Source organism: Oryx dammah, unplaced genomic scaffold, assembly GCF_014754425.2.
Source record: "Oryx dammah isolate SB20612 unplaced genomic scaffold, SCBI_Odam_1.1 HiC_scaffold_5, whole genome shotgun sequence".
Classification (NCBI taxonomy): domain Eukaryota; kingdom Metazoa; phylum Chordata; class Mammalia; order Artiodactyla; family Bovidae; genus Oryx; species Oryx dammah.
Window position 1 is genome coordinate 80,364,041 of NW_024070189.1, and position 72,089 is coordinate 80,436,129.

A 72,089-nucleotide genomic window follows, 5' to 3' on the forward strand; every position below is an offset into this window, starting at 1 on the left:
TGTTGCTGGACTTTGGAGTCTGTGTCCCTAACCACAGCCATTTCTTCCAAGTCTCCAGTGAGCTCAGACCATTTCCTGGCCACCAAAGGCCCCCCAACTTGAGAACTGTACCCAAGTCTGTCTTCTGGGTGGCATCATGTGCTCTGAAACTGGTCTTTGATCCGTTCTCAGTCTCCTACCAGAACAAGTTGGTCCTACATCCTATTCTTGTAGGACCTACCTCTCTGTCTGTTGTTATTTAGTCACTAAGTTGGATCCGACTCTTTGTGACCCCATGGACTGCAGTCCAGCAGGCTCCTCTGTCCGTGGGATTTTTCAGGCAAGAATTTTGGAGTGGGTTGCCATTATCTTCTCCAGGGGATCTTCCCGACCCAGGGATCGAACCTGCATCTCCAGCGCTGACAGGTGGATTCTTTACTGCTGAGCCACCGGGGAAGCCCTCTCTGTCCATTAGGGGAAGGTTATCCAGGTTGAGAAATGAATCCGTGTGAAAGGGACACTTACAAATGATCGATATTTTCCCCCCTGCTTCCCCTCCCCTACAAAAATCCTCAGTTCTCTCCCCAGAATTTTATTTCTAAATCACTGATAACAATACCTCTGTGAAACAGCCTGTTGAACACTTGTGTAGGTATTTACATTGGCATATTTAATGTTTGTAACAAACCTATAAATGCTATTATAAGACCCATTTTACAGATGAAGAAACTGAGGCTCTAAGAGTTTTGAGAATTCATCCAAAGTCACAGAGAGAATAAGTGATGGAGCCAGGATTTTCTTCCAGACATTGTGGTCCCTGAGCCTTTGCTCTTCCTTGTACCCCAGCATCCCTGCTTCCCTCCTGTGGTGGGATCTCACAGCTCTGCTACTTAAATACCCTTAAAGATAATGTGAAGCTGGAACCACCTAGACAACAAAAAGACCCTTCATCATCCACCCCCACACTATCCTTGAAGAATTATCCTCCATCTCTCCACCCCACATGCCACGTTTGCAATGCCCATTCCCTTGATAAAGCACATCCTCCCGTAAATCTACATTTCCTCATGCTGTTACCTCTGCCCAAATGCCTTTTCATTCATGCTCTCTGATTGGAAAACCCTTGCTCATCCTTCAAAACCCATGCCTTGTCTTCTTTGCAGCTGTCCCTCAAGGAGATAACTACTGATACTTCTTTGCTCCCTAGTACTGTAATGTGTGTGACAGTATGTAAAGTAGCTTAGGAAAAGAAAGATGACTTTAGCCATTTCCAGGGCTCAAAATACAAAAGCAAGATTTCAGCTTACTCATTCACTCTCTCTCCAGTCCCCAAAATGGCTCTCTCCATGTGGCCAGCCTGTGCCTGTGGGCAGTTCAAGATTCATATCCTACTAATTTAGCTGTTCCAGTAAAAAGAAAGCATTTTCTTTCATAATGCTAACACAAACATCACACAGAGGGCTCTCACAATCCTGGCTTAGTTCACATATCCAACCCTAAATCAGTTACTGTGACCAGGGGAAAGGAGACGTTTAGAATTGAACAGCCTGTCTTACACATCCAGTCCATTCATGAGGAAGGTACTAGGAGAGGAGTTAATGGTCAGTCTGCACTCTCCACCAAAGAAATGGTTGCCCCACAGAAAACCAGGCTCTTTCTTTCAAGAGGGCATATGGGATGCTGGGAATAACATAGATCTCCATTGTATTCTACTGCTTGTCTGGTTAATATGTGTATCACACTATCATACATACCATGAGGAAAACACTTTCCAAAACAATTTCACCATGAACTCTTCTACTAACAACTAGAAGTACATTATGTTCAAAAGAGACAAACCAAAGGTCTGTCCAATTACCATGTCCAGCTCCATGTTCATTCAGCACCCCTGATTTCAGTCAAAGCAAGTCAGGTTTTAAAGGCTGTAACCACCAGTGAAATGAACCACCCAACATACTCCAGACATAAGGATGAAGGTAAAACAAGATAAATGTAGCTATTCCCTTCTCCAGGGGATCTTCCCTATCCAGGGGCTGAACCTGGGTCTCCTGCATTGCAGGTATATTCTTTACCATCTGAGCCAGCAGGGAAGCCCATACCAAGACCTACCACTTAGAAACCACCTACAATGGCTCAGCCCCAAATATATATCATCTCCTGCCAGACAAGGATTACAAAGATTCCCTGTCCAGGCAATAAGGTGGCTTCCTCGGTCATTTACTATAACTGCCCTGATTCTGTCCTCTGAGAAAATCATCCATGTCCATTGCTCCTTGTAATCATGAGAATATGAGAGAACTATATGAACTTCCTCGGTGGCTCAGATAGTAAACAATCTGCCCGCAACGCAGGAAAGTGAAGTCGCTCAGTCGTGTCCGACTCCTTGCGACCCCATGGACTGTAGCCTACCACGATCCTCCGTCCGTGGGATTTTCCAGGCAAGAGTACTGGAGTGGGTTGCCATTGCCTTCTCCAGAGAATCTTCCCAACCCAGAGATCGAACCTGAGTCTCCCGCACTGTAGGCAGATGCTTTACCATCTGAGCCACCAGGGAAGTGGCAATGCAAGAAACCCAGGTTCAATCCCTGGGTCAGGAACATCCCTGGAGAAGGGCATGACAACCCACTTCAATATTCTTGCCTGGAGAATTCCAAGGACAGAGGAGCCTGGTAGGCTACAGTCCATAGATTGCAAAGAGTCAGACATTACTGAGTGACTAACACTTTCACTTTTATCAAAGAATATTCCTTTCCTGAGGGCTTACTTGCCATAACAGCCCAATTCTTGTTTATTAAATTTGGAGGGATGGGAAATCGCAGACCTTGCAGAATAAGCACTTTAAAACTTCACTTGATCACTGAACAATAACCTTAAGGAAAACTCCACATACAAGCAATTGAAGTTAGAGAATCTGTCCAGGTGTGGTCTCTGAATCTAACTTAGGGTTCTCTTTCTACTTTTCTGTCTTACTGAGGTGCCCCCATGACAGTCCATCCTCACAGTCCTCAATTGAAACTGTCGTCCCAGCCGAGTTCTCCCCTCTCCTCTCTGATTTCAGATGGTCTAGCTTAGACTGTGGCTGGTAGGTACTTTTATTATAATACTTCATCAAAAATCTTAAAAAATAACCAACAAGAGGTGGTGGTATGTTTGAGGAGACAGGGGGAACTTTCTGTACTTTTCTGTTCAATGGTTCCCTGGATCTAAAACTGCTCTAAAAGGTAAATTAAGTTCATTAACTAAAAAAAGACAATGTGGTACATATATACAATGAAATATTATTCAGCCATAAAAAATGAAATAATGCCATTTGCAGCATGATGGGTGGACCTAAAGATTATCATACTAAATGAACGAGAAAGACAAATATCATATGATAGGGCTTATATACATGCATGCTAAGTCACGTCAGTCATGTCTGACTCTGTGTGACCCTATGGACAGCAGCCCACCAGGCTCCTCTGTCCACGGGATTCTCCAAGCAAGAATACTGGAGTGGGTTGCCATTTCCTTCTCCAGTGGCTTATATACAGAATCTAAAAAATGACACAAATTTATTGACAGAAAAGAATCACAGACTTAGAAAACTTACAGTTACCAAGGGGAAAACAGGGAGAGGGATAAACTGGGATTGATATATATACACTGAAAGTGAAAGAGACACGACTGAGCGACTTCAGACTCTTTGCAACCCCATGGACCATAACCTACCAGGCTCCTCTGTCCATGGGATTTTCCAGACAAGAATACTGGAGTACTTACTATATGTTAAATAGATAGTCAACAAGGACCTCCTACGTAGGACAGGGAACTCTACTTAATCCTTGAAAACTGAGTGATAAAGATCAATATATTTGCATTTACTTGATATGAAATAACGTTCATAAAAATAAACTGACTCATCTATTTTTTTAAGTAACCAACAAATTCCAAGTTTCCCACATTTTCCCATAAACCTCTTACTTTTAAGAGGTCTTTTATTATTCACTCGCTCAGTTGTGTCTGACTGTTTGCAACCCCATGGACTTACAGTTTAGCAGCTATATTTCTGTACAAAGAAACAAGCAATGACGTTGTAAGAAGCTGTTTTGGTGTCACTGAATGAGCGTTGCCACCTTCTCAGTCAGAACTGGGAGAATTCCCAGGGTCCTCACCCTGCCATGTTTCTGCCAATTTTATCCTCTGGCTTGTGTTATCTGTAATACCCCATTCCTAATACCAATTTCTCCATCAGTCAGAGTCTTCTTGTTATAAGCAAAAATGAAGCTCTAGTTAAACAAAAAAAAACAGGAAGTAACAACCAAAAAATATGGAAAAGAAAGATACAATCACATAAGAGAAATTAGGTGACAAACTCGAAGTCTCACAGTCTTGCAGGAGGAGTTGGACCATGAGGCCTCTGGGAGGACAGAAATAGGGTAGTTACATGACTCATGATGGTAGAGAGCAATGGGCCATCTCTGCAGTGCTGCCTTCACAAAGAAACAGCTAACGCCCCCACCTCGTGTCATTTACTTCAAGACTCAAATTCATGAGAAAGAGAATGGGATTGGTTGAGCTTGAGTCACGTGCCCATTCCTGAATGAATCCAGGATGAGACGAGAGGTATTTTCCCTCTGATTGGCTAAGTCTACATCTTGGACTCATACTTAAACTCAGGGTCATGGACAAAATGGATTTCCTACAAGAAAGATAAACTCTGTCACCAGATAAAGGAGAAGGGATGGTAGGAATGCCTGCTTAATCAACCCCTGCTACAATATCCAGCATGGTACTTATTTATATTTTATTTTGTTGTTTATATGTCCAGTATGTATGTTTATATGTCTTGCCGGAGTTGATGTTGCTTTAAACAAGGTTCCAATGTCTATTTGCAAATGAGTCACATACAGCTCTCTCAATAGGTGTTTTTTACAGTATTATTCATTCAAGATATACTAGCAGGAATCTTCTAGTAATATTTGCCCAAAATTTTAACATGATGATATAAATTGCAGATAACATGTTAGGATAAGTGGTTTATCAAAGCATATCAAATCACTCCCACGGAGGACTCATGAAATAAGGGTGGGAAGGGAGCAGTTCACTTTCAGTCTCTTCCCTCATCCTCACATTCACTCCATCCCTCCACCCTACATGTGTGACACTGAGAAAAGGACTTTTCCACAATCTGGATGGTTTTATTTCAGTGAGACCTGAATCCTGTAGTTTGAAACGTATATTAATACCCTTAGTATGAGAATTAAGTGTTTATCAATCAGGAGAATGGCTGGATGACACAGCCCTGCAGAAGACAGGCTGTGTGGAGTCATAATTCTCCAACACCCCCAACACACTAGTCAGTATGTGAAAAGGGAAAAATAATATCCACTTCAAGGTTGACATGAGGACTAAATCCAATAATGTTTATAAGGTCTTAGCACAGTTTACAATGTATGATAAAAGTCAATAAACAAGATAGCTTTTATTAAATCTGATCTGCCATTAGATTTGATATGTGAATATTTCCTGGGGATTTTTTTTTTTTTTTACAATAGCCACACATTATAAATAACCTAATAGAAGAATCATGTGCAAATCTTTGCTACTTTGCTAGCTCTGATCACCTTAACAGTGTACCGTTGGTCTTATTAATGATGACCATGCTACCCCTTACACAAATATTAAGTTTTGCCTTTTAGCCCTGGGCTCTTTATTGCTATGCACATTAACTTTGTACTGTTATAAAATTATTCTCTGTCATTCTTTATTTGTGCCCCTTTACGTGATTTTATACTAATAAGAACTCGTTGCATTTAGCAACCCTGCCGTGGCCCCTAGAGCATGCCTTGCTACTGACCCCTAGGCTCTGAAATTAAGCTGTAAAGTTGAAACATATAGTTTGCAAAACTTCTACAATCACTCCCTACCTGTGTTCCTTTTCTGTTTTCCTTTTTCCTTTTGCGTTCTTTCTGTTCCACATACCCCTGAGGGAGGCTGGACATTACCTGCCATGGCTCTCCTTGAACTGTGTCAACGTGGGATTAACTTGGGACCCACTGCAGACATTTATAAATGTGCCCAGTCAACAAATTATCTCATCTCACCTTTCCCTTATGCCAGGTCTTTCTGAGAAAGTTTTAAAGACCTCCAGAATGAAAAGATAAACTTTAAACAAAACTTTTCTTAACTCCTTGAGAAGCAAGTTATCTTATTATTATTACTTGAATGGTGATACTATTGGCAATATTATGCACATTCTCTTTCCAAATTTCGAAAATGTTCACCCACCTATTCATTCCATAAATATTTACTAAGTCTCTCCTTTACTCTAGACAAGAGAGACACAGTAATGAATAACGCAGAGACCAGTCTATGCACTTAACCCTGTATAAATGGTGGGGAAGACTGGTCAGTAATTAAACAAGCAATTATAAGGAAAGCAATAAGCCATAGAAGACACTGAAGCTGCCACGGAAGCATATAGTAGGAAACTTTAATATGAAGGGTATAAGGGAAGACTTCCCAGGTAAACTCCAGGATAAGTAGTGAGTCAGTTGCATTTAAAGTAGGGTGAAGGAGAGAAAGAGTGAAAGCAGGGGAAACAATGAAGGGGCTTAGTGCAGTAGATGCTCAGTAAATCACTGTTGACTAAAAGAGAGAAAAAATCAAGGCACATTGGAGGAAATAAAATAAGTTTACTAGTTTAAAGAGTATATGCAGGGAAATCAGGCAAGATGAAGTAGAATTGATAAATAGAGTCCAGATCACATAACTCACAGTAAAAGGAGTTAAAGTACTGCCTTTTAGGGCAATGGAGAGCTAGAAAAAAACTAGATGATGACTAGAATAGACTTTTGTTGTTGTAATACCACTTTCGCTGCAATACAGTGAATTGGAAACAATACAGAAGATAAAGAGAACAATTAAAAGTCCATGGAGTAATTCAAGCAAGAGAGACAGTAGCTGGGATTAAGGTATGTGGGAAATTGGATGGAACTGAGAAATATTTAGGGTTGTGCGAGAATGTCTTAGAGACACAGGATAATAAGAAGTACTAGGTAAAAGAGTCAAGGAGAAATCCCAAGTTACTGGCCTGAGCTACTGGGTGAACTCTTACTATTCACTGAGATAAGTAACATGGGAGAAAGAACAGATCTGGAACAAAGGGTGATTTGCTCTATACTGAGCTGGAGATGCCTGTAGAACATCCAAAGTGAGACATCTTATAGGCATTTGGATAACTGGGTCTGAAATTTAGAAAACATACAAATGTTGGAAATGAAGATCTGAAGTTTGCCAGAATATGTGTGAGGAGTTAAACATAATGAAATGGGTGGATCATACAATTTAGGAGAGACTCTAACCAATGCCAAGAGTAACAACTTGGGCAGAAGAAAATGAGCATGCAAAGAATTCTGAAATGAAATGGCCAGAGGGTTATGAGTATATAATGCCCTGTCGTCAATAAAGAGATTGTTTTTAAGATAAAGATATCATGGTTAACAAATGCTGGCCATGGGTTAAATATGATTATGCCTAGAAAGTATATATCCAGTGAATTTTGCAACAAGCTATCTCTTGGGACCTACAAGAGTAGATTCAGAAGTATAGCAGAAGTAAAACATAGATACTTTAGGTTGAAGAATGAGTGGGAGGTAAAAAAAAAATTTTTTTTTTTAAAGGAAGCAGTAACATAGACTTCTTATTTCAGGAAGATTTGCTGTGAAGGAAAAGAGAAGGATAGGAGGAGCCAAAGAAGATAGGGAGTCAGAGGAAGTGGCTTAAGCATAAATTGGAAAGAACCACAAAACAGAGTCATGCTAAACATACAGGGAAGAGCACAATGACTAGATTGAGCTCTCTGAAAAAAGCACAAGGAACAAGAACAAAGAACCAGTAAAGAGGGCAGATTTGGGAGAAGAGGCATGAATCATTTAGGAGTTACTTGGGAGAAGAGACGTGAATCACAGATAGATGAAGGAGAACAAGATAGGTAGAGATTAAGTGGTGGGGGTTTAGAGATAGGAGTTTGAAGGAGACCTTAACAGCTTACACTTTCACTGTAAAATTCAGAGTATGCTCAATGAATGAGAATAAGCAGAAAATTGGGGGGGATGGTCAGGAAGCTGAAGGAGAATGGAGGCTTGAAAAAAGTAGGCAAGCAGAGGATAATCAGGAAACACTGAGAGCCCGGGAGAAGTTGTAGATCTTAAAGTTGTACCAGTCTTTCTGGTTCTGTGATTTTAGTAGTTTTCACCACCCCAGAGAGAGGCAAAAAAGAAGCAGGTAATTGGACCAACTGACCTAATTTACTTGCTCAGCTTCAGATGACAAATAGCTATCCCTCTTCCGGGCTTAGAGGGAGGAGTCAAATCTATAGATTTAGAGAGATTCACTTAAACTTGACATATTTCCTAAAATTATTTCCATCACCAAAGCTGTGAGAATGGGAGAAATAGGGAAGCAGCTGTAGGTTAACAATTAGACCTGAGTTCTAACCATGGTTCTGTCCTAAACAGCTATGCCTCCTCCATCAAATCACTGGGTCTCGATATCCTAATCTATACAATGAAAGGATTGTTGGAGGCTTCCCAGCCAGTGATCTAAGTTTCTGTGGAAACACTGCTACTTCCTTCTACCAGGTGTGAGGGTATCTCCACAACATAAACACAAATGCAGGAAAGGTGATCCTAAGCCCCATAGCACAAACAACAGAATGGAGGAAACTTCTAGAAATCCTCTTATGTTGGAGAACAGAGATCCCTGTCTCCAAATCTATGTCTCGCCCACTTTCAGAAACACCCTCAGATTAGGTTTGCCTATGGGAGATAAACTCTGTGGTGTCATCTAGAAAAAGAGTTTGAGTTAGCATATCTCAAGGAAAAAACAGTCTGAGAGGAGAAGACATGTTAGCCAACAAGATTTCACAGACCTTGGTGTAACTCTACAATTAACTGACACACAGTGTAAAGCCAAATCAAAAAACTTAAAAAAAAAAAAAAAAGAAGAAGAAGAAGAAGAAGAAAGTAAGCTTCCTAGAAACTCAGGCCATAGAGTAGCAGAGGGATTTTTCTTTCATTCTCTTTCTCTGCCAGATGAGTTATTTCAGAACAACTGCTGAGTGCTGAACAGTAAGACATTCAAGGACCAAAACTCGAGGGTCCTTTTTTTCACCACAATACCCTCGGGTAGCTGTTCCCTGTCTCTGGCAGACAGTTATTTTCCAGCCGACTCCTGGAGGACCATCTATAAACAAATTAGAAATTTCAAAGGGTTTGTTTTCTGCCTTCTGGCTGCCAGTAGGGGCTACTCCCTTTGTGTCCTTCATATGAAAAAGTAATTTAACAAAGAAAAAAAGAGAGCATGCCTCAGTTCAAAACAGACAAGCGTGTCCCCTCTCCCTCCCTCCCTTTCCTCACCCTCCCTCCGCCCATTGTCGTGTTTGGTCAGCTCTGTCAAAACAACTTTTATTGTATGCGGCTTTCAGCTCGCAGGGCGCCCAGAGCTTGAGAGACAAGCTGTTTTCCTCCAGCAATTCCATCAAATAAGCAGAAAATGGAAATTGAGCACTGATATATGGCTACTTCTCCATAACAAACAGGGGCAGTAAACGCCCACCCGGCTCTACAGGGTGAAGTTAAAACTGGGCCCATTCCCCACCCAGCTCAGATTCAGACCAAAGGAAGAACAGCCTCAAAACAGAAGCGATCTCTTGAAACATTTTACAGCAGCTTGTCACAGGAAAGGCACAGGACATATTTTAATGGGAAAAACAACAACAACAACAATCAAGTCTGTCTTATACTAACTCAGAACAGGAATTCAGCTCAGTATCTGGCAAAAACCTTCCCCCTCAAAACATCCCAGCACCAAGTATTTAGATATAAGAATGCATTATATTCCAAAGAAGTCAGCAAAACTTGTCCCCAGTTTACTCAAAAAGAAACCAAGACCTAAAGAGAAGGAAGGGTCTATGTAGAGTCACACAGAAAACTGTCCTAAAGATAGGACAGAGTCACCGCTCCTTGCTTTATGTGGCCTGAAGTCAGCATACAAAAACTAAGGTCCTTTCCTGGGTTTTGGCTCGAAAAGTCCATTTTCTCATTATTATCTTATTTTTCATTCTTTGGGATTGATTTGGGGCTTGGCGGACAGTCAAGAGCTGGAGAACATGAGGTTCGCAAATGCAGCTATTTCTAGCCTGCTGATACACTCCACTAATCATGGTTTAAGTGGCATGCCAAATCGAGACTTTGCTTTCTAGGTTTGCACTCTAAGGTGAAGAGGCCTTAAAAGCCTTCTTAGCACAGAGCATGTCATTTATGGAAATTCCTGACTCAGGCAAAGCAATTTGGAACTATTGGGAGTATGCCAATAGAGACAACAATACTGTGTGGCTTAATTTGGTTTTGTGTACTTCCTTTAAACATATACTTTGCATACCTTTTACTTCTAATTCTTTGTCTGCAGAACATCTGGATTCTGCAGGTAGATTTCCAGCAGTGAATTTCGCCTTGGGGGTCAAGGAAAGAAGGAAAATGACTTGTAGGAGTAAAAAGCTTTGGAGCAGTCAGAACTCAAGCCTAGAATGCATGTGGGTGCATGCATGCGGGTGAGTGAGTGACAGTCGCTCAGTTGTGTCCGACTCTTTGTGATCCCATGGACTGTAGCCCACCAGGCTCCTCTGTCCAAGGGGATTCTCCAGGCAAGAATATTGGAGTGGGTTCCATGCCTTCCTCCAGAGGATCTTCTCAATCCAGGGACTGAACCCAGGTCTCCCACATTCCAGGCGGATTCTTGGCCATCTGAGCTACCTGAGAAGCCCATACTTGTGCGTATGTATGTGCTTTTTGCTGGAGGAGTACAGAGTACTAGTGAGTGAAGTAGAGATGCAGGACAGAGATGTGACACCTCAATTTGGGTAAGGCTCAAATAACACCTCGTAGCCCTGATTAAGCAAAATCCTCAGCACAATGTCCAGGCCATGGGAAATGATACTAGCTTGCTCACTGCCCAATCTCAGCACTCCATTCATTCACCCTCCATACGTAGGTACTTTCCATACATACCCCCAAAAGCTTGCTTGGGAGCCAGTTAAGAAACAAATGTTATTTTAAATTCATTTCCTTTTTTAAAATAACATTCACAAGAAACGTATTTCAAGTCTGTTTCTCATGAGCAATGTGAAGCTATCCCTTTCTGGCCATGTTAAAGAAAAGCCTAATCCGGGAAGTACAGAAAAGGAGTTAGATTTCAACGACAGTATTTACAGCACTTGGGCAAAGATGACTGACCTAAGTTCAAATGACTAATGGAGAACAGACAAATATTCCTTCCCTTCCCCCAATAGCATAAAAAGCATACAGGATTATGCCAAAGCCAAGATTTAATAAGCCTAAACATGTGTAATATAAGGAAGATGAAATGTAAACCACAGAGGGGGGTCTAGGTAGTGTATTCAATATCATACAGCAGTTTTACAAATTGTTTATTTCCTTTACCAGATGGGCCTTTTAAAATTTCCTCTCTGCGTACCTTAGGACCTAATGGCAAACCCACCTGAATCCCTTCCATCCTGCACAGTCCTTGCCGGGATCTTGGTTAGACGCAGTGCAGGCAGGGTTAATACAAGCCTTGAACAGCCCTCTGCCCTGAGTAGGGTTATTAAACAGGACCATTTGACTCATAATTTGTTCTCCTCATGTTAAGTAGATTGCAATAACTCAGCTGTCCAGGATCTGTTTATCAATGCTCTGTGGCTTTCAGCAGCAAATATTTTATAACCACTAAGTAGATGTTCAGACCACTCATCAAATTAAAATCTCCTGTACTCAGAGCTGGTTTTATCATCACAACCCACCAACTAGAGAGCCCTGGAGAGGTGGTAACCCTGCCCCAGAGCCTGTCAGGCTTAGCCAGATCCTCATTTGGGGAAATTCTCTTCCCTAAATGACTTTAAGAGAAACTAGCCCACTCTCAGAAAATAACATTGCAGAGTTTCTTCATCGGCCCAAACTGTTTTAGTAAATGGCCATTTTATTAAGTTTTATTGTCTCTCTTATATGCATTCTAACAAAAGTGAAATGGGGGTATATGTCATAAAGAGGAATGGAGATGAAGGAAGATGTGGATGAGAAGAAAGCAGAGAGATAGAGAAATAAAGGAGAGAAAACAGAGAAGTTTAAGAAGGGTGAAAGAAAGGCAGGTAGATGGATCCTACTACAGGTTGCATTATATTGATGTTGATGCTGAATCCCTAAAAGTAGACCATTTGAAATTAAAAAGGAAATTATTATTGCCATAGATGTGTTTTATCCATAATAATCTTTTTTTTTTTTTTAATGAGCAGCAGTGTTACTGGTATTTTCCATTTAGGATGTAAGGCAGTATCCCCCCAAGCAGGTATACAGTAGTTTATTGTAAAACTGCAGAATATTTGACCAGTTGTTAAAGAATTAGTAATGAAACCAAGTCCATTGACCTATCATGCTGATAAGAACCTATTAAATAATGTCATGTCTAAAATAATACAAAGTAGAACAGTAACATACATTATTTTCATTATTAAATGAAATCCACGTGTTGAAAAAACAATGCTTGTGATCCAACTTTGGAAACAAATTTCTTGTACTTTTCAGCGACATAAATACGTGAATTGCCTATATTGACTAAACTTAAGTTGGGAGACTGTGTCTTGCAACCTTGTGTGTGCAGTATTGTGTGCCTTGCAATATTGAATAATACTGATGTTGGTACCTAGTAGGGTTCTCTGGTTGGCTCAGCCTCCATCACTTATCTGCCTAGAACAGGAATGAGGTATAACTAGGAGGTGCTGTACAATAAGCGACCTTAAGTCTCTAGAGAACATGTGAGAAGCATTTGTCCAAAGGAATGGGGGCCACTGATAGTTAAAGACAACAATAGAATGCAAGACTGACAAAAACACAATGACTATCCAGAAAATCCTCTCTTCCCCCTATCTGTTCATATTTTCGGTTACAATAGCCACATTAATCACAGAGTATTAGTCCTATCACTATGACAACTACTGAGAATCTCACAATGATTTACAATTAGAAGAGAAATAAAAGGATTATTAGAGGAAATCTCTCCTAAAGAAATGATATTTAAGCTGAAACTGGAGTGGTAAACCTGAATTTGACAAATTCCTTTGAGGCTGAAGGGACCCTAAATGTGAATTCTCTTAATTCTAAGGAATTTGGAAAATTCTGCTCTAATTCATATGTAGAAAGGAACAAAAACTAAACAACAACAGAAGGCTGGAAAAGCTGCAGAATCATACTTTGAAACCCATCAGAAGAGGACACAAAGAAACTCAAATGAACTGCACCCCAGAGAGTGAGGAATGCTTTCCAGGAGAAAAAGGACTGAACACCAGTCTCATACCTGGCACAACTTCAGCAGGAGAAGAAATCCATTCATAGACTTAGCAGTCAAAATTCTAATGACCTTTTAATAGTCTCATGTGGGAAGCATGATTGATTACAATTCAAAGAAGCTTCAGCAAGCCACAAGGCAAGTCTCCGATCACTCACCAGGTCTCTTCCATGGGTCTTCTCTCAGTGCTTGGGAGCAGTGACCTAAACAGAAGGAGAGGACATTTGACAGAGATGCCCCTTGAGATGGAGTCTATTTCTATCCATCTATCTGTCATAGATTTGTATGTATACACACACATACATATTTGTTTTATATAACTTAATATGTATTATACGCACACATATGATTTCCTTATGGGATATTATAGATTCTATTTACACATAAACATGTTTTTCTTCAACAAACTTTTTATTAAAACCAAAACAGAAACATTAATTATGGTATTTATAATATATATAGTGGTAAAGTATAAAATGATAAGAATACAAGGTGTGGAAGGAAATAGAGGGAATTGTTCTATTCAAGGTACTTATGCTGTTCATTAAAGGAGATGATAATTAAATAATTCATATTGTATACTCCAAAGCAATTACTAAAAGCAAATTTAACACAAAGAATTATGAAGATAATACATAAACGGAAATGGGATACTAAAACAAGTGCAATTTGCTCCAGAGAGGAGGAAAAAGTAGAGGACCAAATGGGTTAAATATAAAACAATAACATGGGAGACTTCCATGCAGCTATACCAATAACGATATTATGTGTAAATGAACTAAACATGTATATTAAGTGGTAGAAATGATTAGTTTGGATTAAAATAAATCAAGAGCAACATCATGCTGCTTCTAAGAAACATATTTTAATTACGAGCATAAACAGATTGAAAGTGAAGGGAGGGGGAAAGATACAGTATTTATAGTAGATAATCGCTGGAGAAGGCTACCATCAATCCTACCTTGCAGATAAGCCTACTGTCTCTCACATCAAAAGGTACAGTCTAATACCCCTCCCCTGGAAACCAAACTGGCTTTATTGACGGAATTGAATACAACAGACATAAGATTCTGGGACCACTGAAGCTACTTTATCATAAGCGGACAGCTTCTGCCTGAGGTGCTTAGAATGCTTACTTTCTAGATATTGCTTTTGAAAAATCAAGCACCCTGCAGTGAGAAGCCTGGGTCCTCCCCTGTGGAATCAGGTAAAGGGGAGAAAAGGGACAAGAATTATACTACATGAGATCTCCCCACATGGAGAAAAACATCTAGAAGAGAAATATTGCTCCAAAAAATTCCCTTTGTTTCTCCCCCCCTTAACATATTGGGCTTAATCATGAAGTATGTAGTCAGTTGGGGATGGAGGCAGCTGGCTATTATTCTGGGGTGAAGATAGGTGTCTATCAGAAGAGTGGGCTTCCCAAGTGGGTCTGTGGTAAAGAATCCACCTGCCGGTGCAGAAGATGCAAGAGACATGGGTTCAATCGCTGGTTCGGGAAGGTCCCCTGAAGGAGGAAACAGCAACCCACTCCAGTATTCTTGCCTGGGAAATCCCGTAGACTTAGGGGCCTGGTAGGCTGCAGTCCACCGGGTCACAAAGAGTCAGCACGACTAAACCCGCACACGTGCATCAGAAGAGTGCTTCATGAAGTCATCCCCACAACATTCTCTTTTAGGCATCCTCCTGAGACCACTGGGAATCAATATTGATTTTCTACCTGGAAAGCTCTAAAAATGAGTTTGAAGGATGCAATAAGTAAATTAATTTCAAATTTCTACTGCAGCCAAAACTGAAAAACCATTCACTGTTTTATTTTTTGCCCTAAATAATGTCCAGGCACACTGTCTGACATAACATATGAGAGAGTCGGTAATGAGATTAAGTGACAACATGAAAATGTTCAATAAAAAACTGCAGAAAGATACTCTAATAATAAAATGTCAACAATGTAGAGATGGCTCAGATTTTAATATACACACTCTCCCATTATCATATTACAATTCGAAAGCATTGCATTTTAAAATCCAAATCAAATTATCTTGGCTTTGTGAGTAAAAGTTGTTGCAAGTTGAAGTCCAAGGCAATCAAGTTAAAAATCAGTTTTTCTTGATCAAGTGAGTTAATGATCCAGTCTGAAATTTTTAACAGTTCAAAATACACCTTCCCTAGCCACCAGGGAAGCCCAATTTAGTATCCTTTCATCTGTCAGGTAAAGGAGTTCTTAATGCCTCAGTAAAATCATTGTTCCTTCAGCAGACCTGTCCTGTGTTGTCTCTCCTTAGGATGGATGTAATTCCTTCTTGACATCAAAACGGCATTTAGTTCCATGCCAATCCTCTGTGTGCCCCTCCAGCTGCTGAGCCCAATTCTGATGTGTGTAGGTTTTCTATACCATCACATAATTCTCAGACACCAGCTGGGTGTCCTATAATTCAATTCAATTCTGACACTTACCAGGAGATAGTATTAGACTCCACGGGTAAAGGACAAAGTCTCACAAGACTGTCTTACACTTCAGATGCCAATTGGAAGTCCAGGTTGTTACCTGTGGCTTTGACAGGTTGGCTATGTATCAGAGGTTCCCATGACTCCCTTCTTGGATTTGATAAATTTGTTAGAGCAGCTTACAAAACTCAGGAAACCTGTTTACTCAGTAGTTTACTGGTTTATTACAAAGGATATTAAAGGATGTAACTCAGAAAGCCAGATGGGAGAGATGCATAGGACAAGCTAGAGAAAAGGATTAGGAGTTCCCATGCCTTTCTGGGGCACCACTCTCCTCAAATCTATTTGCTCACCAACCAGGAAACTCTCTGAACCCTATCCTCTTGGGTTTTTCTGGAGGCTTCATTACATAGGGATGATTGAGTAAGTCATCAACCATTGATAGCTGAACTCAAGCTCCAGATTTTGGGGAGTGAGGGAGTGGAATTGAAGGTCCCATTTCTCTAATCATGTGGTTAACTCGACTGGCAAGAAACGCCCATCCTTAGGTACTTTTCATCTCACTGACATAACAAAAGACAACTTTATCTTTCTCATCTCTTGGGAAAAATCCAAGAGTTTTAAGAGTTCTGTGCCAGAACAAAAACAAAATATGTATTTCTCATGGCTGATCACAATATCACAATCCCGTTTCTAAGATCCTGAAGACTTCATATGACACACAAGATTATTACAGCCCTGGCTCCAAAAACACCAAACTAAGGAAACCAGATGATCCCCAGCCTCTATCAACAATTCCTGCAGTCAGAAATATACTCTGAGAATCCATTCTAAGAGCTGCTAAAGGCCATATAACAAAAATTCAATGATGTCTGAGGGGAGTAAAGTAGATGAGGACAATATTGGTGTAGCATCTTCACATGCAATCGGTTGAGGTCTATTATCCAGAATCCATGAACTATGAATGAAAAATTGGTCAGGTGAAATCTCCCAGCAAATGTTACTATTGACACTATTCATTCACCATTTCTGTGGTGGTCTCTCTAAACTCACTATCTCATTTCTCGAAGTGCATGCCAGATATTGCTGCCTACTTACAAAGATTAGAAATGTGAAATATTGGGAACCCAATCATAAGGAATTATTTACGGTGCCTATTTTTTCCATCCAAGGTACTCAACTACGTCAGTTTCACTTGCCTTTTTGTCTTTTGCATTCCTGGAACTTGCGTGCTGCCCAAGGGGGAGGTCTGTCTAGTAACACAGACTTCACACAATTTCAGGAGAAAGTGTTTCTGAGCCTGTGCCGTTACCTTTGCCTCCTGTATTAGAATTGTTTAGGAAAGAATTTCGGCCCCACACTGAATACATTCGGCTAGAATTATACTCACAACTGGATATCCACTTGCAAAGAATAAAAGAGGACCCCCTACCACACACTATGTGCACAAGTTAACTCTAAATGGATCAAAGATCTAAACATAAGGGCAAAAATTATCCACTAATTGAGAGAACCCAAGCATAGAAGGCCACATGTTGTATGTTTCCATTTATATGAAATGTCCAGAATAGGCAAGTCCATAGAGCAGAAATAGATTAATGGGTGCTGCGGTAGAGGGAGAAAGGAATGAAGTGTGATTGCTACTGGTTGTGGGGCTTCTTTTAGGGGTGATGAAACTGCCTGGAATTAGAGAGTGGCGATAGTTGCATAAATTTGTGGATACACTAAAATCCACTAGATTGTATACTTTAAAAGTGTGAATTTTATACTATGTGAATTATCTTTACAATTTTTTAAAGTACATTCAACATATTCTGGAACCAAAGTTGCTGCTGATACATCAAATCCACATCAAATCCCCAGCTTTTAGTGCCTAGGGAGGACCAACACCATCACTACAACCTCAACATGCTGTCTTTACTCCTCCCACAAATTCATCTAGCACCTTCTCTTGGAAACCACTGTAACAGATTTTGCATAACTACTCTAAAACTTAGTGGCTTAAAATAGCAACTATTTATTTAGCTAGAGATTCTGTAGTTTGGCCAGTTGAACTAGGCTGAGATGCATAATTCTTCCAAGTGGCAATCTAATTCTGGATCAACTAGGGTTTACCTATCCTAGGACAGCCTCAGTGGAGTAGATCATCTTGGTTTCACATAAATGTTCATCCTCCAGCTAGACTGGGATTGTTCTCATAGGGTCAGCAGGGTTCCAAGAGCGAAAGAGGAAATGAACCTAGGAGGAAGAGGCACATCATCACTTCCAGTGCATTCTATTGGCTAAAGTCAGTCACAAAGCCAGTCAAGTCTCAAAGCAGGGAAATAAATTCCACTGAGGGAAGCTGCAAAGACACATTGTAAGGGGTGGGGGTTCAGATATGGGTAAAGGATATTGAGGGCTTTGGTAATCTACCATTTCCTAGAGCAGAAGTTCCAAGACAACAGTTGTACAGTGGACCTAAAAAACAACCAGTACACATCAGAAAAGGCTAGAGGATTGGAGGAGGGAATTTCTGCAAGGGGAAAAAAAAAAAAAAAAGGAACTTAATACATGACCTGAGTGTTAGAGTAAAAGGAGCCTTAGAATTCTTTCAGAAAGTGCTAGTTTGGATTATAGGATCACAGAAAACAATTCCTTCTGGGTCAGGTGGATAATATAATTGTGTAAAGTGGCCATACGGAAGTCAGCAAAGAATGAGGTGCAGAGTGCATACCAATCTTAAGACACTGGGATCATTAATTTCAGGGAAAATAAAAAGGATTTCATATATATTGAATATAGCATAATATGACCATATATGCAATGAACTCTATATTTACCTACTTACGTATGTATATGGTCATAATAATGAAACACTGAATATTAATTTATCAAGAAAATATATAATGCAAGTACAATGATAAAATTAAGTACAGAAAGATGCATGTTTTTGGATTAGGGAATAAGGTGAGATTTGGGGAATCAAAATCCCAGGATCAAGAGAAAACTTAAAACATCTCCAGTACTTCTGATAGGAACAGAGACAAGTCTTTGATTTCCTGAGAAATTTTCAAGATGCAACTAAATGCAAGGATGTAAAACTAAGCAGTTAAACTTACAGACTTAGATTGTCCTATATATTATATTAGCATACTGTACTTGTCTGTCCAAGGATAAGTTTATTTGAAGAAATCTGGGCAAAGTAGTACAAAGTTTAATTCAAAACATGTGGTAATTACACTTTAAATAAACTTAAGAGTTTTAAGATTTCCAGTTGCACATGGTCAATCTTTGTGGCTGCCCTTAAAATAGTAGTTAATGTAGCCACAGAATGATAATAAATGATGTCAAAACCTCAAAGCTTATTAGGAAGAGTTCCAAAATGTATCAGCATTTGCTTGAAATGACTCTACCCATGAGCATGGGTTTAAAATTATTACAGGACAATTATCCTTCTTCAAGATAAATTTGGAAATTGTGCCATAAGTAGGACCTTCTATGTTAAGGACAACCTTGACCTTCATACCAAGAAAATTAGTATGTGCAAATTTATACAAAGTCTACAGTAGTAGAACATGAAAGCAAATGCATTCTTGAATGACAAAATCACCTCTTCATCTTCTAGTTTGGGTCAGGTACCTATTTTTAGTTCAGATGCTTTATAATTTTTATAAAATAAGATTACTCGTAAATCTTCCTTGTCAGAAAACCAACAGTTAGTGACAGAGTTTTTTGGATTTCTGTTTCCTTGAAGCAGTCCTCTTTCATTTTCTGAAAACCACATACCAGATTTTCTCCTTGAGGCCAGTTAGATTGATGTACTGGCCAGTGGGGATGGGTATTTTATAGAATGAGGAACTGGCCGAAGCCATTGTTCCCATTGGCATTCTCATGAGACACACCTAAGCTTCATTCAAGGTTTCACTGTGTAATACCTTCATTTAAGCAAGCTTATGGATTAAAAAAAAAAAAAAAAATTCTCTTAGGAGTCAAACCATTCTGTCCTGTTCACCAGGTCACATTTTCAGGGCCTCTGGGAAACCAAACATCTGTTTTATGATTTTTGAAGCCAAAAAAAGGAATCAGACCAATATGCAAGTTTTGGTCTTGGTATCTCATCTTTCAGCTCAAAATTCTAGATGAGTGACTGAGAAGGGGCAGGTGTTAATCAAACTATTTTAATAGTTTCAAATTACCTTAGTATGGATAGAATCTATAGAAACAAAAATGACTATGAGTTGGAACACTAAAGGCAAGTTTTTCATTTTTTCATTTCATTGAATGGACATCTATTGGGTATCTACTTATTACTGGGAAAAGGCCTGGACAAGACACAGAGGGTTTGCTAAATGAGGAGTTTCCAGACCCTGAAGATCTTTAGTTACAGAATCGGGTGTTTAACCATGGTTTGCAAACCCACAGCCTGTAGGTAAATCTGGTCTACAGCCTTGTTTTTTTGGCTTGCTTTATTGACTGTCCAATTTGAATGTTTAAGCTAGGCATGCACTCTCCAGCTCATTCTCTGCTAATTTACTTTTGACCACACCTCACAATTACATTATCCACCTGACCTCCGAGGGAACTGACTTTGCAACTTTGAAGACTAAATACATTCCAGAAGAAATGAAATAAATTGGAAAACTGTGCTATAGAGAGAAGCACAGACTTTTAATGTGAAAGAAACATGAATTCTGGTTCTATTTAATATCCATGTGATCTTAAGCAAGTTGTAATAACTTTTTCAAGCCTTAGTTTTCTTATCTATAAATGGAGCTACAAATACTATCTCACAATGTGGTTGTAGGGATTAAACAATATAATATTTCTTATTTGTACACAACCATCACACTGTGGAGGCTCCAGAGTTTGCAGCTATTCTTTGCTTCCCCTACAGTAGATGCCTATGGAAGCTCAGAGGAAGAATCCATTAGTTCTGGCTGTGTAGGCAGGGAACATTTGACAAATTAAGTCATCATTTGAACTGGATGATGGATGAAAAGGATTACAATGGACAAATCAGGAATATAGGACTTTCTAAACTTTAGGATCTTCTGTTTTGAGAAAATGTGTTTTGAGTCAAGCCATTTGATGAGAGTTCTGTGGTGCCAGGGGCAGGGGTGGGGGGCATCTCCATAGGGTAGGCAGAGAGCCCATCCAGTCTAGATCAGGTACCACTGCACTGCTGTTTATCATTTGCTTTCACATGTTCCCGCTGTGGGGTATGATGCATTGCTGCTATATTTGTGGGTGCGTGCATAAGCGCTAAGTCGTTTCAGTCATGTCTGCCTCTTTGCAACCCTATGGACTGTAGCGCATCCATGGGATTATCCAGGCAAGACTACTACAGTGAGATGCCATGCCCTCCTCCAGGGGATCTTCCCAACTCAGGGATCAAGTCCACATCTTTAATGTCTCCTGCATTGGCAAGCAGGTTCTTTACCACTAGCACCACCTGGGAAGCCCTAGGTAATGGGGCAGAAAGTAATTCCCAGGTTCCTTTGGGAAGGGCTTCAGTTCAGTTCAGTTGCTCAGTCGTGGCCGACTCTTTGCAACCCCATGAATAGCAGCACGCCAGGCTTCCCTGTCCATCACCAACTCCCAGAATTCACTCAAACTCATGTCCATCGAGTTGGTGATGCCATCCAGCCATCTCATCCTCTGTTGTCCCCTTCTCCTCCTGCCCCCAATCCCTCCCAGCATCAGAGTATCTTCCAATGAGTCAACTCTTCACATGAGGTGGCCAAAGTACTAGAGTTTCAGCTTTAGCATGGAGGGCTTTGAAAAAGGGCCATTCATGGAAGATAGCCATGAAAGGGAATATTAGGCTCCCAAGACCAGTCCTATAGTTGTAATCATACACAGCTCTTTTCTTGATAACAAATCAGATGACTTATCTTAGTTAAATAATAACCTTTTCTTGGGTTTAGTGACAAGCAAATTATGTTTTACTTAGTTCTTAGGATTATCAGAATGTGCTGTAAGTCCTTCTGAATGGACTGTGACTTCTACAGGTGATAGTTAACTACCTGAGACTAAGGAAGTATTAGTTGCTGGAGTGGTTGTACTGTGGGTGGATTAATAAGCAGGTGAGTCTGTGCAGATTCTGCAGTATCTGAAGTTATAATCTGTGTAGGGTAAGTAGGAATAGGGCCTTCCTAAAGGAGCAATTGAATTGTTCCATCAGGCCATTAGGGATGATGAACATGTGGGTGGACATGAAGACATTTGAACAGTGCTTCCAAAATCTAATATATAAATTTGGACCAAGCATCTAAGAACTGGAAGAATGATACTTTAAGGAGATGAACATCTTCCTTCATGACAAGCGTTGCAGAAATTATCACGAACCTGAGAAGAACGGAGGAATGGTAACATTCAGAAGATATAGAGTGTGCCATCTAAGAAAGGGTCCATCTTTATGACTATAGGAGGATAGAAGGCACAAGATCTGAAATAAACTCCATCCTGAGACTGTCCAGAGGATACAGGGATTAGGAGGGTCCCCCGATCAGGTGTCTTTGTTACTTTTCTAGTGGTATGCTTGCCATCTCTCAGACTGGTGACATAAGCACTGGGTATCTGGCCTTACCACACCAATGGTCCTGCCGACCCTACCTAGTGATACATGCTGTTTCAAGTACCCAGGAGAGACCCAGAAAGGCACTATTTCTGTAAGTGCATCAGACATCCTCAGCCCAGTATGACGGTTAAGTGGTATGGCGGGAGTCTTGGCAAAACTCTTGTCTTTTAGAAATCTACATGTTCCAAGAAATCAGATGATTCTAATGCTCTGGACTGGGAGTGCACTTTTCTAAGTCGTCTGCTAACTCTCTAGTCAAGGGATTAACCATTCTACTCAGATGACCAGGTGAGAATGCAGAATTCAGTGTATGAAAGTCCATAAAACCTACCTTCTAAAGAGTTCATTCACAGCATGTTCCACATCCTAGCTGATAAAGTCATCACACGTGAGCATCCTGTGATCAGAAATCTAGGGTTAGCCCCATAGCCCGGGTCACCCTATTAGAAGATTCAAATTACCCATCGTCCCACCGCTGCAAAAAGCAGCGCCTTACTGCATTCTCCCTTGATCACGGATTCTGGGTCTCCACCACAAAGCTAACTGCTTTTGCCGTTGCATGTTGAGAAAATTGATGGATTTCCCCTCAAATCTCTCCAGATGCAGGAGTGTGAGCTGGTTTCAGCTTCCAACATTTGAGAATCATCAGATGGCTGCCTTGTTCCACACTTTTTTTTTTAACCACACGGTTATATTTCTTTCATGCAGTACACAGAATATGAACCCCCACTGAATAATGAGCAGGAGGATCCAGAACTTTGTGCAGTACCTGGACTATGCACATAGCTCTCTTCAGGGGATGTCTGATGTGCCTCTCTAGGGTTCTGTTGCACTGAAACTGTCGGAGATCCTCTTACACAAGTAGATCCTGGACAGATGATGAACTCACATGATTATTGGTTCTTGCACATCTGCCCAAGGGAGTCTCACATAAAAATTCAAATTTGCAAGTTCTCTTGAAAAAAATAAACATCCCCAAACAAAGAATCTACATCCCCGCACGGCAACAATCCATGGACAGGAATAAAACTATCTCTTTACACTGGCCCTGCTGTCCAATCGCCTTCACTCTTTGTCATGTATGGACAACCTCCCTCATTTACATGTGCAATTGCATGTCTTAATCTAAAGGAATAGGGAAGACAGAGGGAGGAGCATGATAAAGGGAAGGGAGGTATGAATTGTGAATTATTTAAAAGGATATATGCTTTTAAGAAATTCATACTAATAGTTCACATGCCACAACTAAAGATCGTGAAGCCACAAGGAAGATGGAAGATCCTGCATGCCACAACTGAAACTTAGTACAACCAGGTTAACTATTTAAAAAAGAAAGATAACCAATAATACATTTTTTTAAAGAAAAAGGACATATGCTAAGCTATGAGAAAAGAAAGATAGGTAGGGGTTACAGTGAAATGCTCTATGAAAACTCACCTAAGCTACTGAGCTTATTTTTTAGATAATGTTAAGACAATGTTAAAATAATGTTAGGGATGCTCTTGTCTACCAAAGGAGGGCACCTGTCACATGGTTGTTTTATGATCTCTCTCAGGAGAAGGCAATGGCACCCCACTCCACTACTCTCGCCTGGAAAATCCCATGGTCGGAGGAGCCTGGTGGGCTGCAGTCCATGTGGTCGCTAAGAGTCGGACACGACTGAGCGACTTCCCTTTCACTTTTCGCTTTCATGCATTGGAGAAGGAAATGGCAGCCCACTCCAGTGTTCTTGCCTGGAGAATCCCAGGGATGGGGGAGCCTGATGGGCTGCTCTCTATGGGGTCGCACAGAGTCGGACATGACTGAAGCGACTTAGCAGTAGCAGCAGCAAGACAATGAAGGTTTTCACTAGTGTTTAACAAAATGTGTACTGCTTTAGAAAGATAATTTCAGCAGTATGGGGGAAAGAATGAAAGAATTAAAGACTAGAAGTAAGGATGTTATTATTTTTAAAAAGAGCACAGAAGAAAAAAATGAGAGTATGACCTAGCCTTGCCCATTCCCTGGTGGCTCAGATGGTAAAGAATCTTCCTGCAAGGCAGGAGACAGGTTCAATTTCTAGGTCAGGAAAATCCCCTGGAGAAGAGAATGGCAACCCACTCCCAGTATTCTTGCCTGGAGAATTTCATGGACAGAGGAGCTTGGCGGGCTACAGTCCATGGGGTTGCAAAGAATCGGACATGGCTGAGTAGCTAACACTTTCACTTTTTTTTTTCATGGTAATAGAAAGAAGGGAAGGAATATTGTAGAATATTTGGAGAGGATTTCATAGAACTTAGCAGACAACTGGCTAGATAAGAGTGAGGAAAAGAGTGAGTGTGATGATGTTAGCCTAAGTCTCTGGGAGAAGAACATGAACTCTGAATAGAGTTCAGGGAGAATTCAGTGGAGAGACAGATGAGTTCCATCTGAATGTGTTAAAAATAGAGGGAGCGGCAAGTATTTTCCTATGAACACATGTTATGAATGGAGCTTGGGAGAGAAAAAAAAAAAAAAAAAACTATAGATAGGGACTTGGAAATCAACAACTAAGCAATGCTATTTGAAGCCAGAAACCAGGTGAAACTGTCTAGGGCAAGGAGAAGATGGGTGTACAGAGCCCTCAGGAGCATTATACTTACAGAAATGGTGATGAAAGAAGTACCAACAAGTGAGACTAAAAAGAAAATGTAGGAGATGTGGGGATGCAGTGGATATTTTCCACTGGTTCTTCCAAACCCACTTTCTGCCCAGCTCTGTGCCTGGGGAGGTGGACCTGTGTGGGCGGCTTCCTTTGGCTTGTCCTCTGGCAGTGGTCTGATTTGGCCAATAGGAAGCCCTGAGTTGGGCTTCCCAAGTGACTCAGTGGTAAAGTATCCCCCTGCCAGTGCAGGAGACGCAGGCTCAGTCCCTTCATCAGGAAGATCCCCTGAGGAGGAAACGGCAACCCACTCCGGTATTCTTGCCTGGAAAATCCCATGGACGGAGGAACCTGGCAGACTATAGTCCACGGCGTTGCAGAGAGTCAAACACGACCTAGTGGCTAAAGAACAACAAGCAGCACTGGTCAAGGTGAGCATGATGCTGGGGTATCCAGTCCCCTAGCTCACTCCCTACTGGGTGGTCCCAAGTTACCTACATTTCTCTCTGTAGCTACACTTTTCTCAGAGCTCACAGCGCTGTTGGGTGGGTCCTCTTCATGTAGCTGGTTGGCTAACTGGTCCCATCTCTCAGCCTTTGGGGCAGTCACGCTCCCCTTTGTCTTCCTAGCACACTGCTCCATCCTTTGTTGGCTACCTTGATCTTCATAAAGAGCCCCTTGGTTACACTCCTTTCAGTGTGAATGTGCCATCGGTTCTCTGCTGGGATGCTGACTGATTCAAAGGTAAATCCAGGAGGGTATAATATCCTGGAAGCCATGGGAGAAGGACTTGCATAAATGCTCCAAATCACATCATGGGATAAAGACTAAAAAGAAGCAAAGTCTGACAATTGTTTTCAGAAGACTGGTGTGGGAGGGAACCAGGATGCAAGGTTTGGTGGAGGAAATGAACAGTGAAAGAAAACAGAGGCGGTGAGTTAAAAATATTGCTTCAAAAAGGCTGGTGGTCTAAGGAGAAAAGAGGAAGGACATCAGTCTGAAGCAGAACTAATCCATTCCTTTAAAGTTAAAGAGAGATGGAAATAGCCCCATAAAACTGCTTTTTTGGTCAATTGCCTCATTGTCACACGATTCAAATGGCCTTCTTAAATTAGCAAATCACCTTCTCCCTGGGATTTTAATTTGACAGAAAGGTTTCAAATATAACCAAGAGACAGCTAAGGATGAAACATCTAGTTCAGGCTTACCTCTCTCAGCCATTCCAGCTATTAATCATTTATAGCACACCATAAGCCACCTCTAGGAAGATGATGATTCTTTATTGCTTGTTAAAAATATTTACATTTTCCTCTACCAGCTGTATACAAGGAATTGATATTTTCCGAATTGCTAAGTCAATAACATCTTCCCTGAACCATCAAAGGATTTGATAAACCAGCAAAACATGAGAGCCTCTGCTGCAAATAAGTGGGAGGCACGCAGGCTGTCAGGCAATTAAGTGGACCTGAATAAGCTGATGTAATTAAGCCTCTTACTGCATAATTATCTTTATTTTAAATGTGTCTTTTGATGAAACATCTGTTCCCTGCTCCAGATATGAAAAGAGGGACCCATGCTCGGGAAGCAAACAGGCTTGTGAGGCCCTCACACGTGCTGCCTGGGCTGCTCAGATCCAAGGCAACAAATGTTGTCATTTGTTCTATCTTTGCATGCAAGAGGCAGGTGTCCTCAGGTCCTGAGCCTGCATTCGACTGACCTCCAAGCTCACAGCAGCTGCCTGGAGCCCTGTCACACAAAGAGTCCCTGAGTGCCAAAGGGAACACTGAGCAGCAAAGGGGCACCGAGCTGTAAGGGCAAGTGCCCTGACCATCTGCACAGCAGGACAGAGGTGGTTAGCAAGGTGGGGAACTGCTCAGCAGAATCCCCTTGAGTCCCTGTCTTCAGGCAGCGGTGCCTGGCTGCTTCCCCTTCATCAAGGGTAGATATGATTAGTCAAACCTGACTGATGCTAGGCAGCATCACTTTGGTGAATTTTTGAATGGTGACTTTGTCCATCCTCAGTTCTGGAGACCCCAAACTCTAGTGTGTCAGTTTCCAATGATTTTTCAAATCAGGAATTTTGAATCATGCTAATGGATATTGAAGTGAGAAAGTCACAGATTTGCACAAAAAAGGGACTGGATTTTATCAGATTGGCCAAAAAGTTTGTTTGGGTTTGTCCATAAGATGCTATAACATACAGGCCCATATATACATATACATAACATAAACGCCTATATAGCATATAGGCATGCTTCATCGTATCGTGCTTTACTTCGTTGTGCTTTGCAAATGTTGCGGCTTTTGCCAATTGAAGGGTTTGTGGCAACTCTGCGTTGTCAGACGATGAATAGCATTTCTTAGCAACAAAGTGTTTTAAAATTAAGGGATATACATTTTTAGACATCATGCTATTGCATATTTAATGGATTATAGTGTAGTCTTTTATAGACACTGGGAAACCCCAAAATTTGGGGGCCTTGCTTATGGTGATATTCACTTGATTGCAGTGATCAGAAACTGAACCCACAGTGTCTCCCAGGTCTGCCTATATTTCTCATGCTGACATTTGTGACCTTGGTGGCCAACTACCTGTTGTTCCTTTTCAGCCTCAATTTACTCAACTCTAAATTGAAAATAATGATACCTGTCTTACAAAGTAATTGTGAGAATTCATAAGTAGGCAGAAAGCCTAATGGAAGACATTAAGTATGGTAGCTGATCTGAATAAACATTAGCTCCTTCTTGTTTCTCTGACCAACTCAATGGACATGAATTTGCGCAAACTCCGGGAGATAGTGAAGGACAGGAGAGCCTGGAGCACTGCAGTCCACGGGGTTGTCAAGAGTCAGACAAGTTTAGCAACTGAACAACAAAACACCTTTCTCTGATCCACCTCTTCCCACTGTCCATGAAGGAGCCTAATGCCCATTTCTTAACTAAGGGTTAGAAATCTGCTGTCAAGAACACCTTCTGGTTCAAGATGGAAGGAGATCCTGGACTCAAATTCTCCCCACAAACATGCTAAATCCACAGCTATACATGGAAAAGTGTCCTCTGCAAAAAAACTGGCCGAGCAGCTCCTACACATGGGGCAGACAGAGGAAGGTCCAACTCAAAGCGGGTAGAGGAGCCTGGGACAGAGTCTCACCATAAACCTCTCAACCCCAGCACAACAACCCACAGTCAGAACTCAAAATCTGGACCTTCTCCCTGAGGAGTGGAGGATTTGAACTCCATATTGGGCATCCCCAACTTCTGAAACCTCCACCTGAGAGTTTAGCATACATAATATCTAGGTCCGAAAACTCTCAAGGCTCATGTCCATGGAACCCATGAAGTCATAGCAATCTGAGGAACAGCTCTTAAATGGCTCAGGCGTGGACTCTCCCCACAGGGCTCACACCCAGCAGCTGATCAAGAGGGACTTGGATCTTGACTGGGAGAGGCTTACTTGCTTTCTTCGAGTGTTGGCTGATGGGCAGTCATCTGATTTGACACACATTTGGGGTTACTGGGTGCTTTCTGAGGATGGAGACTGGGGGCCCTATCTTTGCATTCTCCCTCTGCCTTACTCCAGCCAACAGGTGCCATCTTTTTATTTTCTTTTTTCTTCTTTTCATTCTCTCTTTTTTACATTTATTTTTTTGGCTTATAAAACTCTAGGTATTTTCCATATCTTTTTCTTCTTTCCTGGCAGGCACCATCTCTACACTCTCCCTCTGCTTCACTATCATCAGCGTGCGGGATTCACTTTCTCTGTGCCGGGCTCCAGAGCACCACGATCTCCCAGAGGGGAGTTTATACATGCTTCTAGAGCCCCAGGTTTTTTTAGTACATACATTTTATTGAAGTATAGTTGATTGACAATGTTTCAGGGGCACCTCACGGCGATTCAGTTACACAAATATATGTTATTTTTGAAATTATTTTCCATCAGAGGTTATTATAAGATATTGACTACAGTTCCCTATGCTATACAGTAAAACTTTGCTTCTTGTTGCATATCTATTTTTTAAGTAGAAATCGGGCATTCTACTCATAGTAAGTCAAATAAGTAGGATCAAAATGTCACCAGGGACCCTCTAGATCCCCTGGCGCTGGTAGTCTGTGGGGTTTATGCTTGCAGTCATTACAAAAAAGCTCTCTTTCCAGTAGTTTGTTGTTAGTGAATAGGAAGGTAACTGATTTTTGCCATTAGGTTATTGCAACACCATGAAGTCAATAATTGTTTCAGTTATTTGTCGGGTAAGGAAATTGAGACCCAAGCTTAAAAGCATAGCTTGTGTGACAATTCCAGGTGTAGATGCAGGTCAGTCTGACATCTACTTATGATGCTAAAGATTTGAGAAAAGTAATCTTGTTTGCCATGACCAAAGCTTACATGGAAGTTTCTCTCTTCTCCACTTCTCAGTATATCAGGACTCAAACAAATGGTTCCCTTTTAGAATTTTTACCCAAGAGATTCAGCTTCCCCTCTGGAAAGTTTTTAATGCCCTTTTCCTGATCTACAATGTTGCTCTTCCCTTAAAGTCTATTTCCCTGTTAAAGAAATGTGTTCTAAGTCGGGCCAAATGCAGTCAAAAAACGTGAAGTAAACTTCAGAGGAAACATAAATAAGTTTTTCCTACTTAAAAAGTCGTTTTAATTTTTTAGGCTAATGGAAGAGACGCAGAGGTTCTATTGACTGGGTAATAATTTAATCTTGGCTTTAGTTTTCAGTCTTACATTGGATATTCTTATACACTTTGATCAACACAATTGAAGAATTATCCAAAGAGGTTGGTTTTTCAAATATGAGAAGAATGGAAAGACAGAAAGAATAGTAGACAGATTATTCGATCGGATTACTTGAGCTCTACAAATTACTAGCTATTTGGTCTTGGGCAAGTCATTTCACACATTGGGGCCCCAGTTTTCTCATCATTTAAATGGGCATTAAGCCGGATACCCTCTCAGCTCTTTCAGCTCTCACATTATTTGATTCTAGTGCCAAAGCATAATTTCATGATATACTCTACATATTTTTTTCCCTGTAAAACACACTGACATCATGCTAAATTAGATGGACTCATGTTCCCTCCTGTAAACAAATGTGGCTCTTACCAAGATTTGCTAGCAAACAGAAAAGAGGCATGGCATGTCTCAAGTTCTTTTTCCTGTAATGCTCTGGGCACATTTTTGATGTGTTGAAAAACTGCAGAGTATTTCTGTATGCTGCTCTTTATATGACTTGTTAGATCCTACCAAAAATATTTCACAGAGCCTCGTTCATACTTTTTCTGGACTCACATCCAAAATTGAACAAAAATATTAGATTTCTAAAAAATATACCTGTGTTAGGAAAGAAGCAAATGCACAAACTCTATGTTAATCTGTCTGTTCGACAAACCAAAGCATATTGATAAGCCCCTGCCAAATAGCTGAGATGTATTATAAATGAACATAACTTTTGTTGGACAGCACACTTATTGAGCTGTAGAATGCAGCCTGGAGGCATTTGTAACCAGATAGAGATACCATAGGACATAGTGTCCTCTGTGGGAAAAACATGATGGAAATTATGAAATGTTTTAGAAAGCAGGAATTCCAAACTATCATCATCCTACCAGATCTGATTACTCTCATGTGTTCTGATTTCTCAGCAAATGCCAATCGAGTTGACATTTAGGAAGGAAGTTTCCCAAACAAACCATTTGTGGCATCCTTGGAAATACTTCTAGATAGTCATACATCATGAGAAAGCTTGGTATCATCCTAAATGGAAATTTGACTTTTTTTGACTAAAGGAAATCTTGAGTAAGGACATAAGCTCCGACCTTAACATCCACTGCTAGTCGCCACGCAGCCTGGAAACTACTTGACCTTTACAAGGAGTCCTGACACGGGGCAGCTTAACCTAATGCTCAGTGGGCTTTGGTAGTTCTGATCCTTTTTCTTCTTCCTGAGTGTCTCATAGGCTCATCTGAACACAAGGCTCCCATACTCCTTGCAAGTGACTTCATATTTATGATCAGCTCAAAAGCCCAAGAAACACAAGAATAAGCCACGTTTTCCATGCCCTAACCTTGTCTCCCCACAAAAACCACTATACCTTGTCCTGGGGTGGAAGGACGAAGGAGGCATAGGTATATTTCACTAAAATTTTTTCTTGGCTTCACCTCATCAGTGGAGAGGTTGGCCTCTGCACAACCTTCCTGAATGTCCACCACAGTCCTTTACATCATATTCACCTGTCTTTCCCCAACTACTGTCTTTCCACTGCCAACTCAGGCAGTATCCCTTTTCTTCTTTACTTAGTTATATCAACCTGAGACCTAGAAGGACCCAGGGAAAACTAAGCTTTCCATCTTTCTGTGAGCGAAGTAAGCCAAAGGAAGAACTCAGGCAGGATAAGGAGAGAAGGGAGACGCACAGTGTCTGCCCCAACGAACTGACTGATCCGACTTCCCTAGCTGCATCTTGGTCCTTATTTTAAATACCCTAATTTTCTCTGATTCACTTTGCATCCAGATCTGAGTTGTTCTTTCTTCTGAACGAGTGGATAGACATTCTAATTGAAGCACAACATTCTTATATTTCCCTCTCAGTCTTTAAGAAAGATCATATCGACAGAAGTAATACCCTTAAAAAATTGTATTTTCCCAGGACTTCTGTGGTGGTCCAGTGGCTAAGGCTCTGTGCTTCCTGTGCAGAGAGCTCAGTTTCGATCCCTGGTCAGGGAACTAGGTCCCACATGCCACAACTAAGTGCTCCCATGCCACAGCTAAGAGCTCCCATGCCACAGCTAAGAGCTCCCATGCCACAACTAAAAAATTGCACAAGCTGCAACAAAGACTGAAGACCCCAAGTGCTGCAAGTAAGACTCACTATAGTCAAAAAATATATATATACTTATATATAAAATTATATATTTAAATATATAAAAATATATTTTAAAGTTATACAATTTTTATATGTGTGTGTGCATATATATATATATATATATATAAAGGGAAGGGCTTCCTTGACCCTCCACGATAATTGCTCAGAGATCAGGAGAAAAGAGAAGCCTAGATACAACATATGACTGAAATTAGACATCCTCTGGATCCATCCATCAGCACCATGACCAAGCCAGGAGGAATTTGGGGGGACAATGGGATGACTTCTGTACATGGAGGACAGCAACTTCATAGCAGCTTTGGGTAATGAACAGTATATCTCTTCAGGAGACAGGACCCCTGATTTCCAGTGAGTACCCAGTCAACCCCCAACTTTAAACACTGGACCACAGGTCCAGAGAAGCTGGAGCATCCGGATTTCAGCAGGATCACAATGGGTAGCAACGTTACCAAGAGCCCCAGACAGGCCTCTTCAGAAGGCTGAGCCCAATCTCACGATTTCTTTCCTCTGCTTGAGACCTTGGTAGTCAGAATTGACCCTCCGGTCTGAGCAGTATTACTGTTCTTGGGAGTGGTCATGTAAAAGAAGTGGAAGGAAAAATGGCATTCCTTCAGTTGCAATAGGAACTAAGAATCATTGAAGTTGAATGTGTACATTTTATATCCAAAACTGATTTCACATTTGTAGATACTTGGAGTGCCCAATATCCATTCATTTTCTAAGAGCACTCTGTTTCCTTTTGAGAAATAACTTCTTTCCCATTGGACAATGTCTATTGGAGTAATAATTTAGGATCATGGCCTTCCCTACCCAAGGAACTAGCTCAAGATGCATACTGAACCAACTAGATGCCCCTACCCTGATATTTAAATCTGAGCACAGGTCAAAGGCTCTGGAAGTAACTAGAATCCACTCTGTCCCCATGGAGAGTTCCTACTGGGGCCTCTAGAATATTTGGCTTCTGGAGCTGTCTTATTTCTTACTTTATCCTCAGCATGATCTCCTAGGATCCTGGCAATTCTGTGAACCTCTGATAGACTTCCAGCAAATTCATTCTAGCTTTAGTTAGCCAAGATTCATGACTGTAGCTTGTCATTAAAGGCATGAAACTAATATACAACAACATTCATACAATGGGCTAAAGTTTACATGACTTTTGTTCATCTAGCACTCCATTTCACTCCCATAGAACTCTGACATTAATAGAGCAGATACTATATCCACTCACTGATTCATGAAAAAAACCTAGGCACAAAGGGTTTAGACAACTGGCCCATGTTCTCCCAGCCAGAAAATGCCCCCAAGACTTCTGGCATGACACCCAGCACCCTGTACCTCACTGCAGTAAGGTGTGAGCTTCTCATCTGTTCTCCATAAAGCAGCAAAAGGAAGACAAGTTAATTAGAAACACACACTCTCTTTTACCAGCATTCATGTGACGAATATCATGGGCCTCTTTTTAAATTTCCCTTTTGTGCACAGGGATCAAGATGTAAAACCATTCTTTAATATGCTACAGCAACGTTAATGGATCCAGACTGTAACAGGGTGACATATTTACATTCAGAAAGATTGGAAGTAATGGCAAATTGGCTCTGATGTCACCTATAATTGTTGCCTTTTAGAGGAGACATACCGAAGTCTATCATCTCTATGTAGAGGGAAATGGCTTCCTGGAAACAAAAATAAATATGCTTCTTTTCCAAAAGGGAGTTGACACTAATCAAGAAGCATCTGAAAATAGGTCACGCAGGGGCAATAATTATTCCTTGACTAACAGCAGGCAATTCCAGGTTTTCTTTACATATAGAAGGACTAAATTTAAAGTGTCAGCGAAACTTAATTGAGCAGTACAAGTGTTGTCTGAAGTCAGTAATATTCTTTTGGAATTTAAAATCACTACATAATTTGCCTGAAGTCACATTTCAAGTCCTTGGTAATGTTTGGTGCAAAAGGCAAATAATTCAAATTAGAATTAGAGCAGTGAAAAACCACCCAAAGCGAAGACCTGAGGTCGCAGCCCCCAACACCCCCACCCGCATCACCCAACACTAACTGTAAACTTAGTGAGTTGAGACTTAGCACCTACCTTAGTCTCTTCTCTTGGAATAAGTCTTTCTCACAGAAGAGTAAGAAAAAACTTAGTTCCTGATATCACCTGTTTTTACAATCCTACAATATTTCTCAGTTTAGGTGAGAGGACCCTTCATGAAGATGCTTGAAATAAAAGCACTTAAAAAATAAACTTGACAGGAACAAGTTCATAAAGTGTTAAATTCATGCAGGCATTAAGGATTTTATTTATATAAAGAATTTCTGCTTGTCAACAGCTGCTCCCTGTCAACATCTATCTATCCTACATCATTTTACTATAAAAGATAACATCAGCATCTAGATAAAATATTTTTTATAAACAATAGACATTTCATGACCTTAGGTGGAAAACCAGGCAACACATTTTTTCTTCATAGTCCCCTAGTGTGAAAATTAGATGTTCTTTTACACCAGGGAAAATGTGAAAAAAAATTCCCCTTAATAATTAGAGCACATGATCCCATAGGTACACAGTTTGTTCTATTGGTTTGATGGGATATGCTTCCCACAAAATTGGTTTACTAAACCAAAACTAAAATCTCAGTGCCTCTAAAATATAAGTCTAAAAGTGATCAGTAAGCAAAAAAAAAAAAAGAAAAAAAAGGAAGTAAAGCAGAAAAGAATTCCTATGAATGTCAAAAATCACATAATTATGTGATATGCCAGTAGGAATGTCCCCAAACATGTATGAAAAGAGATCCATGAAACTGTTCTTTTTAAGCAGACCTGAAATAGTAAATAGTTCCAAGAGTGATGGTTGTATAACGTCAAGTTCAATGCTAGGGCTGCAGGTCAAATTTGATTACCTTTCTTATCTCTGCCTTCCTTTACCAGTTGTCTTCTTCTAGCTTAGTGATTTGTTAGTACTTTGTTTTTTCAAATATATTGCTCAATCTTGCAGGACAAGCACAAGGTTAATCTTTCTATGGATAACAACTATTCTAGATGTGTAAATCAAGTATTGTCAAAAGCAAATAAAGAGTTTTAGAAAATCAAGAGGCTAATTCATAGGGTGTGAATGGGGGAGGGGTGGGGAATGGGAGGAATGTTGATTTTTTTTCTTCTTGAGAGTTCTCTTCTAAAAGAAAAATGTTAGATTATTGCAAAGAATACATTCCTTGGCAGCATTCTCGCTTTCCTCCACTAAACAGAAAGTTTTACACATAATAACTTACAGAGTACATAAATGTCCTTGGAGGATAAGTCAGTCCTACTTTATTTGGGGTAGGAGGGGGGAAAGTGTCCACAATTTGCTTGCTTTCTTTGACCTTTTCCATAACTCTCTCTTCTACCCATCAGACAGGCTCTATCAAAGATGCTGAAGTAGATCAGATTTCCTTTCTCCTTCCCCAGGTTAATGACATTTGCTGTGAGGGTCAGGAGATTACCAGAGAACTGTGAACTAGAGGCAGGGAGCAGGAAGGCTGTAACCCAGGAAGAATTTCCTCCGCTTCTCTGACAAGAGAACGGTGAAAGTTCTCATTATTTGTCTATATAAACAACACTGCCCACCCACACGGCATTTTCTCAGAGAGGCAGGCTTCTGATAGCCTTCTCTCTAGTTTCTATAGTGAACAAATTTAAGTCCTGTTTCGAGTCACCTTGGAGTGCAATGCATTCTATTTATACCCCAATGTACATTGCTAAAAAGAAAAAAAGGTTTTCAGATCATTTTTTTCATCACTTCTCTAAATATTCTATTTCTCGGATTCATCACCCACCTACTTATTCATCAGTCTTCCAGGCTCCTCTGTCCCTGGGATTCTCCAGGCAAGAATACTGGAGTGGGTTGCCATTTCCTTCTCCTCCAAATCCAAACATACCCTCAAAGTTTGAAAAATCACTGATAACATTCTTTGGAATGTTTGGAAACTGAGGGAAATGTCTGATAAAGCCACTCTAATAATAAGGCCGTGATGCTAGAGCCAGCTCTTGCCTGAATGGTATTGATTATGCAAGAAGGACATTTCAAAGCTAATCAAGATACCCTTTACACACACACACACACACACCCCCCCACCCACCCACCCACTCACCCACACACACAGACACACAGACAGACAGACACAGACACACAGACACACACACACACACAGACACAGACACACAGACACACACAGACACACACACACACCCACACACACACCCACCCACCCACTCACCCACACACATAGACACACAGACAGACAGACACACAGACACACACAGACACACACAGACACACACACACAGAGACACACCCACACACACACACACACCCAACCCCCCAAGGCCTTTCAAACAAGACAAATCAACAGTGTCCCAAGGTAGAAACAAGCAGGAAAAGAAAAAAAATTCTTGAAGTCAGTTTTTTGGAGAGAGATTATCCAAGTCTCCCTTTCGCTTCCCATTCCATAGTGACTTCAACTCTTAGTCTCACTAAATTATTATGAAGTGCGTGCCTTCTGTTTCTATTGTATTCCTGGATCTTTATGTGCACCAACCATCCAAATGACAGGAACTCTCCCATCCATAGCCCTTTCTAATTTTCTGTGTATGGTGTTATTTTAGGAAACAAAGTGTGAGAAATTTTCATGCTTCTTAAAAAATAAGCATGTTTCATGCCATCTTTCTTATGGATTCTGCAATAGATGAATTGGTTCCAAATGGTTGGGTTTTCACTCCCATTAACTAACACTAAGGCAATGCTCTGTGGATTATTCAGCATTCAGAATCACACAGGTCCAGAGGGAAAATAAAGGGCAGGATATATGAACCCTGACTCTTGACATTCCAGAAAGTAGAGTTGAAGAATGGTATTCCTTAGGTAATTATGATCTCAGCCAGTTCTAATGGAGCGATAATAGTTTGGCAGATCCTATGGGTGGTGTGCATTTCAGAGCCCTCACAAATTCCAGGGAAAGAAAGTTATTCTTTTACCTCAGGAAAAAAAGAATAATTGACCTATTGGGACATAGGAGAAAATTGACTACAGTTCCTTTGGCACTAGGGTCCCTTGTCATTTAGAAAACAGTGATTGGATTACAGGGTGGATTAGCATAATTTAGTGGCAAAAGTGCTTGCAACCATTTATCTTCTGGACAAATGGCTACTGAACTATATTTCTTCAATTCCTTCCCTTCTACCTATGTTGATTTGGTAGAGGAAAAAAGAGATGGGAAACCAAAAGGGTATAAGGTAACTCCAAATATAAAACCACATGGCATAGTAAATGTCCCACTGTGAGTGAGGATACCAAGTCCTCAGTAGTATTATCAGAAACACAAAGTGGAAATGAAAGTACTCACTGCAGATTTCATACAGAACAAGCTCATCTTGAATAATTATGAATTTCCACTTTGAACTGATTCCCCAGGCAAGAGTACTGGAGTGGGTTGCCATTTTCCTTCTCCAGGGGATCTTCCCGACCCAGGGATCAAACCCCGGTCTCCCGCATTCCAGGCAGACGCTTTAAGCTCTGAGCCAACGGGGAAGCCCCCAGTAAATGCTTTATCCTAGGGTTTTAATGGATGCTTTATAAACACACACATACTAATACATACACATTTTTTTTTAAGTCAAATACTACAGAAATAATTTTAAATTTTTAAAAATTGTCCTCATCTCCATTCTGGGCTCCCCAGGTGGCATTAGTGCCAAAGCAGGAGACGTAGAGATGTGGGTTCAACCCCTGGGTCAGGAAGATCCCTGGAGGAGGGCATGGTAACCCAATCCACTGTTTTTGTCTGGAGAATCCCATGGACCGAGGAGCCTTGTGGGCTACAGTCCATGGGGTTGCAAAGAGTTGGACACACAACTGAAGCAACTTAGCATGCATGCATCTCCATTCTGGGTGTCATTTTTAGTTATTTAACTCTAAATAACTAGAGTTAAATAACTTATGATTTAGTTGAGTTATTAACTCTAAATAATATCTTACACTGAAATTATTTTGGGGGGGCATTCTTCTTCAGCTTGAAGTTGAGGATTTAGTTAAGCAAACACTGAAAATCAACCAGAGTGTGGATTAAAATGTCATGTAAAATGATATTCACTGCAAAGCTAAGCAGGATGCCAAGATTGTATTTCTCTCTTCACAGGTCCAAAGTCACACACAACCTTTGTGCCATTCAAAGGAGGAGGAACACGTGAACTAAGCATTCAGTTAAATGAATGAACTCTTCTTAAAAATCATTAAATCTAAGAAATCATTTCACATTGGAGTTTGCTCCTTATTTGTACCATTACTTGTAACATTTTTGTTGCATTCATTTTGCTTTATTCTTTCCTGCATTTTACACTTGCCTTTTTTTTAAGGGAAAATAGAAAACTCATACACTTCTTTATCCATGAACCATGACCTTCTCTGTGAAGTCTGTCCTGGCTCCCCAGTGTGAGGTCAGTAATTCATACCTTTAAGCTCCTATAACACAAAATTTGTCTGTTGTTCTACTCTAGTAAAAGACTAGTTGGAAACAGTATCTATTCTATTGCATTATAATTATACATTTAAGTCTGTGTCTACTGGAGAAGACTCTTAAGAGTCTTCTCAGACTGCACGGAGATCCAACCAGTCCATCCTAACGGAAATCAGTCCTGAATATTCATTGGAAGGACTGATGTTGAAGCTGAAACTCCAATACTTTGGCTACCTGATGCGAAGAGCTGACTCACTGGAAAAGACCCTGATGCTGGGAAAGACTGAAGGCAGGAGGAGAAGGGGACAACAGGGGATGAGATGGTTGGATGGCATCACCGACATGATGGACATGAGTTTGAGTAGGCTCTGGGAATTGGTGGTGGACAGGGAGGCCTGGCATGCTGCAGTCCATGGTGTCGCAAAGAGTTGGACACAACTGAGCGACTGAACTGAACTGACTACTGGAATAGACTACGAATTCTTTAAAAGGAACAAGTCATACTATTTTTTTGTGCTTTACCTCCTGCACAGAGCCCAGCACTTAGTATTTATTTATTTTTGTTGTTTGAATAAATGAACATAGTCTATAAACACGTGCCTCTCACAGGACTGATGCTCACTCATCTAACCCTCTCATCTCATCTCCCTCCTCCTTATTTCTAGATTTGTTTCAGAACATTTAAAATTAGAGACTATTCCAAGTTTTAATTGTTTTCTTAAGAATTCCAGGAGAATATAGCCATGTTATCCTCTGACCTTGAAAATTAAACAAGAACCACCACAAAGATGTTGGCATTCTCCTTCTTTACATCCTCCATTTATAAATCACTCTTCAAAATATTTTTTAGGAACGTGAAACAGAAAGCATCAGAAAGGCTTGAATTCATCTTACTGCCTTTTAATCCCACTTATAAAGACAGAATTAAATGCAATGATATAAAATATATACATTTAAAGATATGGTATGTGAAAATATGAAGACGTAGACCAACTCTGATGCTAGAGAAAAGGGATTAATTGCCTCTTTGCCAAGATGATCAGATTTCAAAGTAACCTATGATTAGAAGTTTCTGAGGGGCTTTCCTAAATCTGTCTCATTTTATGTTACCACAGTAATTTCCTGTTATGGTAGAGCATTTAGGGATAATATTCACAAAAAAGTTTTTATATAGACTTTTCAAATGTCCTCTCACTTACTGAAAGTATTTAGTTTTAGTTCTAGGCTGTATGTCAGTTAGGGGGTTAGATCATTTTTTGAGCTACTGTCAGTCATCACAGCCAAAGTTTGTTTGCCAACACCAAAGTCATCTTAACTTCAGCCACCCAAATCTTAAGAAAGGAATTTTCTTAACTGAGGCATCACCTTGGCGGTGCGGTGTTTCATGACACCCTGTGACAGACTTCACCCCATTCTCTTCTGTGTCTCCTGCTATCCTCCCCAGACCATAGTTACATGAGTACATTATATGCTTGGCTGGTAACACACATCTCTTTTTGAACTTATCATCTCCTTGAAGACAAGGCTGTATGTTTATAACTTGAGTACCACCATATAATAGGCATCAGATACATGTTTGCAGAATAAATGAGGAAATCTTTCATATGGAAATCTTCTTTTAAAACAGTTACCTAGTAAGTCCTTATAGAGACACTCCAAAACTGTTTTGGCCCCAATTTTGCCTCTAATTAAACAATTAATTTTATTAAGAAACACATTTTTTAACAATCAAAGCATGAGATTTCATGTAGCTGGGGAGATTGTAGGACTGTAGAGCACATTACTGCCTAGTGCCAGCATTCAGGCATGTCTGGAATTGTTTGATGAATGGGTAAAACAGAGCTGATGAATGTTTATTTGTATGGACCTGAGGTTACTCTGAGGGTGAAAACATGATCTCAGAAGAAAAATAAACTAGACTTTTAACTTTGCTTCTTGGAAATACGTTTCCTTGAAAAAAAAAAAGAAAGAAAGAGAGATTATAGGTAAACACTAGGGGGTGGGGGAAGCTTTTTCTAAACTTTTTGAAGAAGTAGGATGTAGGAGATGCTACTTTCAGAGTCAGTAACACAGAGACATTACTTTACTGACAAAGGTCCTTCTAGTCAAAGCTATGGTTTTCCCAGTAGTCATGTATAGATGTGAGAGTTGGACTATAAAGAAAGCTGAGCACCAAAGAATTGTTGCTTTTAAACTGTGGTGAAGACTCTTGAGAGTCCTTTGGATTGCAAGGAGATCCAACTAGTCTATCCTAAAGGATATCAGTCCTAAATATTCATTGGAGGGACTGATGTTGAAGCTGAAACTCCAATACTTTGGCCACCTGATGCAAAGAGCTGACTCACTGGAAAAGACCCTGATGCTGGGAAAGATTGAAGGCAGGAGGAGAAGGGGATGACAGAGGATGAGATGGTTGGATGGCATCACCAACTCGATGGACATGAGTTTGAGCAAGCTCTGGGAGTTGGTGATGGACAGGGAGGCCTGGAGTGCTGCAGTCCCTGGGGTCACAAAGAGTCAGACACGACTGAGTGATTGAACTGAACAAAATGAAACAGTGAGGAAGATTGAGCCGTTCCTCTTCAGACCATCACACAGTCCTGCCTCCATAGTTAGGGGGTCCTCCCATGTACAAAAGTCCCTCCAGGTCCCCTGTTTTTTTATTGTTGAGGCGGGGAGCCTTTGGTCTCCTTAGACTTCTCTGAGTTTCAAAGAGCAAGCTCAAGCAGTTAAGGATTAAGAGTCACAGAACTCCTGTGCTAGTCGCTCAGTCATGTCCAACTCTTTGTGACCCCATGGACTGTAGCCCACCAGACTTCTCCGTCCATGAGATTTCTCCAGGCAAGAATCCTGGAGTGGGTTGCCATGCCCTCCTCCAGGGCATCGTCCATCTAAGCCACCAAGGAAGCCTCACAGGTCTCCTAGTTCCTCCTGAAGGGATATACGTAAATACTTAATACAAATTCTTGAGTTGTTTCACAGAAATTAATATTCCTCACTCAGGTGAATGTTGACCTCAAGTACACAGACCCCAGACTGACTGGAACCAAATATTTAAGATTCTAGAGACATTACCCTGTACCTTACCACCAACCAATCAGAAAAAGTCTACAAGCTGATGACACATCCTATGACCCTCTCTCCTAACAATGTCTTTAAAAATCCTTGCCTGAGGGACTTCTCCAGCCATCAGTGGACTACAAACTTCCACTGCACAGGGCAACAGTTTGACCCCTGGTAGGGAAAAATAAGATCCCACATACTACGCCTTGTGGCCAAAAATTAAATTAAAAAATTTTTTGAGTCACTGGGGAGTTTGGGTCTTTTGAGCATGAATTGCCCGTCCTCCTCGCTTGGCCCCTGTAATAAACCTTTCTCTGCTCCACACTCTGATATTTCACTTGTTTGGCCTCACTGTGCATAGGAACATGGACTTGGATTCAACAACAAGGGCATCCAAGTGTGGTGGGAGGGGACCATATGCCTGAGGAGCAGGGGACACTATGGTGCCTGGAGCTGGAGAGTAGCATGCATGCTCAGTTGCTAAATTGTGTTGGACTCATTGCAACCCCATGGACTGTAGACTGCCAGACACCTCTGTCCATGGATTTTCCAGGCAAGAATACTGGAGTGTGCTGCCATGTCTTCCTCTAAGGGATCTTCCCGACCCAGGGATTGAACCTGCATCTCCTGATTGGCAGGCGGATTCTTTACCACTGAGCCACCTGGAAGCCCCTGGAGAGTAGCATGAAATGATGCTGTGACCACAAGGGTTATGATGCCCAATAGAGCTTTGGCATTGTCAATTAAGAAAGCATGTCTGTGACCATGTGTGAAATGGACCTTGAGGACTCCCAGATAGGCTTAGAGAGAGCTCATTTTTAAGAAGTGAAAGATGCTACAGAAGTAGGTAGAGTCAGAAGTCAGTGAAATTTCGATTATCTGTTCAATCATTGTTTATTGACTACTGATTATGTTCTAACCATTGTGCTGGCCTTGGGTTATTGCTGCTAAAGTGACTTCATCTGCACCCCCCAGATGGGATGGCCTGGGAAAATCCTGGTTGCCATAAAATTAAAGTAGCTGCTCACAACAGCTAAATGTAAATGTAAAACTGAAGTGGGGAAAATATGACCAGTATATATGAAGGAATGCAGATTTCAATAACAGAATATCAAGTTTTCTCTCATCTGAGTGGCAAACATTTTCAACATCAATAACATCAAGTGTTGACAGGATGAAAGAGGTACTCATACAACATAGGTTTGAAATGGAAATGAGTGCAGTTTTTGAAGGCAACTTGGCAATATATATCACTGCAGAAATTAACACTTTTTTCCTTTCATTAAGAAATAAATGCATGCATGTTCATGAAAACACCAACACAAGTCTTGGCTTTGTGATAAATACAGTGAAAAAACAGTAACAATCAAAATGTTGAGCAATGCGGAATGGCTAAATCAAATATGATTCATCCATAAAACAAAGAACTATACAACAGTTTCGAAGAACAAAGTAATCTAGAATGCATCAATATAGAAAAGCTTCTTGATACATTGTTGCTTGTAGAGAATACAATTTCTACATAAGGACATTATTTATGTGAGAGTAAAATAGAGCAAAGAGGTTAGAAGTATCAATCTGGATATTAATCTTGGCTCTGCTGAAACAGAAAAAGACCCTGTGGGGCAGCCCATAATATGCCTGTTTGGCTCAGTGATTGTTTTTGAGGTGATTATTTTGAGAAACAGAAGAGTCCCTGAAATTACCCTTTCGTAAGAGACATTTACATTTACAAAGGAAATTTCCATTTTTTTCGTTCTTTAAATTGAAGTATAGTTGATTTACCATGTTGTGTTAGTTTCTATACAGCAAAGTGATTTCAATATATATATATTCTTTTTCATATTCTTTTCCATTATGGTTTATCACAGGAGATTGAATATTATTCCCTGTGCTGTACAGTAGGGCCATGTTGTTTGGTATTTAATATATAGTAATGTGCATGAAATCTCCATTTTTTAAGGAAGAAGATGACTCTAAATCACAGGAGAGTCTTCTCATTGGAGAATGACACCAACTTAAATCTGCATAACAACTTTATCCTTATTTATCCTTGCTTTCCCTGGTAACCTCCCATAACTGTACCTACAAACCACATACACACACACCCCCCATACACCTTTGTCATTAAAGACAGTATTCAAGCTAACGCCTTAGGCCACGTAAGATACTCATTTTTCCCTGCGTGTCTCCTGTGTATGCATGATATTCATATTTTAAGAAACTTCTTTTTGCTTTTCTCTCATTAATCCTTTTTAATATTTATCTACTTATTTGGCTGCATCAGGTTTTAGTTGTGGCGTGTGGGATCTTTCGTTGTGGCACACAGACTCTCTAGCTGTGGCTCACTGGCTCAGTGCTTGCAGCTCAAGTTAGTTGTAGCATAGCATGTGGGATCTTAGTTCCCCAACCAGGGATCAAACTCTCATCCCCTGCATTGCAAAGCTGATTCTTAATCCCTGGACCACCAGGGAAGTCCCTAGTCTGTCTTTTTATCACAGGAGGTCACAGCCAAGAATTCAGAAGAGTAGAAGGAAAATTATTTTTTCTCCCCTAGAAATAGACTCTATGACCAAAACTCTTTAGTGTCATTACCTGGACTCAATAAACCACAGAATACTGTTATTTCTAGAGTAATAGAACTCATGATTTCTAAACAAAAAAAATATTAAGAATATGTCTCAGGAATATCTCAAGAATCATCTAAAAACTGCCATAAATTATTCAAAAGGAAGAGTACCTTTATTCATACACACACACACACACACACACACATATATATAGCATTTAGATGTTATACGATTTCCCACCACTTTATGCTCTCATTCTAATGGTTATTTGTTTTCTTTTGGTTAATTTCCCTTTCCTTTTCATAGAATGTTGTGAGCCTTGTAAAGCTCTGTGTAAATATCAAACATGAACTGCAAGCTTATAGACTTAGGTTCTGTTGAAAGAATGATAGTAACTCCATGCTGTCAGCTCAAGACCTGACAACAAAATGGCTCCATGAAATAAGCCGAGGCCTCTGTGAAGAAAAGCAGCTTTCAGTGCCAAGGAGTTCGCATCAGCTGCCATCTCGGTCTCCATGAGTCTCAGACAAGCTGCTTAACAAGATCAGATAAATGGAATTTGAAAAACCAAACTTAGGGAAATGTTCTCTTGAAAGAGCTGGAAGCAGAGTGAGCGAGCCCTCTAACTCAATCCCTATCAGAGATGAGCAGAGATGAAGAAGTAGACTTTGGAGCCCCGCCCCTCACACTGCAGCCCCATTCTGCCCAGGCCCTGCCTCCTGGCTGCCTCAGCCCTTCTTAATCGACCTCTCACCCTCTTCACCACTGTCAGGGAACTAAAACAATCCTACCAACAAAAGACTTTCCCCTTAGCAACGTAGAGGAGAGAGAATACAATGTATTATGAATTTGCCCACATAAAACGGTGGACAAAGTCTAGACAGACTTTCATACAAGTTTATACAGAAAAATGAATGAGAGAAAAATTAAAAAAAATTTTTTTTACTTGATATTACCTTCTGTATGACTATGTGAAAGTCAAAGAGTTAGTTGGTCAGTCTCCTTGCAATTCCCTGGATGTCTGCCAGGCTCCTCTGTCCATGGGATTCTCCAGGCAAGAATACTGGAGTGGGTTGCCCTTTCCTACTGTGGGTTGCCATTTCCTACTCCGGGGGGTCTTCCCCGCCCAGGGATTGAACCTGGGTCTCCTGCATTGCAAGCGGAACTTTTACTGCTAAGCCAGAGAAACCAATTCGACTATGAAGAGCTTCTAAATTAATCTCAGAGGCATGTATTTATAGTTCTAAGCAGTGTTAGAAGACCCAAGACCTTGCACGCATTGTAAAATCAAAAGCCTGAGTTTCTGTAAACACAGGGTCTATATGTGTTGGAGAAGACTCCCTGAGGAGGAGAGGGTGGGAGAGGCGGCTGCCTCCCTCCTCCTGATGAAACTCAGAGAGCTTGATCATCCCGCCTTGAGATTTGAAAGCTTACCTTACAACACAAAGGGGAAAATCCTGATTCATGTGTCAAAACCTTAGATGATTCACTATCTGGGGCCTCTCTTGTCAAATGCAATTTTTAAGGCTTTGTCTGTAATATCAAACAAAATCTTGCCTTTGGGGCTGATAAGATGAGAACTGTCTTCATTCTTTTTCTGGATTTGACTGAAGTGGGCGAAGAAATGAAGTTTCTATCAGGCTGCCTTGGCGGGGTGGGGCATGGAGGGGGGAGCTGTTCACCAGCCTTCAAGGTCAAACCCTGGTCTCCAGAGGGGCTCACAAAAGCCCTCTCTGCTTGACTCATCCTGGAGACTGGAGAGGAGGAGCAGATAGGTTAGGGCTCCAGAGCTGTGAGCACTTAGGGGATATTTCCACTCCCCACTTGTCTGCCCGCCAAGGCCACCTCTACCCCTTTCCTGGCTTCCATCTCCCACCCTTCTTAGGGCAACGCAGAGGGATGGGCTTTAAGTGGAACAATCTTAAGAACAATCCCCAATAAAGCAGCTGATTCTCAAAGAAACTGCTAATATCACAGGCAACTTAACCCAGGTATTCGGAGTCACTTTTTTCAAATCCCCATTTAGGAGGCAACAAAAGCTTCCCTGGTGGCTCAGACAGTAAAGCATCTGCCTGCAGTGCGGAGACCTGGGTTCGATCCCTGGGTTGGGAAGATCCCCTGGAGAAGGAAATGGCAACCCACTCCAGTACTCTTGCCTGGAAAATTCCATGGACTGAGGAGCCTGGTAGGCTACAGTCCATGGGGTCACAAAGAGTCAGACACAACTGAGCGACGTCACCACTTAAAGCTTTGCTACTGAGCTCTGAGGCTGCCAGAAAAAGCAACTCCCAGATATTTAAGGTTTATAATGAGACTTCAAAGCCACAGCCCCAGACTTGGTCCACCACATCCTTGGCACCGATAAATGAACTATCCCTTTTCCCTGTTCTGTTGACAGCCGCATTTTCTCAATCTGACTTTTCCCATTCCGGACAGCATTATCCTTTCAGATTCAGGGCAGGCCCCTGACGACTGGACTTGTGACAAGCAGATTACAAAGCTGGTTTATCCAGGCATTGTATTTCCGAGGCTCTTTCGGCAGCCAAAGTGGCGGCAGCAGCAGGGAGCAATAATTGCTCATTTGCAGTGCTGACCTTTTCAACTGGCCGGCACCTCAGCTCTAGTGCCACCGTGATGTCTCTCTTCTTTAATTACCGGGTGCTGGCAGGGGAAGGAGCGCCCGGTGGCACCGAGCACAGCAGTGTCTGATGCCAGGACCTGTCTCACTCTGCTTCTCAAAGCTGCAACTGAAGAGCATAGCTATCTGCTTTATTCACTGTTTTTATACTCGGATTTTTAACAGGAATTTAAGTCCTTGGGATCAAAAGTGCATGAGGAAATAATGTCAAGACATTTATCTGGGGGTCATTCATTTTCAAACGAAAACTGGACAAATTGGCAGCAGGTGGAAGGGATTCCGAGAAATCTATTTTGCTGTTTAATCAACAAACCTTGCAGTTTGGGTGGAGGGTCATATTGGTGGCAGCCCAACTAACCTCGTCTGTTCATTTGCTCACTGCCTCTTGGCTGTGCAAATTCATTACAATACTAATCTCATGTAAGCAAGATGGTACTGGCATCATCAACAGAAATTTCCAGGAAGATTCATGGATTGTTGGCACTTTTACAAGGACTGTGTGGGACCAGAATGAGCTTAGAAAAAGGAAAGAGAAAAATATGAGTGAAACATTAGCTGAACTGGTCAAAGTCCTGTGATACTATCTGCAGGTTGGAATGAAGGGATGAAGAGAGGCAGCGGCCATGTGACGCAGTGGAGGGGCAGCAAGGTGAGAACTGTCACGTAGACTTTATGCTCTGGTTCACGTACGCTGGTTCATCTCTCTGCTACCAAGACCTAACATCCAACTATGTGCTGAGAGTGTGGCAAAGTGGAAATGAGAGGAGACATGCCCCCAGGCCCATCAGCCAACCAAACTCAGATGAAAAACTGACCACTTATTAATGCGAAAAGGAAAGATACCCAGGAAGGAAACAGAATTCTGAGCAAGGAATAAGGCAAGTCTAGTAATGATCAGCGCCCTACAACAGGACAGTCACACCTGGGCTGCATTTCTCAATAATCATAGATAGTAATTTTATTTTCCTTTATTTCACCAACAACCTGATGTTTAAACATGAAGCATCCGGTGAACAGTCTCTGCCCGTCCGCCTCAGCCCCTGCATCTTTCCCATTCATCCTTTACCAATCTGTCTCATAAAATAGTTTTAAAAACACGCATATATTCTAAAGTACAAATGTGTTACTCATTGTAGGGTTTAAACTATGTATATTTTACATGTACAAAATACATATATGATTATATACATGTGTGTGCATATATATATATATATATATATATATATGGTAAAAGTCGCAGAAACTTATTAAGACTGTTCAAGGGATTGCAGTCAACCCTCCACCCTCATCTTAAAAAGCTACCGCAAGAAAAAAGATGAAAATTTACGGAGAAATTTAACTTTAAAAAGAATGACTGTATTGTGAGGATGACAAGCACTAGTGTTAGGCATGGTTGTGATTCTACCTACACGGCTGGTACCATCACCATTTGAAGGGTGCTATCATGCTTGTGTGGCAGGGGAAGGAAGAATTAAGAAGACTTCTTCCCAGGTGAAGACCACAGATCAGGAACCTAGGTCTGGCTCTATGTCTCTCCAGTGACTCTTTCTGTGATCAAGTTTTCTCTTTCTCAGCTATAGTAGTGTTTGAGTTATAGCTACCATGATCATTGCAATGTTAGCTCTATGCAAAATATCCTCAGAGAATTATGTAAATCCCTATCAGGCACTTGATACTGATATCAACTAGCCAGAACTTGGAGACAGAGTAAGATTCTTAATAGATTTTCTTTTTGTAATAGAAGAAAAGCATTTTTCTGTGTAATTCTATGAGTAAACCAGTTAGATCCACCCTCAGAGACAAATGGGTGGCTACCATGATACCTAGTAATGTGACGATGCCTTATAAGAGAAATGATGGAATCTCCTGGATTTCTCATACCACATCACTGAAATGTGTTTTGAATTGCTCAGCTAAACCTTAATTCCATTGCCTTTACTTAAAGGGGCATATGCTATGGCCAATTCTCAGCCTAAAAACCCCACTGACTTCAGAGGGAGATTTTTCTGAGTAAAGATGACAGGATACAATTCCATGCAGGCTGAGTGACTGTCTATCATTTTTATTACGTGAGGCTGAAAATGTCTTCCAGCCGTACAACCCCAAGGGACCACATGGTGCTGAAATTATCCATCTGTTTGGCTGTTTGCATCCTTGTCCATCTGACTCCACAAGGGACCAGAGTTGCTCACCTGCTATTGACCACAAAGGCATAATTTCTGGGCCTTACATTACTGACCAAGGAATGCATTTTCCAGCTGTGAAAAGTACAAACACATTAAAGTACAAGGTTATTTTCAGAAGCACAACAACAGTGGCATCCAGGTAGAGCTGACTGATTTTTATCAAGGCAAAGAATTTATCTGCATAACCAAAACTGAACCCCAAAATAATCCATCGTGTAGTGGACTCAAATGTCTTTTCAGTGTCAATCTCAATTATTGGTTGGGGGCTGGAGAGAAATATCAAAAGGGAGATGAAAGGAGTAGAGTAGTGAGCTTAATTTTGTTCATATTCTTTCTGGCTTTTTCAAACTAACAAAATATTTCACATCTAGATTTTTATTAAGCCAAGTCCTTAGCATAGTCATTATTCCACACATAAAAATTTTAGAGATGTTATTTGGATTCATATTCTGGCTATAGGACTTCATAGAATTAGAAGAATGAAAAAAAAACACAACAATTTTCAATAAGTACAATTTTGGCTTTGTTCCCTAGAGTCTCCTCACTAAGGAATCTGAAAGTTACAGATTTTTTTTATCCCCAGTGAAATAGACAGGCAAAATGTAAAAACCCATTTTAAGAGAGAATGGGTACCAAAAAGCTAATGAGAGACAACATAACATGTTGTTTTTTTCTTTTTTTCCTAACATTGATTTGGTGCTTCATCTTTATGTACTAAAAGAAACATGACAGAGAAACAAATGTCCTTCTATTGTTTACATTTGAGGTTTACAGAGAGAGCAATCAGCAGATTTTCTGCAAGATCCATCTATCTGTCACTGTGTTTTATTGGACACGGCTGCAGCTGAATCAAAAAGAGGAAAAAAAGAAAGAAGTGAAAGTGACAAAGATGGTTATAAAAATAGAAAAAAGGAGTGAAATCTCTGGGGTGTAAGAGCAGTCCAAATACAGCTGTGAGCAATATTCCCTCTGTTTTTATAAAGTGTGAGCATGCACCCTCAACACATGGAAAACAAATTATAAAGACCAAGCATGAAGGAACAGATTTGAGTATTGTATTCAGATGGGATTCACAATGGAAGTTTATCAGACATATTTCACATTATGTCCAGTTGGAGCTGTGCTACATAGCAATGAAGTAAGCCTCACCAACCCCCCCTCCCCCAACACACACACACTTACACACACACACACAATAGTGTCAATCAGTTCTACTCACCCACAGAGGAAAGTCAAAACTCAACTTGCCATTTAATAACCCCCATAATCTGGCTGCAACTTTTCTGTAACCTAATTCACCTTGCTCTCTCTCTGGCCCAAGAAAAGTAATTCCTGCACAACAGACTCCCGTTTTCTCTTTCGTCATAGTGCTCAAGTTCCTCCCTTATTCTGATGGTATTCCAACATCCCATTTCCACTATCCTTCCTTTTTCTGTCTTGCCCCTCTTTCAAGATCTTCCTTTCCACTTAGACACCACCACCCCATGGAAACAACAATAATCATACCTCAGACTTAGGTATCACTACAGAAAACACAAAAGGTTACTGGCCAGAAACCAATAAAATATTTGCAACCAGCAACTTACTTCAAAGACATACAACTATTTTATGTTTTCTCATGGTTTCTGTGGGTCAGGAAATCAACTGGGGTGGGGGTGCAAGGTCTCTTGTGTGCTAGGTTTAGAACAGCAGGGAGCTGGACTGTCCAGACTTCCTCTCTGTGTAGTCTCAGGGCCCTTCCATGAGCTCTACCAGGGCTGATTTAGAATTGCTTATAATAGGAATTCTTACCTAGAGAGTGAAAGCTCCAAGAGCAGGTATTCCAACAAGTAAGGCAAAATTTAAATCACCTTGTATGATCTAGCCTCAGAATTCATCTAGGAGCACTTGCCTCATCCTCACTAGTCAAAACAGTCACCCAGTCCTGCCTGATGCCAAGAGGAAGACACCAGTTCAGTTCACTCACTCAGTCATATCTTATTCTTTGTGACCCCATGGACTGCAGCATGGCAGGCTTCCCTGTCCATCACCAACTCCCAGAGCTTGTTCAAACTCATGTCCATCGAGTCAGTGATGCCATCCAGCCATCTCATCCTCTGTTGTCCCCTTCTCCTCCTGCCTTCAATCTTTCCCAGCATCAGGGTCTTCATCAGGAAGACACAGACTTCAACTTTTGTTGGCAAAAGCATCAAACTCACCTTGTAGGAAAAGCACTTGAGATACTTAAAATATTTTTGTGGCCATTCTTTAAAAAATGCAATGGGCCACAAGAGATTAGAAAAGGAGGAATTTCTGGATCCTACCATTCCCCTACAAAATACAGAGTTCCAGGTAAATATTCAAATACTGCATTTTTATATAGTTTTTTAAACTAAGGAGGTTTTTTAAAAAGTTGTATTTTAAATGATTCATGTTTGCATGTTATAAAGATACTAAAATATGGTTAGTGATGAACAGAGTGGAGTGGATCTGGTTCTACACTTCACTGTATCTATCTTAGAAAACACAAGAAATATTTGTCCTGTAGACACTGGGATAACATAACTAGCAAATGATCAAAGCACAGGTGCATCCCCCTTTAGGTTCTAGGCAGTACTAGGCCAAGGGTGATTCAGTCAGTGAAGGCATGGTCCTAGACCCAACCATCTTCATCACTGTCTACTTTGCTGTCAGCAGATAAGCATGACCTAAAACATAATGTTCCCTGGTGGTATATTTCACAGGGTTTAATCAGTAACATAGTCTTGAATCTGATAACGGTGCTCCTGAAGTGTAATCTTTCATAACCCTATCGAAGCGGTTACTTACATAGTCACATTCAGGCTCTGTGCTGCCAACAAAATACAGTCCATACTTCAAAACGTACTTTTGAAATAACTCACACTTACACCTGGGATTTCTCTCACTCCATGAAGAGGATAAGTAGTCTTATGAGGATAAGTAGCTGGATTTCTAAATAATTCTTTCCTTTTACACTTCCTTCGTTTATACCCTACAACACTCCCAGAGTCCCTTCCTCCAGCCTCTAACAGCTCTTCTGGCTTGAAATCAATCTCTCGTCTCCTCATGTCCCACTCTCTTTCCTCCAAATCTGGAACAATAACACTGTTAATGCCACACCCTTTCCCCATCGGAAGTCTCTTCATTACCGACACTCCTTGTTCATATTTCTTTCCCAAATTGTTCTTTTAAAGCTATGTGTGAATAGCAGTCTCCATGTCATCACGGCATTTCCCATTATCAAGGAAGGGTCCATACTCCAAACATCCTTGATAGGTAAGTTAAGGGCTTCAGCGGCACTTCTCAGGCTTCATATATATATGAATCTCCCGGGAATCCCCCTACATTCTGATCCAATGGGTGCAGCCTGAGCCCAAGGCTCTGCATTCCCACCCAGGAATATGTCAAAGCTGCTGCTCTGAGAGCCATACTACCATAGCCAGGCCCCTTTTTTATCTTATGTTCAGTTATTTAGATTTATAATGGCTTGGTTGGAACTCTTTCCAGTCAGCTGGGGATTGGGGTATGTATGAGGTGAACAAAGACGAGAAGGACAATCCAGGGACCTGAGTCAGCAAAAGCAATGTCAGTGGTGGCAATGAGAGGGATGAGGCGATAGACCAATGCCAGGCCGATGAGTGGCGGGCAGGCATGAGTGGCAGCAGGTGGAGGATCCTTCCCTGAAGTTCCAAGCCTACCACCAACCTGCCCGTCCCACCATACTCTCCTCCTTCCTCTGAGTCTTGAACGTCACCCCCCAGAGGAGTCCCACCCTGTGTTCTCACCTGCTCAAGAGTGAATTACTACTTCATGACCAAGTTGAGAAGAACTGAACAGACACCAAGAGGTTGGATAAAGCATTGCATCCTCATCTAGGAGGTAGGGAGCCAGGAGAGAGGAGGGTACCTATAGCATCTTCAAGAAAGAAGAGAAAAAAACACCCATCGCAATATCTGACAGATGTCCAAGACAAAATTCCTTGATTTCCAGATCAACTTCCTTGGTCTGGCTCAGGGTTGAGTTCCTGGTCCATGTCTTTCTTTTATAATTAACTAGATAGCTGGATGAACCTGAGACATGTATTGAAATCCTAGTGAGCTGTTTGGTTGTGTTTATTTTGGTTTCATTTGTAATCTCAGATTAGGTCATTTCCTCTGTAAAATTGTACATGAACATGAGGGTAGAAGGGCCTTTATCTGATTGCTACTGAGGACACAGGTGTAAGGAGAATTGTGTTTTAAAAACTTGCAAGGATGACTGAGCTTTTAGATCCAACAATGTGAGCCTTCTAATGTGACTAAAGAGAAACCCACATATTCACAGTCAGCCTTTAAAGCTATTGAGGTTTCTCAGTTTCTTTGTTTGAGCCTCAGAAAACTTCTGTGTTCCTAAGCCACTAGAGACACAAACAAAATGGATGTGCTCGTGCTTCCATTTCACATTTCTTCCATGCCGCACCTAGCCTGTCATTGTCTCCACTCGCCCTTCTGGGAGGGGATTAATGGATTTCAACAGAACTTTCTGTGGGCCTTGGAGGAGGTGCCTGCCTGCTTGATTTGCCCTGTGTGTGTGATTAGAAAAACACTTTGACCACATGACCCAGCATTGCCAGTAACATACCCTTCCCACTCTGCTGTCAATCTTGAGGCAAGATCACCACTTCTTCCTGATTCCTTGAGATTAGAGGAACAAGAATTTTTTTCTTTTTTTCAAGGTTATATTAATTTATATTTATTATAAAATGTTGACTCTAGTCCCTATGTTGCACAATATATCCTTGTAGCTTATTTTATACATAACAGTTTATACCTCTCAATCCCCTACCTCTACCTTGTCCCTGCCCCACTTTCTTCTCCCCAATGGTGCCCACTAATTTGTATCTGTGAGTATTTTCTAGTGAAACTCCTGGCTCAGAGCCCATGCTAAAATCATGGTTACCGTTTATTAACGTTAAACATTCATCCTTTCCAAATAGGGTGTGATGAGGATAAAACTAACTGCAGTAATGATGTGAAGTGTGGACACTGCCGTGCATTCATCTCCCCCGCCCTGCGGGACACATCGCATGGAATTCTGGAAGTTGCCGTGCACATGTCTGACTACATGAAGGCTGTTCTTGGGCATTCCTACCAGAGGAGCTGACTGATTTCTGCTAATGAGTTAAAAGGTTAAAAAAAAAAATCTTATTTTAGGCAGCTACTGTAATTTAACCACTTTTCAGAGACTAAGCCTTTATAAAAATCCTTTTTAATGATTCCTATTCCATCATGTATTTTCATTTCCTACTTTTAACTGTAGAGAAAACTCCAGTTAAGTGAAATATTTTAATATTTATTCATCAAGGAGAATATATTTATGTAATGTCCATACTTGCTACCACAGGCACTTGGGCCATAAGAGTTCACTTTGATAACAGAACAGTGTATATCAGATTTAAAGTTCATTTGCAACAGGATGAAAAATGAAAAAAACACCACAGTGGAACAATTCACCATATTTCCCTCCCCTGCCACATTTTCTAACCCCCCCCCATACCACATTTGGACCCAAGATTTTAAAGAGAGTGAATTTTTGCATTCTGGACATTCCTTTGTTTGGCAAAGCAAAGATAATGAATATAATGGGAAGAAGATGGAAAACATTCCTTCCCTATTCTTCTCTATTTCCTATCGTCAGCTCCAAGGACAGGCCCTGATTTGTTTACTTGAAATAAAACACACACATACACAGACACACACACACACACACACCATGTCTCAGTTCCCATGACAAGAGCCAGACTTACTTTCTTCATAACAATGATTACCATCACTGTTTCTTTTTATTTACCAGAAAGATGAACTGTCTGAAGTGAAGTACATTAGTGTGTTAATTACCCCAGCACCTGACCTCTAGAAGTGTGGCGGCGCCTAGAGTAAATAATCCACCTTTCCACTGCAGTGGGGCCCTCACTGGTCAGCCTAGCTCAGATGTGCTCCCACACCTGCAGGCTCTTCTCAGCCAGCTGCTCTCTTGGAGCACCCAGAATCCAGCGCCAAGAGTGGGTGATTCACAGTGAAACTGAGCATTGCTCTCCCTGATGGACCAGGAAGTGAGAGAAAGCTTGGCCAAATTTTTACATATATACTTCTCTAAAACTTGGGAGTCAAGTGCTACCACCGTGACTTCCTACAGAGGTAAATAAATACATTGACTTGGGAAGCAATTAATCAGCTTCATAAAACATGTGGAAAACAATTACATAAAATGATAAAAGCATATCTGAAAGTTATTTTTACTTAAAGTAAAATTTAAGGGCTTTTTACTGATTTTTTTTTCTGATGATTATAAAGGAAAATCAATTCAATGAACTTATTCTATTTTTTTCTTTCAGTATCATTTGATGATGAAGGCTGTCTAATGTGAACTAAAATATTGCTTGCCATATCAGTAAACAAAAGATGTTGTAGCCATCAGATTACAGCCGCCTGGATGGAGCACCCAGAGGAGACTCAAAATGAGGACATATAGGACACTGGCCCCAGGTAGCTGAGATGCACATCAAAGGGATGATTTCAAGGAGCCTAGACTCTGGCATCTTCCCATACATAGAAAAGCTCTAAAATTCCTTTACTTGAGATATCTGGTTTTCTTTATTACCAGTAATCTTTTGATTCCAACTACCTGGTCTTTGTGGTAAAAATGCCTGTATATCCTGGCCACTCCCCCTTGCCTTTTCAGAACAGCCTCTCAGAATTATCTGAGATGCTGTGTCCTGGGCTTAAGTCCTCAGTCTTGTCCACCAAATAAAATGTAACTCTCAACGTTCATGTTGTGCATTTTATTTTCAGTTGACAATAACATACTTAAAAGAATTTCAGAGAATAACATAGAAATTTATACAGTGGCATTCTAGATTTAGCAGATATTATTACTCTTTCCATTTAGCAGGTATTACTACACTTTCCAAACCTCATTGTTGAAAAATAAAGTAGGATGTCTTCATAATGGAAATTAATAAAAAGATTTGGTGCACCAAAAATATCAGTTTGAGTATTACTGTGACCCAGAGGTTGGAAGGATTTCTGTGTAACAATTTCAAATGTTACTAAGTCAAACTAATGCAGGTTCACTAGAAATAAAATAAATATAGGCATGTTAACTCGAAATGCCTTTGAGGTTAATATGTAGCTTGAAGTCATATATCCAGGTGGTGGATCTGAGGTCTCACCTATCTCCCTATAGATTTTGAAATAAAAGTAAATTATGTCATTTCCCTAAATGGTAATTCTCCTCTAAAACACCATTTCTTCTATTTATGGTTTAGTATGTGGGCAGCTATACCCTGAAGGAGGTAAAACGGAGCTTTCCTAATTGAGAGAGACACTTAAAAATGAGGGGAAAAGTAAATTTCAGAAAAGGGAAGAGGAAATTGAAGAACATTCTTTTCTTAATTGAAGAACTAAAGTAGTAAAAACTTTCAGTCATTTTCCTTCTCTACCCTTGCAAATATATATATATAAATCAAGTAATGATTTCTTGGTACTGGCCACAGGAAACACCTGATATACAAGTTTATCTTTTCTGTAAAAGAGCTTTGTCAGAAGCAGAGCTGAATTAAGGGCAGACTAGGCACCCAACTCCAGTACTCTTGCCTGGAAAATCCCATGGATGGGGAGCCTGGTAGGCTGCAGTCCATGAGGTCGCGAAGAGTCAGACACAACTGAGCGACTTCCCTTTCACTTTTCACTTTCATGCATTGGAGAAGGAAATGGCAACCCACTCCAGTGTTCTTGCCTGGAGAATCCCAGGGACAGGGGAGCCTGGTGGGCTGCCGTCTGTGGGGTCTCACAGAGTCGGACACGACTGAAGTGACTTAGCAGCAGCAGCAGGCAGCTTGCTGGCCTGGGTACCACTTTGCAGGAGGTAATCAGAGGGTCATGGAAACGTCACAAGATAGAGAAACTTGTATGCACCACATTGCTCCTTATGGACAGAGAAGTTATGTGTTTGGACGAAACACTTGGGGTGGGGCTGAGACCTCCTGAGAGCATTACTGGAGTCTGACTTCCAAGAAGAGTGGGCCAGGCAGCCTCAAGCACAGCCTTCTTGGAGTATTCAAGTCTTGGTAGAGCTGACTAGCTGAGACACGGCAGCAGACACTGAGGTGCCTCTACTCCCCTTCCGCCTTTCTGCTTTGCACAATTCAGTGTCTCTTCAAAGTAAATGTCCATACTGAAAGAATATGATTTTAAAAGGAGCAAATTATTAACTTGTCAGCATGCCCAAAGCCTCTTAGTCCATTCGGGCTACTGCCACAGCATACCCCAGACTTGGTGATGGCGAGGGGATGTTAATGAACAACAGAAATTCATTTCTCACTGCTCTGGAGCTAGCAAGTCCAAGATCAAGGCACCAGCATTGTGGTGCTTGGTGAAGGCTCTCTTTCTGGTTCATAACTGGCTCCTTCTGGCTACGTCCTCACATGGTGGGAGCGGCCCGGGATCTCTCTCTTGTTACAAGGCACTAATCCTGTTCATCAAAACTCTATGCTCAGGACCTAAGAATGTCCCAAAGCCCCCCATCTTCTAAATCTATCAATTTAAATTTTCAAAATGAATTTTGTGGGGACACAGGGCTCAGACCATAACAGGCTGCCTCTGGGCCCGCTCACGACAGAACTGGGAGAGCCCACACTGTTCCTCTGCCATCTGTCTGTGGAAATAACCGAGACCTTTAAAGACCTTTGCTCTCATGATACTCCAAGTAGTGGGATGTTAGGTAGATGTTCCATTCTTTATAAGCTGTAATTAATATTTTTTTTCAATGTGTGAAGTAATTGTTAGCAAGGAAAATAACACTTTTAATTCAGCTGTTTCCTTCCCCATGTCTCCATCTTACTTATTCCCAGGTATCTGTCACTGGTAGGTCTCAACTGCCTTGGACATGAATGATGGTACCCAAGTTCCTGGATCTGAAGTGGCTTGCCTCTACCTTCATATACTTTGCCCACTAGGGAAAAAAAAAAGTAGTATAAGAGCAATTGGCTTTTAGGAGACTTATTGATAATTTTTTTTCCCGTTATCTTCTGGTCAAAAAAAAAAAAAAGACCACCAAAACAACAACTCCTGATGAAGAAGGGTTACTAAGCAAGATTATCATCTGAGAAAACATCACCTACAAAAATTGCTTTCTGTCTTGTTGTAACTCTATGACTACATCAGAGCACTCATCTTTCATTATTTGCATATGGTAATTCTAGAAATAAACCCAACCCAAGCACAGTGGGCCATGCAAGAAATTTCAAATTAGTTGTTTCTGAAGGTTTCCTCATTTGTGAGTTGAAAGAATAAAAAACAGAAATATGTTGAAGGTTGAATGAGATAACATAATATCTTACTTTTGTGAGCTATAAGTTGAGCTAAAAGGCAACTTTCATGTTGGACGTGGATTAACCCAGTGGTGGGAAGAGCTGCAAACTTTTCCCCTGTTTAAAGTGGATTACTAATTCTGAAAGAAGGTTCTTTGTTAAGTCCTCTTTCACTGTAAGGATCCAGTTAGGGTGTTTAGGGATTCAGTTATTCGGTTTTTGTTTTGTTTATTGCAAACCCTGGGTTCTTTTACTGCAGGCATCTGATTTTGTTGCTGTAAACCCTAGGTGGTTGTTTTTTTTATCAGAACCTTATAAAGGAAATGTGGATGGTTATAATCCAGAGAATGGTGTGGTATGGGGGCTCAAACCTAGAGTTTAGCCCTTGACATTATCACTGTCCTCGTGGCAGGTAGAATTCAGCTACAGGACATCTTTGCTGTCATGGTGGGTGGTACCAGAAGAATACCATTTCGGCGAGTTTTACCAAACTAAGTTAGAGTTAGAAGCTATGACACAAGAAACAGTAAAGTCTTTGAGACTGTCTTCTTGGTTTTAAGGAAAACATATGAAGTTCTAGATAAAATCATGTTATTAAAAAGTTGCCGTTTATAATAGCTACTTAAATGTTTATTATCCCAGCAGATTTCTTTTGATTAGGCTGAATGAATGCATTAATTGGGCTTCCCAGGGGGTGCTAGTGGTAAAGAGCCTGCCTGCCAAAGCAGGAGACCTAAAAGATGCAGGTTTGATCCTTGAGTTGGGAAGCTCCCCTGGAGGAGAGCATGGCAACCCACTCCAGTATTCCTGCCTGGAGAATAACCAAGGACAGAGGAGCCTGGTGGGCTATGGTCCCCAGGGTCACACAGAGTCAGATATGACTGAAATGACTTAGCATGCAGCTTGCATTAATTACCCTCACATGGATTATTTTATAAAAATAAAACAAAATACAAAAGCTTCAAAGTTGAAGGTCCATCTTGTAACTTTCATAAAACCTCTTCAGAGTGAATGAGAAGTGATGAAGATGCCCATTAGCTTAAATTCCTGAGTGTGGGTATAGTCTAAATTCTTCAAGATGCCATGGCAGAATGTTTGTATATCAAACAAATGTATCATTTATTTGTAATAAGCTCAACATTACCTTCTGCTGTTGCTTCTGCTGCTGCTAAGTCGCTTCAGTCGTGTCCGACTCTGTGCGATCCCATGGACGGCAGCCCACCAGGCTACCCCGTCCCTGGGATTCTCCAGGCAAGAACACTGGAGTGGGTTGCCATTTCCTTCTCCAATGCGTGAAAGTGAAGTCGCTCAGTCGTATCCGACTCTTAGCGACCCCATGGACTGCAGCCCACCAGGCTCCTCCATCCATGGGATTCTCCAGGCAAGAGTACTGGAGTGGGCTGCCATTGCCTTCTCCAACATTACCTTCTACTGAAGGGTAAATATTTATTTAAATGCTAGTATGAACTTAAAATTTTCTATAATGATCAATCTCCCAAAATTATATATCAATTTGACCCAGCGTTAACTTTACTTCATATCAACTCTCTTCTAGTTATTTTTGCCTCTAAGATCATGATTTGATAGCCCAGACATAAATATCAAACCATAAACTATTCAGAATTTATTATAATCAACTGGTAAGAATTTGCTGAGCCCCTAACAAGTACAAAGACTTCCCAGGGGCGTGGTAAATAACTCGCCTGCCAATGCAGGAGACACAAGAAATGCGGGTTTGAGCCCTGGGTCATGAAGATCCCCTGGAGAAGAGCATGGCAATCCACTCCAGTATTCTTGCCTGGGGAATCCCATGGACAGAGGAGCCTGGCAGGCTATAGCCCACGGGGTCATAAAGAGTCTGACATGATGGAAGCAATTTAGCATGCACATACCATGTACAAGGTACTTAAGGAATATTATGAAATATAAACCACTTTCTTCATTAGAGCATCCAGAATTCTTTGTAACTTCTTGCCATTAAAAAAAAAATTAACATCTATGAAGCTTAACAAATGGTGAACTCAAAGAGAAATGAAGATTTGGGCCTTTCCAAAGTCCCTTTGAGCTCTAGGTAATTAGGTTTACTTCCACACCTCTGTCAAAACATTGGGTACCAAGCCCACCTGTAGTTCTTGGATGCAAGTTCTTGGATAGTAGACCCAGTGCCAAGGTCAGCCAGCTTTGCAAAGCACCAGGATTTGGAAAAAGAATAAGCATGTTCTGATATCAAGGGAAATAAACCTGGGTGTGAACTCAGATGATGACATGGCAACAGGCTGGCATAACTTAGTACCAATATAGTCACCCAAAAATATAAGATGCCACTCTTTCACTACAAATCTGGTTGTAGGTTGTTTCAATTGCTTGCTTCACATACGTTCATCTACAATGTGTCCCTAGTAGTCATAACAACAAATTGCCTGGCATTACCAATCAAGATGACATCACTAAATCAGTGATGACAGTGGGGGGCTGGGGGGTGGGCAGGAAACGTCCTGCCTCAAGGACCAGTCCTGCTTCTGCCTCTTCAGCGCTATGAGCTGTGGGAGGGCAGAGGGTAGGACCCTGAACGGAGCAATGGGTTTACTGATTAAGGCTTTTGGAGAAGCAGAATAAGGAAGCCATGAAGATTAGGCCATAATGACCTACTTTTGATACAGTCACTAAGGTGCCCCAGTAGACTGTGAGCACTGCATTGCAGAATGCTTTAAAGCAAAGCGTGTGCAATGTGAATCCTGTAAACAGAGAGGCATTTGAAGCTTTAAAAAATACCCAAATAATATCCTCTCGTTTAGTTATAGTAATTGTTCATCAGCCTCCAGATGTTAAGAAAGGAAAAAACTTTATCTTTTTATGATTAGAAGCACAAATCCTTTCAAACATGTGTGTCACTGGACTGGAATGTATCTAATCATCAAATTGCAGATGAGAGGGTGCCAGGTAAATAACCAAAGCCAACCCAGATCCTTATGAAAAGAATTAATTTGTTTCCAAAGGGAGAGAGAAATACCTTCCATTCAGAAGAAATCAACCCTCCATTTCAGTCCTGCAGGAAAAAAAAAAAAAAAAATACCTTGGGCATTCTGGCAGCATCAGGACTCATTTTACAAACTTCCATCAAATTCTTATCCAAATACCACTGATAGCTGTGGATTTTTTGTGACTTGCTGCATTCTTTTAAAGCTAGTTGAGAGGCCCAGGAATCAAACCTACCCTCCCTTCAACCAGCCATCCATGTATGGCATTGGGGAAGAAAGAAGACAACCGTCTTCTCTTTCTGCCAGGGTGCCAAAGACCTAAATGGACAGTAACTACTGGAGTCTGATAACCAGCCTCCAAGATGGCCCCAGGGATTCACACTTTCCAATATCCATGTCCTTGTGTAGCCCCTTCCACCGTGTATAAGGCCTCCTGTGTATCCAAGAGGATATTGTGGAGATGACAGCATCCACCTTCACAGGCCAAGACATAAAAGGCATGGCCACTTAGTTCTTGTTCTTCTCTAGTATCACTCACTCTGGGGAAACCAGCCTCAGAATCAGGAAACACTCCAGGTGCCCAAAGGAGAAGACCACGTCATGAGACACTCAGGATCCCTGCCCACAATCAACACAAATCTACCGTGTGAGTGGGTCTCCCAGTCCTCCAGACTCCATCTCGTCCCCAGTGACTGTGATCACAGCTGCCATCTGGACTGAAGCATCATGAGAAACCTCGACCCAGAAGCACACAGCTAAGCCATTCCGGAGCTACAGTAACTGGGGGAGATGTTTCTTGATTTAAGTCACTGAGCTGTGGGTTAACTCATTACATAGCAATAATGACTGAATAGTGTGATCTTAAGCTGCTTGACTGGATCCTTTTACCTTGAAGCCTCTCTATAAAAAAAGCCACACATTTCACTTCAGGCCCAAATAATTACTTGAGGGTGGGGATCCATTCAGCTACAATTCTCTTACACCCCACAATGCAGAATTTAGCACAAGGACCCCGAGACATGCCACATTTATCCATTTTTATGGACTCTCATGTCACAATATATAATTCATGTACTGTTTTATCTGCATTTTTTAAAAAAGAAAACGGTGGTTTCATAAATGATGAAATGGTTTTTATCTTTGGACAGCCACCATGTTCAAAGTAATATGCCAAATTATAGGAGATAGTCACAGATATAGAACACTCATAGTCCTTTCTCTCAAAGAACTTCTACTCAGAGGAAGATGCAGTGCACATACATCTGGAAAATAAAACTTCCATTGCTGTTGTTGTTCAGTCATTAAGTCGTGTCCGACTCTTTGGGACCCCCCGGACCGCAGCACGCCAGACTTCCCTGTCCTTCACTATCTCCCGGGGTTTGCTCAAACACATGTCCATTGATTCCGTGATGCCACCCTAACCACCTCATTCTCTGTTACCACCATCCACCACCACCCCCCACCCCCCCACCATTAAAGATGTGTATAGAGGGAACCAGGGAGAAACGAAGAGATATTATTTATAGTTTGGTTAAATAGTAAGTAGGACCTCAGACAGTAAAAAGAGGAAGTAAGAAAGTCATTTCAGAAGGAGAAAGCAACCCCAGGACCTGTAGAGAAGGAAACCTCAGAATCTGTACCAGGAATGGACAGCAGTCCTTGGATGATGGAACACAGGACTGATATTAAATTCGGCAGCCAGCCAGAGGCACTGGAGCGTTGTACAAATTGGAGTGACCACATATCAAACTATACTTAAAAAAAAAAAAAAAAAAAACGATTGCATATATAGGACAAATCTGCAAAGGGAGAGGCTGAGGGCATCACAGTCAGTAGACTAAACATGAGATGAGGCGTGAATCAGGGCGGGCACAGTGAGAACAGAAAGGACGAGCATGTGGGAGACGTGAAATGATGGGAATTCTGCTACTGTTGGGACACAGCTGAAGCAGAGAAACGGAGGAGAGGTCAGAGAGACAAAGACAACACGGGTGTTTCAGCTTGAAATAGAAACAGGGCTTTTAAAAACAGAATTAGTGATGAACAGAAAGGTTGCCAGGAGTGCTGGGCAGGGAAATAGGGTCGGAGATGATCATTTAAATATAGATTCACATTTGAACTCTAGCTTCCACCACGTCACCGCCAGCCTGCAGGTGATCGCTTTTTGCAAGTACAAGTTCTTTGATTTGCATTGGAAACCATCAGCTGGACTTGCAAATAAAGTATAAAGCTGTTTTATACACGGATGCAAATATACTTTGAATTCATCTAGAAATATTGAAAAATGCCAAATTAGACATCAAAAAAACCCTTTGCCTTTGCTTTTTTTTTTTTTAAGACAAATGAACTTTCTGTTTTAAGACAGTTTTAAAACTAACTCCCCATCTGACCTCCACACCTTCCTTGCAATAAACAAACTCTTTGCTTTGCCATATTTGCATGAAATGGCTCAAGACCATCATTACCCAATGTGGTATTCTAACCTCACCATCCCCGCATCTCAAAAAGAAATATCAAAACCTGTCTTGCTTCACGAGCAATCAGCTAATTGTGTGAAGTACCAGACTCCCTCTCATTTAAATGCACAGTTCCCCCTGCGTATTCTTAAAGCTATGTGTTTAGCTTAAAATTTTCTCCACATCTCAAAGATACAGCTTTTCTAAATGGACCAATGCCATGGCTTTTATGCAGAGCTAGGGTCTGAATCCAGATCTTCCAAGTTAAGCAACTAAAGTTTAAATTTTTCTATGTATACATGAAGTCAATGTTTACTAAATACAAGGGATTCTTCCCCCCCCCCCCCCATTAGAACTGGCCCTGGCTAGCATGGAATATAAAAATTAGGTAAAAATAATAATCACAGCAACAACATACTAGGGGCTTAGCAGCACCATTTTTAGCATTTAGATATATACAAACTCACTTAATTCTTACATTTAATATGAGGCCTTAAATCAACATCTCAGAGCCAAGATTTGACTCAAGCAGCCTTGGAGCCTGGGCTGCTTACGATTAAACCTAGATGGAGGAATTTCCTATTCATAGTTGGCATTAGAATCCAATAGATGAGACTGCCAGACGTTTTTGTAGTCATCACTGTGCTCCTTCTCTACTGGTGCTACAAGAAATTAGCACAAACAGAGCTGCTTAAATGACACAACATTGCATCTCTGTTTCTTCTTCCCTACTCACATCCCCCCCTTACTCTAACCTCCTTTGCCTCCCTTTTCCAGGTCTAAGAGCCCTTGTGATTATGTTAGGCCCATCAGGAAAATCCAGGATAATCTCCCTTTTTGCAAGTCAGCTAATTAGCAGCCTGCATTCTCATCTGTGACCTAACATATTCACAGGTTCCAGGAATAAGGACAGGGGTATCTTTGCGGGGTAGATAGGGCCATTGCCCCATCTACCAAACCTACTAAGACTGCTATAAGTAAAGAACCTAAAAACCCAAGCAGATTCCCAAAGCTAGAAATCAGAAAGATAAAGAAGAAAGGAAAGATGAGTGAGTGGATAAGAAAAAACCGTTGACAGAATTTATCACACGTGCAGGGCAATGAAGGCAGAAACTGAGCTCCACCTCCCAATTCCTCTCCATTTGCCCATTCCCCCTACATCATTCACTCTCTGAGACAGAATACACTCAAACTCCAGCTTTCTAATACTACCTTCCTTACAGCTCAACTAGGGAAAATCAAAACCTGTCTTCCTGCCACTACCCTTCCTCATCATCGTCTTGCTGGCTTGCTCGCAGAGCCCTTAAGCCCTCACAGCACGCTCTCTTCCCAGCCACAGAGGACCGTTGTGGCTCTCAGCGCCCTGAGGTGACCCTAGGACCGATGCGTGCCCAGAACATGGCGGCAGCACGATCACGTGCTCCATTCTCTGGGAGATGGTGACCCCATCTGAAGGCAGAGCAGGTGGGCTCCCTCAGGCCAAGAGGAAGGGAGAGGGTGGGCTGGGAAAAGACGACGGCGGCTCTAGGACCCAGCGGCAGAAAGAGCATGAGCTGGTTTCTCTAAATACTAACTACTGGAGGCTGCAGCAGGGAGGGATGAGAAGTCAGGCCTCAGGGTCCAGCAGGGTCCCATCCTGCAGGACCTGCTGGGGGAGCAAGTAAGAAGTCCGGAATTAAACGCTAAAGTCCTAGGGAGTCACTGGGGGCTGTCAAGCCAGAGCCAGAATCAATGTACTTGTTGACCAGCTGGGAATTCATGTGGCAGGTTCCTCTACTGTGAAATGGAGATATGAGAAACCATCCTATCTGGTGATGGGAAAGAAGAAATGAGGAGCAAACCACTTAGGAGAGGTGAAACAGAAGCAGGGCTCAGGAAATGCTGAGATAGAAAATGCGTATGGGGGGACTTCCTTGGCAGTCCAGGAGCTAAGACTCTGCTCCCACTGCAGGTGGCACAGGTTTGATCCTTGGCCGGGGAATTAAGATCCCACATGTCACGCAATGTGCCAGAATGTAAATAATAATAAAACAAAATTTCTTAAAAAAGAGAGAGAGAATACGTATGTAACAAAAATATCCATCCTGGAGATCTAAAGTACTATTATTCCAGGGCCCCCAAGCCCACTGTCCAGAGTCCCAAGTCCCCTCTAAGATGTCTGCAAATTTCCATAGCATCCCAAGGCTTCTGCTGCCTCCAGCACATCTGCTTCCCAGCACTGCTCTGTGTCCAGGTGAGAAGCTCTGGCTCCCTCTGAAAGAGGGGAGGGGGTCCCTGGAGGAGGCACAGATCAGGACAGCTGACTGACTCCCAGGAGACCAGGGTGTCAGATCTTGCAGTGCCCCGAGGCCACCCATCAGTCAGGGTCCGCTGACTGCTGCTCTCTTTCATCCTGGCCTCCCCTCCTCTTTCAAAGCGCTCCCCTCCCTCCCCTTCCTACTCTTCACTTATCAACCCTTCTCTAAGGAAGGAAAATAATCAGTTATTCCTCTTATTCAGATCATCTTCTCCCTCCTGCAGGCTTATCAAGGGGTATCAAGGCTTATCTCAGTGCAGGCTTACCCAGGTGTTTCACCAAGACTGTGAAGAGGGATTCTAGTGCCAACTATGAAAGTGGTTCAGCATTTTCAGTAGACAGACACAAAAGTCAAGAATGTGTTTGGCTGGATTTGAGAAATGAGACTCAGACCTTGTGTTGGTTGAGGCGTGAGGCATCCCACTGATACTAGAGGAGTTCTTATCCCGCCCCTGACAACTCTGCCCAGGCAAGGAGATAGAAGCCTCTTGAGAGAAAAGGGCCTGGAATTTGTCCCCTTTCCCATAGAAATACAAAGATATTACAGTGGACCCCATCTGGTGTTAGCCAAACTGCCAAACATAGAGGGCACAGTCTCCGCCCAGTATCACCCTCACTCCTGACACCAACTGCAAGTTCAGAAGGTTCCAAAACCACCTTCGTGTTCCATAATCCACTAGATCAGACTAATGAAACTACTTCCAGTTACACTTTGTTACAGGGAAAGAATACTAGTCAAAATCAGCCAAGGGAAGATGCGTATGGACAGAGTCAGGGGAAGAAGAGAGGTGTCTCAAACATTCCTTCTCCCTCTGGAGTCAGGATGCATTACCCTCCTGACATCAACATGTGGCAGTAAGCAGGGAACACTGCCAATCAGGAAAAACCATGCAAGCTCACCCAAGCTCTGGTGTCCAGTGTGCTTAGCAGGGCTTTATTAGGCAGGTTTGGTGGGTTGATCAAGTGTCCACATGGTTGATCTCAGTCACCAGACTGATGGCTAGTACCGCAGGAAACAACACCCTCATCCTAAACATCAAGGTTGGCCTTGCTGGTGTGATCAGCCCCCATCCTGTATCTACTCACGGAGGCTAACCCCAGTCTACGACCTGATGTGTTCAGCCTCTGCCCCAAACCAACACCCTCCTGTCAGGTATGATACAGATTACATCCCAGAAAGTGAGGGTAAAGGCCAGGACTCTCTTCCAGCAAGGCCAAGTTCTTTACCGTGCAGACTCCATGAGACTAACAGAGCCCTACTCTCTAAGAATGGATAAGCTCCTTCCACCTCCTGTCATCACTTGAGGAGGACATGGAATGGGCAGGATGTTGAGATGTGCTGAGGACAGCACTTGAGTTATCAAGGGGCACGGGTTCTAGTTCCTGACCAGGGCTGAGCAGTTCTCAGGAAAACTGTAGCCACATGCATGTCAGGAGAGCTGCCTGCTCGGTGGGGGTGGGGGTGGGGGGGCGGGGGGAGGTGCTCAGATACATCCTCTAGAAGGAAAAAGTACAGGAAGGTTGTTTCATAGAGGAGTAAATACAGAGGGTGGAGGAAAGTGTGGGTGAAGGGAAGAGGAGGGCTAACATATAAAGTGGGAAGAGTCATGGTATGCCAACTAGAAAAAAGGATGAAACACATAAATGCTAGAGGATGCATGATCAGGGAGGGTGAGTGTGATCTTGTCCCTTAGCGAGGACGGTACTTACAAGAGTGAATGGAAGTCCTATTTACAATTGTGCTAGGACAAGCGTATATCAGATTATCCCCAACAAGTGTGTTCACCAAGTTTTAGGTGGTAAATGGGGGGTGACAAGAATCAGAGCTGGTGACCTACAGCCCACAACTGTCACAGTTCATTCTGTTCCCCGAGTTGGCCCAGCCTCCTGGGCCATGTTTGGCCTCATCTCAATGATAGCTGCTATAAGACTAGGTTGGAGAAGCCTGCTCCCAGGCAGGGCCTGTCTGATGGGTGAATGTTAGTGAGGGCTGGGGTCTCAGGAAGGGCTGTCCAGAATATGCAGAGCAGTGTGGAGGGGTCTTGGTCCAGGCAGTGACCCCGGGCCTGGGTGGGAGTCCTCCCCAGAACCTGCGGGCCTGTGCTGAAGGCAGGTTCTCAGCTCTCCTCCAGTATACAATCTTTAAGAATTACACATTTAAGGTTACCTCTTGCAAACAAGGTCCTCCAGGGACTCAGGGCGGCTGATTGCACACTGCAAGCGTTTGACTGGCCTAAGGCTTTCTGTAGCACTTCAGCTGAATTGGAGTAAGAGATAAGACAGACAGATAAACATAGAAAAATGTATCAGTTCTCAGTTCAGTCGCTCAGTCGTGTTCGACTCTTTGAGACCCCATGAATCACAGCACGCCAGGCCTCCCTGTCCATCACCAGCTCCCGGAGTTCACTCAGACTCACGTCCATTGAGTCAGTGATGCCATCTAGCCATCTCATCCTCTGTTGTCCCCTTCTCCTCCTGCCCCCAATCCCTCCCAGCATCAGAGGCTTTTCCAATGAGTCAACTCTTCGCATGAGGTGGCCAAAGTACTGGAGCTTCAGCTTTAGCATCATTCCTTCCAAAGAAATCCCAGGGCTGATTTCCTTCAGAATGGACTGGTTGGATCTCCTTGCAGTCCAAGGGACTCTCAAGAGTCTTCTCCAACACCACAGTTCAAAAGCATCAATTCTTCGGCACTCAGCCTTCTTCACAGTTCAACTCTCACATCCATACATGACCACAGGAGAAACCATAGCCTTGACTAGACAGACCTTAGTCAGCAAAGTAATGTCTCTGCTTTTGAATATACTATCTAGATTGGTCATAACTTTTCTTTCAAGGAGTAAGCGTCTTTTAATTTCATGGCTGCAGTCACCATCTGCAGTGATTTTGGAGCCCAAAAAAATAAAGTCTGACACTGTTTCCACTGTTTTCCCATCTATTTCCCATGAAGTGATGGGACCAGATGCCATGATCTTCATTTTCTGAATGTTGAGCTTTAAGCCAACTTTTGCACTCTTCTCTTTCACTCTCATCAAGAGGCTTTTCAGTTCCTCTTCACTTTCTGCCATAAGGGTGGTGTCATCTGCATATCTGAGGTTATTGATATTTCTCCCGGCAATCTTGATTCCAGTTTGTGTTTCTTCCAGTCCAGCGTTTCTCATGATGTACTCTGCATAGAATTTAAATAAGCAGGGTGACAATATACAGCCTTGACGTACTCCTTTTCCTATTTGGAACCAGTCTGTTGTTCCATGTCCAGTTCTAACTGTTGCTTCCTGACCTGCATACAGATTTCTCAAGAGGCAGGTCAGGTGGTCTGGTATTCCCATGTCTTTCAGAATTCCCCACAGTTTATTGTGATCCACACAGTCAAAGGCTTTGGCATAGTCAATAAAGCAGAAATAGATGTTTTTCTAGAACTCCCTTGCTTTTTCCATGATCCAGCGGATGTTGGCAATTTGATCTCTGATTCCTCTGCCTTTTCTAAAACCAGCTTGAACATCAGGGAGTTCATGGTTCATGTATTGCTGAAGCCTGGCTTGGAGAATTTTGAGCATTACTTTACTAGCATGTGAGATGAGTGCAATTGTGCGGTAGTTTGAGTATTCTTTGGCATTGCCTTTCTTTGGGATTGGAATGAAAACTGACCTTTTCCAGTCCTGTGGCCACTGCTGAGTTTTCCAAATTTGCTGGCATATTGAGTGCAGCACTGGAATTCCATCACCTCCACTAGCTTTGTTCATAGTGATGCTTTCTAAGGCCCACTTGACTTCACATTCCAAGATGCCTGGCTCTAGATGAGTGATCACATCATCATGATTATCTGGGTCGTGAAGATCTTTTTTGTACAGTTCTTCCATGTATTCTTGCCACCTCTTAGTATCTTCTGCTTCTGTTAGGTCCATACAATTTTTGTCCTTTATCGAGCCCATCTTTGCATGAAATGTTCCCTTGGTATCTCTAATTTTCTTGAAGAGATCTCTAGTCTTTCCCATTCTGTTGTTTTCCTCTCTTTCTTTGCATTGATCACTGAAGAAGGCTTTCTTATCTCTTCTTGTTATTCTTTGGAATTCTGCATTCAGATGCTTATATCTTTCCTTTTGTCCTTTGCTTTTCACCTCTCTTCTTTTCACAGCTATCTGTAAGGTCTCCCCAGACAGCCATTTTGCTGACAGAATGTTGGTCCACTGGAGAAGGGAAGGGCAAGCCACTTCAGTATTCTTGCCTTGAGAACCCCATGAACAGTATGAAAAGGCAAAATGATAGGATACCGAAAGAGGAACTCCCCAGGTCATTAGCTGCCCAATATGCTACTGGAGATCAGTGGAGAAATAACTCCAGGAAGAATGAAGGGATGGAGCCAAAGCAAAAACAATACCCACTTGTGGATGTGACTGGTGATAGAAGCAAGATCTGATGCTGTAAAGAGCAATATTACATAGGAACCTAGAATGTCAGGTCCATGAATCAAGGCAAATTGGAAGTGGTCAAACGAGATGGCAAGGGTGAACGTCAACATTCTAGGAATCAGCAAACTAAAATGGACTGGAATGGGTGAATTTAACTCAGATGACCACTATATCTACTACTGCGGGCAGGAATCCCTCAGAAGAAATGGAGTAGCCATCACGGTCAACAAAAGAGTCCGAAATGCAGTACTTGGATGCAATCTCAAAAACGACAGAATGATCTCTGTTCGTCTCCAAGGCAAACCATTCAATATCACAGTTATCCAAGTCTATGCCCCAACCAGTAACGCTGAAGAAACTGAAGTTGAACAGTTTTATGAAGACCTACAAGGCCTTTTAGAACTAACACCCAAAAAAGATGTCCTTTTCATTATAGGGGACTGGAATGCAAAAGTAGGAAGCCAAGAAACACCTGGAGTAACAGGCAAATTTGGCCTTGGAATGCGGAATGAAGCAGGGCAAAGACTAATAGAGTTTTGCCAAGAAAATGCACTGGTCATGGCAAACACCCTCTTCCAACAACACAAGAGAAGACTCTACACATGGACATCACCAGATGGTCAACACCGAAATCAGATTGATTATATTCTATGCAGCCAAAGATGAAGAAGCTCTATACAGTCAACAAAAACAAGACCAGGAGCTGACTGTGGCTCATGTCATGAACTCCTTATTACCAAATTCAGACTCAAATTGAAGAAAATAGGGAAAACTGCTAGACCATTCAGGTATGACCTAAATCAAATCCCTTATGATTGTACAGTGGAAGTGAGAAATAGATTTAAGGGCCTAGATCTGATAGATAGAGTGCCTGATGAACTATGGAATGAGGTTTGTGACATTGTACAGGAGATCAAGACCATCCCCATGGAAAAGAAAAATCCATACGGCACTGTATATACAATCCTGATGCAGAAGTCATGGGATTAAAGCAAGGGAAACCTTTATGACACCATGTCTATGAAATCTATGGAATACATGGGTAAAGTTGGAAAATCAGGAGAGTTGTGGAAAGAACCTGGTATTGGAGTTGGATCTTAGTCTTCTTTATGGCACTAGATTTTTACCCAGACACTAATTTGAGAGTAAATTAACCAAGACTAGAAATATGAGATATAGAAAACAGAAAAACAGCAACAATAATAATAGCAAACATTGTTGAACTCTTAGGATTAACCGCTGCACAAACCTAAGAAGTAGATATCCTTTATTCTCATTTTACCAAAGAAGAAACAGACAAGTTGAGCAATCTGCCCAAGGTCACACAGCAATTTTGTGCCAGAAGACAAATCCAGTTCTTGAGTTTATTCTCGTAACGTTAGCGTGTTTGTTATTGGTCTCCAGTGGCCGCTGCTCTGGAGTCAAGTGTGGACAAACAGAGCAACACTCTATTGGTGCAGAGTCTTAAAACACACACTCACATTTTCAATAGCAGGGAAAAAACATCAAGTTAATACAAGCCTCTAGTTCAGCTGAAAAAAGTTTTTTTCCAACCCAAAGTTACCTGACAACAGTGTCTTTGTTTCCATTCTATCTCCTTTCTTCAAAGAGAAGGGAGAGAAGGTGATAGATACCTCAATGTTTCGGTGGTGTAGGCCAAGTGGGTCTTCCATAGGTCCCACTTTTTTCCTAGAGTCCTTTGCTCTCAGAAAACCCCGGGGCCTTTCTCATGTACTCTCTCCTTATTTTATCTTTCCAACATTGCCCTTTCCTCTTACA